At 39.9% G+C, this 72,089-nt stretch overlaps 3 protein-coding genes across 3 annotated transcripts; 1 reads left to right on the top strand and 2 right to left on the bottom strand.

Annotated features, from left to right (window-relative positions):
* Nucleotides 1-8,799: 8,799 nt before the first annotated feature.
* On the bottom strand, nucleotides 8,800-31,029 carry LOC124290379. Its single transcript, XM_046727085.1, has 5 exons — nucleotides 30,648-31,029; nucleotides 25,858-26,030; nucleotides 10,310-10,392; nucleotides 9,744-9,942; nucleotides 8,800-9,103 (listed from the first exon to the last, which is right to left on the bottom strand). Exons 1-5 carry the CDS (start codon nucleotides 30,958-30,960, stop codon nucleotides 8,993-8,995), a joined length of 879 nt encoding a protein of 292 aa, XP_046583041.1. The 5' UTR covers nucleotides 30,961-31,029; the 3' UTR covers nucleotides 8,800-8,992.
* Nucleotides 31,030-39,713: 8,684 nt separating this feature from the next.
* Nucleotides 39,714-57,744, bottom strand: LOC124290385 (asparagine synthetase domain-containing protein 1-like). The gene is given in 14 exon segments (XM_046727093.1): nucleotides 39,714-40,056; nucleotides 42,027-42,117; nucleotides 42,297-42,380; nucleotides 42,853-42,920; nucleotides 43,988-44,132; nucleotides 44,747-44,781; nucleotides 45,243-45,354; nucleotides 46,460-46,552; nucleotides 46,838-47,115; nucleotides 47,118-47,471; nucleotides 48,589-48,708; nucleotides 53,570-53,692; nucleotides 54,881-55,081; nucleotides 57,665-57,744. Coding segments are annotated over 14 exon segments (2,013 nt in total). The 5' UTR covers nucleotides 57,713-57,744; the 3' UTR covers nucleotides 39,714-39,795.
* Nucleotides 57,745-58,713: 969 nt separating this feature from the next.
* LOC124290375 (kelch-like protein 24) lies at nucleotides 58,714-68,112 on the top strand. The gene is made up of 2 exons (XM_046727082.1): nucleotides 58,714-59,044; nucleotides 60,195-68,112. Exon 2 carries the CDS (start codon nucleotides 60,224-60,226, stop codon nucleotides 61,967-61,969), a length of 1,746 nt encoding a protein of 581 aa, XP_046583038.1. The 5' UTR covers nucleotides 58,714-59,044; nucleotides 60,195-60,223; the 3' UTR covers nucleotides 61,970-68,112.
* Nucleotides 68,113-72,089: the final 3,977 nt, after the last annotated feature.

The following is a 72,089-nucleotide window of genomic DNA, read 5'->3' as shown; positions in this document are numbered from 1 at the left end:
CGCAGCCATGTTGGCATTTCTGGGAACACAATGGCCGATCTTGCTGCCAAGGCAGCACTACACAAATCTGTGACACCACTTCTTGTCCCATTCCCCGATTACAAAGCAGTTATTAGATCTTATATCCGTGATCTGATGCAGAAGAAGTGGGACACCCAAGTAGGTATCAATAAATTACATGAAATAAAACTTTATATTGGTTACACCTACTAGGGTTGTCAGTCCAGATTTGAGGAGGTCATTATGCGACATTCTCACAAATACCTGTTAAAAGGTAAAGATCCTCCGTTTGGTATCTCTTGTGATGAGAGAACCACGGCCAAGCATGTCCTGCTTGAATGTGTTGAATTTTCCATCATAAGGGATAAATATTTCAAAATAAAAACTGTTAAGGATATTTTTAATAATGTCAATTATCATTTTATTATCAAATTTTTAAAAGAAATGCATGATTTTAGTATTGGTGATTTAAATGAGAAACTGAATTTGTGAGTGGCTGTACCTTCGAAGTGGGTTGACGTAGCGTAAAAATATTGTCCTCGTGTGAGGGTACGTAAGTCCCAAAACATTTCAGGTAAATTTAAGTCTACCAGATTTTTCATCGTAGTATTTTTGTCATTTTAATGTATGGCTAAATCTCAGCATAAACGCCAATGGCTGAAGGGATGGTGTAAATCCAGCTAGGGTCCATGTAGGTAGCAAAGGCAGTGTAAGTCCCCAGGGTCCCTAGTATGTTGATCTACCTTCAGTGGTTGGCGATTACTAGCCCATTTTTACATTGTATTGTCCAAAAATAGTTTTCTATATTTAAAGATATATGCTAGCTAGTTTTAACTCATTTTTGTGATAATCTAGTAATTTTACTGTCCTTCGTTGACAGGGTTTTATAGTCAAGTCAAAGGTGTTTTATTGTATAAAAGGCCATCAGCCCATATACAAGTTTACGTAAATACACTGGTTGAGAATATACCGATTAGTAGATACAGTGGAAAAAATAAAAATATAACATTCATTTAACAATTGGTGGTAATCAGGAGGACTTTTTAGAGTAAGGTAAATCTGAAATCCCATTCAACAAGTTATTTCTTAGGTCCATTCCATGTTTTACAAATAGAGATAATTTAAATATTACATCGGCATCATTCGATGACAAAATAGAAACAAACCCTATTCTACTCAACTTAGATGAGAAACGTTCTGGTATATATTTAGTTCGTATTTCTGCATAATAAGGACATTCAAAGGTAAAATGTATTTCGTCTTCTATAGCAGAGTTACATAGTGGACAAATTCTTTGTATTCTTTCAAGTGATGTATTCCGTCCATAATTAATCATTAATTTTGACAAGCCAAGTCTGTATTTAATATATATATTTCTTAGGTTACTATTTGTTAAAACTAATAAATATTTTTCTGGCTCTAATAAAGTTTTAAACGTTTTGTAAAGATCATAACGTGAACTGTTTTCTAAGTTGGATTGCCATCCTTGATAGAACATATTTATTGCTACTTTACGAAAATCATTTAGAAATATATATAGATCGCCAACAGATTGATTAAACCATACAAACCCATATCCATGTGAGAATAATAGTGACCTTATATGCGATACTCATGTAACCTTACTGATACTATCAAGATGAAAGAGCATGTTATAAGCTATTTTCGGAAGCCGATGTTCTGGCATATGGATGATATTAAACCAATATTTTAAACACTTTATTTGCGAATTAATGTAAAGTGGGTATCTTCCCATTCCCGATATATCATATTATTTGGAGTTGCTAATCCAACACAAAGAAACTTTTACATGCCAGTAGGTGAATTCTTTCTAAACATTCAAATCTTTGGTAACCCCACACTTCGGATCCATACAATAGAATTGGTTGTATTTGGGTATCAAATAATTAATTTGGGAAAAATACATTAGGTGTAATAACTCCAAGTTTATGCGAAACCGACATCATATTAAGTAAAGCTCGTTTCCCTCGCAGTGATAGGTCAGGAACACATTTGTCCATATTTAGTGTTGAATTTAACATTATACCAAGATACTTATAACCATTAACTACATTAATTCGTTGTCAATTTAAGTACCATCTCCCTTAAAATTTAAAGGGCCTCCCTTTCTGAAAAACTATAATTTCTGTCTTATCTAAATTTACAGATAAATTCCATTCCTTAGTGTATTTATCTAATACATTCAACTGATTCTGTAGACCAATAACTGTGTCAGATAGTAAAATAACATCATCAAAAAAGGAGCATAAGGATTTCTAGGATGTCAGGATATATCTGTAAATCCATGCTTACCGTTACTTGAAATTTCATAATACATTCGCTTATGAGGACTCAATATACATCCCTGACGTAAGCCGGACGGGCAATCGAAAAATCAGTAACGCCATAATCACTACGTATACATGATTTAATATTTGAATACATTGATTTTAGTATATTAAACATCTTCCCTTGTAGCCCAGCTTTTCTCAAACAACACCATAATTTATAACGATCAACTGTATCAAATAAAAAAGCAACGTATAATTTGTGTTTACGACGTGATAAACATTTCTGGACTACAGCATATAAAATAAAAAATGTGATCTATGGTTGAATAATTTTTCTAAAACCAGCTTTGAACTTCCGGTATCTTATCTTTCATATTGGCCCAGTTAGTAAGTCTATTATTTAAAACAGCAGTAAAAACTTTCCTAAGGACAGTCATTAATGATATCCCCCTATAGTTGTCAGTGGTCTCTCAGATCGCCTTTTTATGTAAAGGGACTATTTCTGAACAAGACCAACTGCTGGGAAATATTTGATTATCAAAGAGTTTGTTGAAACATTTATGGAGAAATGACATTATATCAAATTGGGAACATTTAAGCATCTCTATCAGCACTTGATCGGGTCCGGCAGATTTTCCGTTTTTTAACTTGTTTATTGATGATGTAATTTCATGTTCAGTTATATTAGAATTTAGAATGAATGCATCAATATCTGTGAACTGATCTGAAAAGATTTCATTTTCATCATCCAAGTGAGGAGAAAAAACATTGTTATTTGCAAAAACATTTTTAAAATGGTAAAGCCATTCTGTTTTCGTTATAAGATTCTTCTGTTTGGGTTTGTTTTGTAATGATCTTATCTGTTTCCAAAAGCTAGATTGACTATTTATGCTTCTGTGCAATCTTTCTACTGATTTCTTACATGAAATAGATTTAAATTTTCTCCTAAGTGCCCTACGTGTTTCTCGTTTCGCTTGTCTACATTCTAGATTTAGTAGTTTTTTATTATTAGCAGTTTGTGAACTATGTCGGACTGGCTTTTTCATGCAGCTAGCAGAGTCTGATACAATCTCGAACAAAGTGACTAATTGCCTTTTCAATAGCATTATCAATTTCTTTTAGGAGCATTTCTTTGTTTTCAGCAATCTTATATCTCAGGTTATCAAGAAACATATTAGAATAAGAATCATTCCATACAATTTTCTCTGATGCTGTTGGATCCATGCATGAATCACTGTTACACCTATTACCCATATTTGGAAGTGGATCAGAATCAGATCGATCACCGATATTGAACATATTGATGAACTGAAAAATAGAATCAGGTGAACTTAAAAATAATCATTTACACTGGAGCCATGTTGGCTACAATAAGTAAAATTCCCCATTAGTATCACCATAGAGACTCGTACATTTACGATGTAAAGTTTAAAAGCATAGCATAAATCCAACAACATTTTGCCAAATCTATTTACAACTGTATCCTGTGAAGTACGATCTTCAACAGGGTCATCCTCCTCATCAGGGAAAGGGGTAGTATGCCTGAGGGTATCGTCGTGATTGCTAATATCAGGGTTATTTCTCTCACCTGTTCTCGCGTTCATATCTCCACAGATTAAATTATATGAATTTGAAAACATTTCATTATTATCTAACAAGAATTCTTCTACTTTTACAATATTACACTTGGTGGTTACATGGTTATAGTATGGTGACCCGATGGAGGGATATAGGTACATAACAAATTCACATTTTTGTCAATTCTAAATAAGTCTTTAAATAAGGAGAGACCAATTATGTTGCCTCTGTCTGATTGTATAACATTATAGAAACTCCTCAGTGTTTGACGTACACACAGACAAATACCACCTGATAAACGTCCGTAGTTGGATAACTTAACTGCAGGACAATAGAGAGTATCATACCCACGTAGCCAGTTGTTTCCTGGAATATTTACAACAAATGTCTCAACAAGGCACAATATGAAATTTACTAATATAAGATAAAAAGTCAACATCATTTATTTTTGCTGAGAAGACCGCCAACATTCCATCATAAGAAAGAGACCGTGCCTCTGTCCGTAACATTGTGAGCAGGATTATCACCGGTGTTCACATTAGAGGTTCCTTGTGCGAAGATCCGGGCCATGGCCATTGTCCTATTTCACAGGGCGCGACTTACTTCTATTTCGTCGAAGTCTGTCCGACATTCGGTCTCCTGTATCTTGTGAAGTAGATCCACGTTGATCAGCCGACGTACGAGGCATCGTGACAAGCTTGCCATTCTGGAAGAAGCCGAATTTTCCCGTTCCTTTCAGGGCTTGCAGTTGTTGGCGTTGACGCGTGATTAAATCACTTCCAATTCCAAGTCCATTCGATTTAAATGTCGCTCTGGCTTTCAATGTGCGTACCTTGTCGTCGGAGAGCACCAGTTTAGCAATTATTGGTCGTGGTCTGTCACTACCAGGCTTCTTCACACTGAGGGCGATGGGCGCGCGCAACATCAGACGGTTGCCACGTTTTGAATGTTGCGGTATCATTAAAGTACACTGATCGATTTTTCTTTACAAGATATCGATTTTCGCCTTCATCTTCATCAATACCATAGATAATAATGTTGTCTCGTCGACTAAATGACACGAGTTTATCGAGTTCAGCGTCAATTGTGAAAGTCTGTCATTAATGTAATCGACTTTCTCTCATCAACCGTATCGACGTCAGAGTGTATTATGTGATTCTCAGCTTCAATTTTGTTGGATTGCTTCTTTAATGTTGTCAAGATCTTGTAAGGTTACAGGCCCGGGGTTTGACTCGACGTCATTTGCACACAATAGTATAAGAGTCATAACCCGCTTGGGCAACACGTGCATCTCACCTGGATCGCATACATTTCGTATATGGGTCAACATCATACAGTATGTGATTGACGTGACGTCACCAAAGGTGTGGGATACCTTGTTCAAATCATCAATAATAGTAGGCTGATCAAATGTTCAGTCCGCAAGGCAAGTTGCAAATATCCTGTGGTATTTCACGCATATCGTTCCCAGACCCGTTCAACTTTGTTCAACTTTGTCCACGGAGAGGGATGAAACACCCGATCCTTGCTCATGGAAACATCCAGTGTGTTATCCATAGTGGTCTAAATGCAGATTTGTGTCCAAAGTGGTATTAGTGAGCCATCTTAAAGACGATATTCACAATTTTGTAGGAGAGCTGAAACCTGCGACTTCCCACCTCACATACGTTATATATATTTAAACGTCATAACATAATCCGTTTAACTGTAATCACTTCTCCCTGAAGATAAAAGTGAAACATGTGGGAGAAGATCCGTGTCGATGTGATTATTTCAGAAACTTCTTCTTATATATGTACTACTGTACGTTCGGTATTCTCATCACTTTCTTTATATATAGATATACATATACGTGTGTGTGTGTGTGTGTGTGTGTGTATTATAAATTTAGTACTAGTTTTAGTCACGTTATGGCTGAAATATTGCCGGTGTGACTTTAAATTTTAACTCACTCACTCACTCACTACAATGTCGTGGGTGTGGTGGGCGAGCTGTCTAAGGCGCCAGGCAAGTAATCAAGCGAGCTTGAGTGGCTGCAAGAGTTTTATGATCCCCAAGGAGTTGAAATTAATAATACAATGTGCCGTTTGAGGTTGACATCAAAGCTCCTTTGAGCAGCTGAGCTGAGCTGGATATTGGCGCTATACAAATATACATATAAATATTTTTTAAATTCGTCCTTTTATCTATTCGTGAAGATACAGCTTAGAATTCACCTACAGCAACCAATACCTGACTGTCATTGTATCCCAGGTGTGGATTCTTTGATGTCCAGCCTGTTTTATTTATAGGCAGTCTGTCACAACATCAAAAACAACCAAGAACCTTTCATGAAACCAATCAGAGCGTTGCGTACGATGTGGTGAACCTGACAGTTCCAATATGGTTTTTAAACATACAATCTGGAAAAGGTTACGGGCTGCATTCCGAATGCAAAACGTCAAAACCTAAAAATTCTCCGTGACCTTTCTCAGACCTTTAGAAACACTATCATTCAATCTCGGACGTTTATTAAACATTACAGAATTCTCTTTTGTTCAGTTTTCAAATGTTTTCAAGCTATTTTTCTAAGCTAGACTGGAATGGAAGTCGCCCTTTCTAAACTAGAGCTGTAAATCTCAGGAAAACCTATGCCTGACGGGTTAATGCAGACCTTAATTTGGAACCGAGCAAATATTTGTAATTATTTTTACACCAAGACATCAAGAACGCCTTTCAGATCAGTTATCTTAGAATCTTCCGAAAGAAGATCATATGTAATGCGAAATGTAAGATATAGTCTTTTAGATGAACTAGTTGTATTGTTCACTGGTTCCAGTAATAATTATAATATACAAAGGGTTTTTCCTTACAACATAAAGTGACCAAATAACATTTCACAGATATTTAATAAATTTCATTTTATCTCAACATGTTGTATTTTTGCACTGCTTTGATCAAACTAACGTCATTTCTTTAAAATCAACTGTCCCGATTGTTTGGATGACAACTTGTAGAAATGCTCACATGAAATCTTATTCCTCAGCAAACTTTACTAAATATTGGAATTGTCGCTATTTTAAAGTTTTATGGATGTGCCATTGACGTTGAAGTAACTCCACCATATTCAGAATCTTCGAACTTCGACCTGGTAGAACAAATCAACCTCCATTACTCTTCAAGGTCCATTGCTGCCGTGTGGGGTGCTATGTACAAAACTGTATCACCAGAGGACGGTGTTTGCTGGTTATGTTCAACACTGACCTGGTGATTTTTGTGGATAAGATTCTATTGTCACATCTATTGCGATGGTAACCACCAAGTATGTGTGAATATCCACTGTGTTTTTAGCTGAAGACGGCAATGAATTGAGAATTGAGAGACGAAATTTCAAACGTTTTAGTGTATAGATGTGAAGGAAAATTCTAAATATAACAGATCATTGACAGGTAAATGAAAAGCAAATTCCTATTAGAGAGAGACAGAGAGAGATTATCCATCTCAGCCCATCTGCTCCAAGGCGCTTTGTTTTTATCCCACGATCATAGGATGTAAATCTCAACCTCAAGTCCCTGGGGATCTTACGACTCTTGCAGCCATTTTGACGCACCAAGTTAATGTGGCTTTCCCATCCTTACGAGGTACCCATTCACAGCTGGGTGGACTGGGAACATAGACAAAGTACTTTTGACTAGTTCCATATCTTTAAGCGTTTAAAATCGAACTGATGACTAGGCTTTTGTGTCTTTGTGGCGAGTGTCATAGCCCACCTTTCCGTGAGCACTTCTTATCATTACTGAGTGAAGGTGATACATTAACATATTGCCAATTGAGGTTGGTATTGTTCATTCAACTCTGGCAGATGGTAATTGTATAGACAATTCATGCCATTAGAATTATGTCTGCAATGGTCTGTGTATTTGTGAAAGAAAAACCCTAAGATCAATGAGAAGAAGACCTTGAGATAGTATGTAGGTGTGGAATTCAGTGCTACTGTTACCTGTTGGTTCTGGCCCCTTCAGTAGGCGTCAACCCAATGAATTCATGACCTGTTCTGTGACAGGAGGTCAAGAGACATTACTGGCCAAGGCGGTACAGCAATGATATGCTGCCCCACTTTCAATTATTCGGCTCTAGTGTGAAGTTACGTCACTGCATTTGCACTAAGGATTGAACATGGCTGCGAACAAATTCAAATTAATGAGAGCAATAATGAGTTGTATTCTACCGTGAGTTGTGAAGCTACCCACATCCCTAAAATGTCATCCACACACTTACAACTTGGTAACACAAGCGGACTCGCTGAAACCTTTGTGAGGCCATCAGATGAAACCCGGAACCATTTCTGTTGTTAATATTGTCCCAGTCTTGTCAACGTGACCTCACATGCTGTCTGCAGTCTGCACCAGACGAGGCGTGGCTGACGTTAACGTTAACGTGGGCGAATCGCTGGACGTCAGGACCGAAAACTGTTCCAACCCGGGAATTGTCCTAGCCCTTCATATAGCAATTTAGAATCGATTCCTTGGATGCATTATACAAATATAGTTGTTTTGTTCACTTGAACGACCGGAACTTGTGTAATCAAGAGTGTTGCCGTGCTGAAGAAAAGGTGCCCAAAGAGATGATGTTGGCATTCGATGAACATATATATCTCTGCCAAACTTGATTTTTTATGATTATGGTGGTGTTGTTGTTGTTTTATTATTATGAGTATGGCTGGTGGGGCGGCGTTCTGGTGTTTTGTTAGGCCCAGAGTTGTGTACTTACTGGTAAACTTCTTATCAAAGTAACATTGTAGCGTTTGCAACAACAAACACAAAACACAATTCGGAGAGGCCTTTAACCAATCTCTCTCTACCTCTTAAACGGATGGTGTTACTATAAGCACAAAGGGTTAAGTCAACCCCTATTTGTTTATCACGCGGTTAATAAATAACAGAAGCGAACAATGATAGGACACTGTAATTGGTGACATCTGGTGCGGGATGCCAAGAATGTCACACAGGTCACATGCTCTGTGGGGACTGTGACAAGTCAGTACTTTAACCGATTCCCCAGAGTTTCTAAACCAGTGCCACAGCAGTATGATGTGAAATAGGTTGAACTTGCAAATGCGTTCCTGATATATTTTCCTCACTGATTCAGATTAATATAATAGATTTTATGTTGACATCAACTATTTTGATAGTTTCTAGGCTATCTCTCTGTAGGCGATGTTGGAAGGTGAACAACGTCTCGCCATCAATCTTGCACTGAAACATATACAAGATGGTTGACGTGAGAATGCAGACAAAGGCAAATCAATTCTATTTCATCAAAGTAAACAACCGCGCACGGAGAATATCATTATGCTTCTTCTTACAAAGTAAAATATCACACTACGTCTAAATCTACATCTGCATAAATATTTTTGATTCGTAAAAATAGAAGTTTCAATATACACTGAATAGTTGGGTGTCATTCTAAAGCATGTACGTATCGAGTGAGTGCGCGTGTGTGTCTCCGAGTGCGTGTGCGTGTGAACGTTGGCATGTAAGCAATCGTATGTGCGTTTGTACATGTTCAATGACGCCGAGAGTGTACAAGTGACGACAAAATGTCAGTAGAATATGAAATATGATTTTATGGTTCTACAACTTCTCTATTCTGTATAGGCGACGTTTCCACGTTGATTCAAAGTCGTTGTCAAGCAAGTGACAATTTTCCGCTTGTTTGACAACGACTAATCTATGTCGAAACGTCGCGTATACAAAATAGAGAAGTTGTACATCCATAAAATTGTCTTTATTCTTCATCTCCTCAACTTCTAGAATGCCAATCAAAGAAGAAAAATGTCAGTACAGGATGAGTACTACAACTGTTTAATAGGCTAAAAGAATGTCTACAGCTGACCTTGAACTCAGACTCCGATGACAAGATGTCCATGATAAACATCTTATCCACTGCGAAAGGGAACGGGAATATCAGGGCCGTCTCGGAGGTCTGCCATGAAGAAGACACACGGCTGTTTCGGTTGACCTTTGTCTGATCAATTTTCACTGCAATCTTCAAGAGGTAGTCTCCATTTCCCGCAATGAATGTCACATCAAATCTAAAATAATTATCATTATTTTGAACAATTAAGTTTCCCTGATCCGATCCATAAGATATTAAGCGATCACTGATTGTAATAGATGTTTTGTTGTGTAAAAATAGTACCAAGTTACGTTTCCTCCTAATATACCTAACAACATAGTTGGTCGGTATGTCGGTGTACAATGGTGGACAATTATAACCAATGGGGAGCACACAGATGAGTGCATTTGGTCTTCTCCATTTTCAGAACACACAGGTATTTAAGGACTAATCTTGATTCTGCTTTCTGGGTGGATAGAGGAACCTTTTAACTTAGGCCCACGATAAGGAGTCGGTTGTACATTTTGGCATAATGTGTAAAACATAAGATACTAAGTACGTACGTTGCCGATGTAGGTGTTGCAACCAATGAGAACCCGGAGTCCACTGGGTGGAGATATGCACCGCTAAGTGATACGGGAGACGCCTGGAAGCGAAGCAGAGATTCATGGTCTGAGAGTGAGATCGGCTTACTGCTACTTCTGGAAACTGTATATAGAAAGTTCAATATTACAGCTATATTGTGACGAGTGAAAATATGCATTAAGAACCAATATAGTTTAAGGTTCAAAATCCAGTCTTCGAAAGACAGTATAGTAACTAGATTAGCACATATCCTATTTGAAACTAGTTAGAGACCATGTGAAATATTTAACTATTAATTAACAACACAATATAAAACAGGCTAGAGTTTAACATATGTTATATTTGAGATTACACTTTCTTTGTAAAGTATAGATTCTAGTACTTTTTGGGTTGAGTCCCATCCGGGATTCGAACCCACACCCTCTGAGTCAGGCACCTAATCGCCAGCACACCAAGTCAGACGCCTAGACCGCTCAGACGTCAGACGCCTAGACTTTGTGTGCTGGCGATTAGGTTCCTGACTCTGAAGGCATGAAAGTAGAAGTCTGAAAATATTACGTATTGCTTATATCTGGACTGTTTAATAATATATTTAAGTGTAGGTAATATGGCATCTGCAGTGAAATGGAGCTGGTGTCTGGTAATCTGGACTGACTGACTGAGTTTAGTTTTACGCCGCTTTTAGCAATATTCCAACAATATCATGGCGGGGGACACCAGGAATGGGCTTAACACATTGTGCCCATGTGGGGAAGCGAACCCGGGTCTTCGGCGTGACGAGCCAACGCTTTAACCACTAGGCTACCCCACCGCCCCTGGTAATCTGGAAGATATTGTTAAGGATCTGTGACAGTGGCACAAGCAGCTGAGTCATCATCCTTGGATCCATATCTAAATGTAGATAGAGAGTTTAATATTGATGGTATTCTTGTTGGTAGATTAGCTGGCTGGTTTCGAATTTCTTAAAGTTAATCATAATGGGAGTAATATCTTTAAGTCTAATATGGTCAGCAGACATGACAGATTTGATCTATATCCCAAGGTGGAATAACAAATGATTTCTTATTGTAAAGGTATTCGTAAAACGGATTTCCTACGCAATGAAAAGTTGGGTTTGATTTGTCAGAAAATAATTTTGTGAAAATTGCAAGGTTGTTTTAGGCATGGCGCGCCCGCCTCCACATACAGGCTGTGAATAATTGATATCCAGAATGCTCAAAGGGTAATGCCTCAGACCTTGATGAAGGCTAGTACCTTGTTAGAACTATAATACAATTTTGGGCAATATATGTGTACGAAGGTGGTCTTATCCAGTCTAAACTTTGAATTAGAAACTACTTTCAACAATCAAAGTGCCCTATTTAGTATGCAGTAAAAGATCAGATGATTAAAAATAAGTCCAAGGAACTTTGCCTCCTTTACAATGTTGATGGGGTGCCATTAAAAAATAGTTCGAGTCTTCATGCGACTTATACTTTCTGCAGTAATGTATGCAATTGTTTTTGGTTTTTCATTTTGAAACCGTTTTAAAGGAGCCATTTGGGAATATATTTCGACAGATGTGTAACTGTCTCACTTTTATATATGCACATTTATACCCAGAAAAGAAATAATAAAATAAAAGGGATCCATTTACTGATTCACTTTAAACCTTTAAAATACTATATATTTAAGTAGTAAATAAAATATCAGCCAAAATACTGTCCCGATTGTAATGATCAGAGAGGGCTGTACCCACTTGGACCTAAAATTGCCTATCCATTTACAATTGTGAAATGTAATGACATAAACGACCACTCACAAAAATCGTGTAAATCCTCAAATAAATTAGGCTTTCCCAAGGAGTATCGTGTATTTTCTCACAACCAAAGATAACTAGTTTCGTTCGTGTTTGGGTAATTATAACAAGTTTAACAAAGTACACTAATTTTAATACAAGATCAAAAGTACTTCTATTTTTCCAGTCCCATTGATTATTATCGTGTTCCAAAACATTCCACATTGACAAAACTGAAAGAAAGGCCTCACAAATCGTTTTGATGGAAAGGATGTTTTCATGTCCAATAAAGGTGGCGGTGGCTTTCTGTTCTTATGTAATACCAAGTCCAGTTACCTCCCTTATCCTTACCCTTACTTTTTCTTATGTCAGCGTTTGATGGGTGAGTAAAATGTCAGTGAAAATCAAGGAATGTTAATTTGCGATCGCTAGAACCCCGGAAATGTATCCAGCAGTCAATGCAGTTAATGCGAGCTATGGAAATTAGTGAGTTCTTTTGAGTACAGATTTCATAATGAACTAATTTATTCAGTCGGGGAATCGACCACATGACTCCAGTTAGGTCGTTCTTTTTTCAAACTGATGTATTTTCCACTCCACAATGGTTGTACTGCATGATTAACATCTTGCTACCAAGATCAAAGTTTGCAGACACCGGGCGAAGCATACGTAAAATATGATAGAGATGTCTCTCTGCAAGCTTTTGAGCCCACCACCCAGACTGAAACGAGATGCCTGATCTTGAAGATAAGTCAAGTCTGATTGACTCCATGCCAACATGGTTACTGAAGAAGTCACTAGATTCGGTCCTCCTACTTTTCACTCACGCCATCAATCTGTCTCTCTCAGAACCAGAAGGCCCTCCCGAAATGAAGGAAGCAGTGAAAAAACGCTCCTCAACAAACCAAATCTTGACAGCGACTATCGCCTAGTTTCCAATCTGTCATACGCATCAAAACTAACCGAGCGGATGGTCACAGCATGTTTGAAACAAACACATGGCATGTAACAACTTGTACGAAACTCTACAATCAGCATACTGCACACGTCACAGCTCTGAGAGTACACTCCTCCAGAATGATCTACTGAGAGCGGTGGACACGGATGGAGCAGCAGTTATTGTGTTGCTGTGTTGTTGGATCTCTCCGCGGCCTTCGACACGATAGACCACTGCATTCTGTTTACGACACTTCGGAACAGGCTAGGAGTAACAGACAAGGCATTGGAATGAAATTGCGTCTTACATTTCTGAAAGATACCGATCAGTCTGCATTGATGGGCAAGTGTCCGACAAGAAGGAGCTAGTTTTGGCTTCCACCTATACACGGACGACACGCAGCTCTATCTCACCTACAAGCCTATGGAACCGCCTTCAGCAATCAATGCTTTTCAACAAATCCAATACTGTGTTGAACACATCAAGGCATATATGACATCGCATTTCCTTAAACGAAATCATGATGATGATCATCGGCCTAAAACATCTACATCTACGGTACCAACTACCATTGTTTCTCATTGGAGACTGAAATTCCAATCAGCAAAAAAGCTCGCAACTTAGGCGTTATCTTTGACAGCAGTCTCAGTCTTGAGTCTCATGTCAATACCACCTGCAGACGAGCATATTTAAACAGCAGGAATATTAGGCAAAAAAGGTGGTACCTACTAAAACTCCCTCCTATTCGGGCTTCCTAACTACCTGATCAAGAAACTGCAACAGGTGCAGAACACCGCAGCCAGTTGTCAGCAGGAAGAGGAAATTCGACCACATACAGTCAGTATGGACTGCAGGACTTTCACTTGCTGCCAGTGCACTACCGGATACAGTACAAGATACTTGTACTTATGTTCCTGTCCCTCACAACAAAGCAACAGATTAAATCAGCAGTCTACTGACCAGATACCACCCACATAGGACACTGCGCTCATGTGACAAGTCTCTCCTCGTTGTACCCTCCTCCCGTACAAAAACGTTTGTTGACCGCACTTTTGAACGTGCACGACCCCTTCTCCCACTTGACCTAAGATCCGAGCAAACATTATCCACGTTCAAATCTAAACTCTGTATGTATGTAACATGTACTAGTCAGTATGTATGTATGTATGTATGTATGTAAACAACCAGAACTATGTAAGCTATGTGTATGTGTGTGTGTGTGTGTGTGTGTGTGTGTGTGTGTGTGTTCGATGTGTGTCGGTTGTGTGTGTCTGTGTCATCAATTATGTGATTTTAACCAATGTGTGTGTGTGTGTTTGCTTACATTCTATCAAAGTTCAGTGAGCTCCAACAAAGCTTGGACTGGTCCTTGGTAACGCCATACTTTGTGAGTTTGACGTCTTCATGTGTTGTAGGCCTAAGTTGTTTTCAGGTTCGTAAAATCAGGAAATGTTTTTGAAAGTTAGTTCTAATATGTTCAGTTTACATAACATAATGTTTCTTTGTTCATTATTGTTATATAGTTGATAAATCATGAATGATCTTACAATATAAGACTGTGAGATTAAATTTAATCTTGTACGTAGTTTTAATAAGAGATGAGCCAATAGGTAGTAAAATCTTAGGATGAATCTCTAATTCTTACCTCAAAAAAGAGAAATCCTTTCTATGACAGTTGACAACACTTATACAAATTTTCCTAACCAAGCGAAAAATACCATTTATAAAAAATCAGTTTCGAAACATTATTGACTATCATCCTTACTGTAATAAAGATTTGGAGCGTTCAAAAACGTGACTATTTACCTGTGTGATTACATATTCAGGTTATTGTAGACTGTAGAATGTTACCATATGGGATGGCGGTTCATATTTTATCATTAGGAAGACTTGAAAGAGGTTCTTTCTTAGGTCATTGTACGTCGTGAAACGTGTGCTGAGATACCCTAACCATTGGGCACCTCATGGAATATCCTCAGAACGGATTGCATGTTATCGGTGAGGCTTGACTGAAAGAAAATGCAAGGTTTACTACTTAACGAGATTGAGATGTGATTACACTATGCCATTTAGAAAGTGGTCAAATGTAACAGATGTTATATTTGTGTAAATGTAGCATCTGTTACTGAGGACATGTGGTTGTTATATAGACTTTGTTTGAAATAACTAAATTTACACCAAGTGCTTTTTATATGTTTATTTGCAGTATGTTGATATATCAGATGATTTGTGTTTCAGTCTTTTTGTGCCTTTATAACCAAGTTGTTACTTCATTTGTTCTAAAGGCGTTACTTCATTTAATTAAACAGTCATATCTTCTATTAGTGTGAAGGTCATTGACCCATATGCAGCAATTGTGCATATTCGTACATGACATGCAATTAACTTACATTATATTATTCCAGTATTGAAAAACGTGTGTCTCACTCTAAATGTTGAGACAGATATGTATACAGTTTTCTCTCTAACCTCACATCCTTCGAAGACAGAATCCTTCGAAATTTATACATATTCAGGTTTTGACAATATAGTTTACGCAGATTAAAGTGTTTTATGATCTTATTGGAAGTTCTTATCAAGATAAAATTAAATCAACCCCCATCTTTCGAAGAGGACATAAAATAACTTAACTCGAACCCATCTTCCTTCATAAATTTTTAATCTCAGTATCCCCGTCCTCAGTCTTCTCAACATATTGCACTGTTTACATGTGTTTAAAGTATGGCATATAAATGGTTGTTCGTTACAGGTCAAGGCACTTCGTGAGACCTTAGTTCTTCCGGTTTCGTGGTTGTCAGTTAACAGTAAGGAAACGATCATCTTTGCAAGAATAACAAATTTCAGATCTAACCATCCCCAAATTAGCTAACTATTACGACTGTCAACATGCCGGGGGTATAGCAAGCACGGTCCGGTCTTGTAAAGCCATATTAGGCGGTCGCGCAATTTGGAACCAGAACTGGTTCTTGAATATAAGCTTGTCACCGGAATTCTGGTACCGGAAATAAGCTGGGCCCTGTCTCGCATAGTACAAGAAGTAGCGTCTCGCAGGCCCTTTACCAACCTCCAAAAGTACAAAACACGTTCAGGTGCTACACAATGCGACAAGGTTGCCGACGTCACGTCCTCTTCTGCTTCATGAAGTCGCATTCATGTAAATACTTATGCGCGTGGTTGTATTCTGACTATTTGACATTTATATTTACCAAATTTGGGTAACCAAACTACATATTGGATGCAGAGAGTGGGTCGCCTCTGTAGCATATTCTTGAATACCTAGGATGAAACGAAGAAACTTTTTTCTCGACCCTTGAGCCCAAACTGTTTCGTTTGTTATATCCCAAATTATTGGCGGATCCAGAGGGGGAGCCAATGGGGGATTCCTGGATCCGCCTATGCAAATCCTACTGATGAATGACGAATTACTTCGTTTTTGTACTCCAACATATACGTTTCACTATGGAAGGGGGGAGGGGTGTATTCGTTAATACCATTTAAATACCATTTTAGTAATAGACCTGTGTACATGTATATTGCATCGGTTGTTCCAAATGCTCGCCTCTTACCCCACAGTCCCCAATCAATAAATTCTGGCACGAAAACGTCACTGGATCACCTAGATGTATGGTTCAACGATTGCTTCATCAGACAGAGTTTTGAGGTTTTAAACTACGATAGTTTGCGTCTTAGAGCAGGTGTACCAACGTACGCTTCAGTGATCCGTTAGGCTATCGTAGCGCTAGCTAAGGTGATCGTACTTTGACATACAAATACGACAGTCGTTGCGCTACAATCGTTTGGAGGAATGGGACCAACGTGTCATCCGCCGTGATATGGAAAATGACAGCCTATGTTCACTTACTTACTTACTTGATGATAACTGTGGCACTGAGGATGTTCTCCATGGAGCGAAAGAACCAACAGAGAAAACAAGATTCACTTTCGTTCATTAGCAATACATTACTTTCTTATATTGTTTTATGCCTGGCTTATGTCGTATCTTATACAAGACGAGACGAATATATATGAGCGAAACTAATTTAAGTAATTTTCATTGAGCATTTCAAATTATTGGACAACCCCTGTGGTCTAGTGGATAGAGCAGCTGCCGAGAGTGAGTGAAGGTCGGTGGTTTGATTCCTTGGCCTCATCATTACCACACGTTAAAATGGAAGGTATCTAAATATGGATTAAGTGCCTCCCGTAAACAAACACGGGATCCGCCAAAGAGTTAAAAGATATTTTACCAAGTGTGACCGATTGCAGCAGATCCGACATAACAATCACGGCCAGTGAGGTTCAAAACAATTACCATTCCAAATGTAAACAATATTTTGTTTATTGTCCACGGAAATGATATGAGAAATATTGATATAACCAGTCAGATGTGGGTTTATCTGTCGGATGTTGCTTAGCAACGTATAAACATACGACATTGAATGCGGCCAAGACATTATTAATGATTATTTGCTTAAACAAATTCACAGTGGACACGTAAGTGCTGTCTATGCCAAACCGGAAGTTAGTGGTAGTCTCAGACACCATCTCATTTATTGTTCCTGCCTTTCAATTTGCCCTTAAGCCAAACAAACTTTACAGAGATAATCTGCATTTCAATTTATACGTCTTCCGACACGATTGACACATTAAAACATGTTCTCACTTCCACTGAAGGACTGGTATTACATAAGACACGGGGTCAATTTATTGCCTTGAATTCAATGGTTCTGATAGAAACATATTTTTTTGTAAATTTCTACTATCTTGGACGACTTTGGTTGTAACAATACCTCAAGGCCAGAATGACATCTTAGTAAGTATTTTGACTAAAAACCCCAAAACCCAAAACCTAATGGCATGTCCTTTCCTCTTGTGTACTGGACCCCAAAGCATAATAACAATCCATACAAAGAGACAGATATTGCTGGTTGGCAAACTTGTACCACTAGGTTTCTATATCAAACATCAACCATAATCCGTAATGCAATTTAGGGATAATGTGTTTCGATATATGATGTTTCTCAAAATACCAAATAATTTGCTTCGGTATTTTCGCAAAATTGTGAGGTTTCACAGAAAACCAAAGGATTTGCTACGATAATTCAAGAAAAGAATCAAGTTAATTACATGTAGTTCAAAACATTCCTTAACCTGTATTGGGAGGTTGTTACTAAAACATTCGGACTCCATCTTCAGAGATCAGATTGTCCTAAGTTACAGTAAATGTCCCGTGACGTTTAATGAAAAAACAGATGCTTGACTTCCTAATTGTTAACGTGTATGTTAAGATGGTGGAGAATACTTTAAGCAAGAAGTAGCATGAGCACTATTTCTTTATGTACATGGATCGAAATGTCCGCTCCGGTTGGCAAAATCAAAAAAAGGTAATTTGACCAGGAAGTTTCATGTACACGGATCGAAATTTCTGCTCTGGTTGGAAAACTTAAAACAAGGTTATCTGATCAAGAATACGTTTGAGATATATTGTTGATCTGATATCGCTCAAGAATGATCAAATAACCACCTGAATTATACATAGACGAGACCTGTTTTACCAGTCTGTATCACATCTTGATATATGCACAAGCACTGAGACATGACAGTTTGAGACTAGGAATTGCTTTCACTTTACCGTAGTCACCCTTCCCTTAGTGTCGAGTAGTATTCCAGTAGCTCCAACCTCGGTTATACATAACGCAACTCTTGAGATAACAATTGACCATGTTCTTTCTACGACGATTTTTTAAAAACATTTTAATTTTTTTTTAAAGAACCTTTAAATGTTAAAGACATGTCAAGGACATTTAAAAATTTCGAAGCATCAGGGACAAGCATAATGTCCGATAACGATTCCCTAGTACGATTTGTACCTTAGTTTTCGGTGTTCTTGACTTTCGGTGTATCAAGTGTTCATGACGGGTGCCAACATGGGACCAGATACGCTCAACATGTCATATGGCATCATTACTATTTCATAGTGATTGCTATGCACATTTTTATAGATGCTTATTTATGCTTAAAGATGCTTACATGTGCTTATATATGCTTGTGCATGTTAATATACTCTTCAAAAAAAGAAACTTGACATAGGAAAATTTAAACTTTAGGAAAATGTTTGACACAAACCAATCCATGCTTAATCCCAATGGAATGGCTGCCAACGACAAAACGTTTGAAAAAAACCCGTTAAACAAAGATGTAACGTTACACTCACTTCTGTAGTGAATCGCTAAAACGCACCCTACGAAATGCACGTGCAGCATGAAATTGTGTATCACCCTGAACTGAAGCCTATATCTGTAGGCTTTAAAAGGCCACATAAATTGTACTCCACATGCATTGCTTTAAGCCACTATAGACGACAAGAGAATATGAAAAGACTGACGAAAGCTCAACGACACAACGCCATCGGCCGTTTACAAGGACGGGCATAGCAGCATGAGGTGGCAAGGAACTTCAGCGTGTCCAGACAGACCATCTCAAACCTATGGACCCGATACAACAATACCGGGAATGTTAATGACAGACCCAGGTCAGGTCGACCTAGAGTTACCACCGCCGCCCACGATCGCTACATCCGGTTGTGACATCTTCGTTCAAACACTACGGACGCATCATCCCCAACAATCCGAATCCCTGGACTGCGCCGAATCTCCGACCAGACAGTGCGCAATTGGCTATGGGGAGCCAGACTTATTGCCAGAAGACCAGTTCAGTGTCACGTCGTTCCCCTCATCAACGTCAACGATTGATCTTTGGAGCATGACAATGCTCGACCTCACGTTGCACGTGTTTGACAGGAATTCCTCCAGGAAAACAACGGTCAGGTGTTGCCTTGGCCTTCTCGGTCACCTGATTTGTCCCCCACTGGACATCTATGGGATACTCTTGATCGACGCTTGCGCCAGCGTAATCCGTCACCCCAGACAGTACAAGAACTGCACACAGCACTTCAGCAAGTGTATCAAAACAATCCTCAAGAGAGTATTCGGCATCTCCTTTCTTCTATGGGTCACCGCTGCCAAGCTGTTATCGATGCTCATGGTGGTCACACCAGATACTGACATTTTACTCTGACCACGTGGCTTTAATAGCCCTCTGTGGTTTTACCAAACACTTTCTGGATAATCATGTTTTGGAAATTTGTAAAGTGATGATTTTACTGTAATTGAGCAATCATGTCATGTTTGAATCAGTTATATGCACTCAGTAAGTAAACTCCAAAACAGCATGTCAGGTGTTTTTAAGAGCATACATCACATAGTCGGGATTGGAGCACGGGCCCTGATTTCAGAAGAGATAACTTGTGACTATGGACATGTTGCGATGTTTTGTTGCTTTTAATCAACATGAGAGTGAGTGCGCTTTCTTAAGTCCACATGTAGAGATTTGTAGCTATTAGTGGAAGAAACAAGATAGTCGAAGTACTATGAGGAAATATAACATATACTCCTCACAAAAATTAAGCAACAAGTATTTTCATTGTTATATCTTTATCAATCTCGATAGCGATTTTTGCCGGCATGTTACTGAAAGGTAAATATTCAAAGAATACATAACCTTTAGCGACTACCAAATTGATTTATCTGATAACATTAACAACATCACCCGAACACAACCACCCTCAGAAACAACATGCATAATGTGTGGCATGAATGTGCTCCACTCTTCACACATGCACCCTGATCGGTGTAAACCTACCTGTAATCATTCCTCTGGTACAACAACCGGGTCCTTACTTCATTTTTATGGATGATAATGCCTGAGTTGTTAACGATGTTGCTTAGATCAACAACATCACACATATGGGCTGGCATGCAAGGTCACTTGATCTGTATCCCACTGAACATGCTTGGGACATTATTTGAAGACGTGTTTACGGTCTCCATGTTCACCCCCAGACTCTTGATGACCTTGAGCAGGCGTTACCGAGAGAATGGCAGAACACTTAATAAGGGCTTATTTTGTCAATGCAAAGACGTGTAGAAGCTTGCATTTGTGTTCAAGGTGTTCATTCGCGTTACTGAACACTGCTTCGCTGTCCAAAACTGACTTGAACCTTAATGTTAACATTTTGCTCCATCAAAGCAGCACATTTTGCACGACTGTTTCACGGGTATATGCTTTTGATGATTTGTAAGTCTATTATTGTTCAAGACCATTTCATTTCATTTTGCTAATTGTGTGTACATGTATTTCACTTTTCTATTGCATCATTCCATGATTTGCAATTTCAATAAATGAAACTATAATGAGACTAAAAATTGTGGTTGCTTAACTTTTTGTGAGGAGTATATGTTATATTTGGGATTGCACCTTCTCAGTAAAGTACAGATTCTAGTACTTTTTGTTGGCTTGAGCCCCAACCGGGATTCGAACCCAAACTCAGAATCAGGCACCTTAGTTCCAGCTCACAAAGTCAGCGATCTAACCTACACAGGCGATTAGTCGAGTGTTGGTTCGAATCCCGAAAGTGCTTCCTGGAAATCTTATCTATACGTTTATATATTGTGACACTAAAACTATCGACTATGCCACTGGATACGTTCATCACTACTCGCCCCTTCCCGTAAAATATTCCGCAATTAATTGCTTGAAAAAGCAGTTTACTGATTACCCAAAGAAAAAGAACGAAATGCCATAAGCGAAGGAATTGGCCAAATACAAACTCTAAGACGACACGTGGTTTTTTATGGTTTAGGTACTTTATCGACTTACTTAATCAAGTTAAGTGGTGTGTCTGTTTTAAGCTATATCGACGATATTCAATGTTGACTTGAACCTATAGCTGACGTTAAAAAATATGATCCCCTTTGTTAACACCAGCAACAACTGGCAGTTGTTTTCAAAAGATCGAATGCGGCGAGCAAATTAGGTTAATTTGCAATTGGTTAAGTCTTGCCTTTCAACGTCAGAGACTGAAACCAAACGGATGAGACTTTATATACTGTGGCTCTATTTAGTACTTAGATCACATTCAGAATACAGTAGATCAAGTGCAATATTCTGTATATCAAATGCACTATACATTGGGTGGGCTGCTACATATTTGGGGGATCTGTAAAAACTCCTCCCAATTGGTCGCGCAATAAACTCTTCCCTCCATCTGTGGTTCTATGGGGCAAGTGAACTCAACATGTTCACTCACAAATCCTTGTTAAAAGTTAAATTGAGGCGAAAAAACATGATTGGAAACATCGTACCATAATACGCCATTGAGGTTAAAACGGGGTTTTGAGTCATTGGATTAAAACGGGATTCGACTCATTGAGGTTAAAACGGTGTTAGGGTCATTGGGGTTAAAACGGTGTTTGGTTCATTGGGGTTAAAACGGGGTTTGAGTCATTGAGGTTAGAAACGGGGTTTGAGTCATTGGGTAAAAACGGGGTTTGAGTGATTCGGTAAAGACGGGGTTTGAGTGATTGGGTAAAAACGGGGTTTGGGTCATGGGGGTTAAAACGGGGTTTGGGTCATTGAGGTTAAAACGGGTTTTGAGTCATTGGGGTTAAAACGGGCTTTGAGTCATTGAGGTTAAAAACGGGGTTTGAGTCATTGAGGTTAAAAACGGGGTTTGAGTCATTGAGGTTAAAACGGGGTTGGGGTCATTGGGGTTAAAAACGGGGTTTGGGTCATTGGGGTTAAAAACGGGGTTTGAGTGATTGAGGTTAAAAACGGGGTTTGAGTCATTGGGGTCAAAAACGGGGTTTGGGTCATTGGGGTTAAAATCGGGGTTTGAGCCATTGGGTAAAAACGGGGCTTGAGTGATTGGGTAAAAACGGGGTTTGGGTCATGGGGGTTAAAACGGTGTTTGGGTCATTGAGGTTAAAAACGGGGTTTGAGTGATTGGGGTTAAAACGGGCTTTGAGTCATTGAAGTTAAAAACGGGGTTTGAGTCATTGAAGTTAAAAACGGGGTTTGAGTCATTGAGGTTAAAAACGGGGTTTGAGTCATTGAGGTTAAAAACGGGGTTTGGGTCATTGGGGTTCAAAACGGGGTTTGGGTCATTGGGTTAAAAACGGGGTTGAGTGATTGAGGTTAAAAACGGGGTTTGGGTCATTGGGGTTAAAAGCGGGGTTTGGGTCACTAGGGTTAAAACGGGGTTTGAGTCATTGGGGTTAAAAACGGGGTTTGGGTCATTGGGGTTAAGAACGGAGTTTGAATCATTGAGGTTAAAAACGGGGTTTGAGTGATTGGGGTTAAAAGCGGGGTTGGGGTCATTGGGGTTAAAAACGGGGTTTGCGTCACTGAGGTTAAAAACGGGGTTTGAGTCATTGCGGTTAAAACGGGGTTTGAGTCATTGGGGTAAAAATGGGGTTTGAGTCATTATATAGGCACATGTTTCCTCGGTCCGTCACTAGTACTTCATTTCCAGACATGGTTACACATGACAAAGACCTTTGATATGTAATTTCATACAATGGAGATGAGAGTACCGTATTTGCGATGCGAGTACCGATCTCTAATAGAAGCAAGGCTCTAATAGACGGATATATGGTCATCGTGATGCTCTTGAAATAAGCTTCACCCCCCAACATGTGAGTAAATATTAAGAAGGCAGCGTTGGAGACACGTGAGTAAATAAAGAAATGTAATCAGAAGGACGTGAAATGAGTTACCCCAATGACTCAAAGGCTTTTCTTGTTAGATAGGGCCTCCGATTGTTCCATGTTTCTGCCAGCCATCATGACGGATGTCATTGGGCACTACATGCATTACATCTATACGCTGTTTGTAAAGTCTCTTCATTAAGAGCAAGTACTCCGAGCACATCGATTATTTTACGAAAGACATTATATGTTGTAACGGGTCAGTTTCAAAGTTGCAACATTAAATTAACCAGAAATCTGTACCTGACTGAATTTGGTGAACAAAGAAATGTTATGCAATCACCAAATGTATTCTAAGTTTAAAAATCAATCCAAATTACTGCAATAACACAATAGAGTGGTAGTACAAACTTCAGTGGAAGTGAACTTGCAATGACTGCTACAAAATACATTAGGAGTGGCAAAATAATCATTGATAATAACACTGACTGAGCCACAACAGGCCTGGGCTGAATAAGCTTCGTGACAATAACGATCTACACAGTCTGCTGGTCTTTGTGTACTGTGAAGTGAATGAGTCCGGCACCTGCCTCATACACGTAAATCTTTCAGAAATGTCTTTACGAACCCGGTATAATTCAATTTCATGCTGTCCAAGAAGCTTCTAGGGCCTAGATTTTCGAAGCTCTCTTATCGCTAAGATAGTCGTAAGTTACTGTTAATGTATGGCACTTACGAGTATCCCGAGAAACACAACGTTCATAACGTCACGACCTATCGTTTCTCTATACTTTTTCATTAGCTTCCCAGCGGGCACATCAACGTTGTTTCAACGTTGAGAATAGGTTGGTCCTCAACGTTGAAATTAGATTGAAAATAGGTTGTATATGAAAGTTTTTTAGACGTAGATATCCGACGTGGAATCAACGTTGAAGTTTGACTTATTATCAACGTTGAAAAAAGGTTGTGTATGAAAGATTTGTAGACGTAGATATCCGAGTAAGAATCAACGTTGAAGTTTGAAATATTATTAACGTTGAAAATGGGTTGTTCCGTGGTTGTGTATGGGAGGTTTCTTTAGAAATCTAACGTAAACACATGGACATTCAACCAAGGTTACAATACTTGTATTTCGCTTTCCTGTAAATAAACTCGCATTTCAACTTAAAACTACACCACAGTAGCACCAAACTCATGCATCAAATTAAAATACCCCAAAAAGCTACCTGCAATAAACAGTGTTCAAACAGAATATTACAGCAAAATATTTACCTGATAAAATACTTGGTTAAAATTCCACATTCAATATAATGTTTATTTAAGCTTTATGTCATTTGGACGTATAATTCCAGTAAGAAGAAAAGAGTATTCCAAATTAAGAAAAACTATTTACTGTTGTATTGTTATCTTGAAAAGGTGGAAATTGTCCCGAGAAAAATTCTGTCTGAATTTCAGCTATTAGATAGACCGCTGAATAAACACAATGCAATTACTTTCACCATGAAAGGGATCCAAGATGACTATGAACTATACCTGAAGACAGCACATAAAACTTTTCACGTACAGACTGACAAAGGATAGCATGTCTTACGTTTCCACTCACGTTTACATTACACCATGCACAACCAAACAGGCTCACAACAAGCTCCAGTAATGTAGGAAGGTATAGTACAAACTGTGGTAAGGACATTGCTTTATCCAAGTAAGGTTCCATTGGCAAACACCACACCAGGATTTTTGTCTTTTTATGTCAGACAATAGTATGTACTTGATAAGAACTCAATATTATAAACACTCGTTTCCAGTTATGGTAAATGTGTTGACTCATTTTTGTTTATAAACAACATCGTAAAGCTGTAATACTGCTAAAACAAATATATATTCATGATTTAGTCACAATTGTACAATCGACTCTGCTTTTCACATTTCTTACGGATGTGGAAAGGGTTTTGTCGCTTCTATTGTATCCGACGCCCTGCTGTGAATGACAATAACTGGGACAGACAATAGAGGGAGTCGCATGTAAACAGATATTTCACGTGGAAAAACTGTCAGGACCGGACGATCCAGTGATTAACAGCATGAGCATCGATCTACGCAGTTAGGATACAATGGCATGTGTCAACCAAGCCAGCCTGACCACCCGATCCCGTTAGTCGCGTCTTACGACAAGCATGGGTTGCTGAACATTCATATAGAAATGTTGGACGTATATGGCGCTGAGCCGAAGTACCGAGGAGGTACAAATGATTGCTAAATACCCACTTTGTCAACACAAGTTCCATTTGCTTGTGTCCAGACTGACGATCCTGGAAAACAAAATATCGTCGCACTGGTTCCAAGAAAAGCTGTTGTATCGTTGCACGGTGAAGTGGTGGCAATGACGTCATTCCTCCAATAGGAAGTGGGCAGAGACGGGGCTGGAGAGCCGCAATGAGCTGATAGGAAAAAGATTGAGTTTTATAAACACACATAAAAACACACTGCTAGCAAAACGCTTTGTGTCTCTTCCGGAAGTATCAACAATTAGCGATCAAAGACCTCGAGAAATGTATACGAGGCTGTAACGTATAAGTTACGGGTGAGGAAGGAAGTCAGAACTGTCGTTGATGTTTCATAATTACTTGAACCGGGTCGTGATTCTCCTGATGGAGTTGCATCAATATTCTAGAGGCATTTATTAAGCCCGCTGTGTCAACAACAAATGAAGTGTCTTGGCCAAACACAAAAACATTTCTGCAGTTATCTATTCATATGTACTCAAAGACAAAAGTTATTGTGCCACACAATCAAAAAACAAGACATTACATGGGAAATAATTTTTCAAGGTAGGGCAACGACCAACAATCCATAAGAACGGCGCACCTGCCACATAGAAATGAGCTATAGGTGAGGTGAAATTGGGTTTAACGTCGTACTTAAAGGTCACATGCAACGTAAAACACAACTTTGCAGATTCTGATACCTTTCGGTATGGACATATCGAAACAAATCGTCAAAAATGCAAATTCAACTTATAAAGTTAAAAAATAACGCGATGAAAAAAAACGCGCGAAATCGTAGTTCAAACGTTTCACTAATTTTCCCCAGACTTTTCTGGGGAATACGGGTTTCAACAGCTGGCTGCGCTCATTGCACGTGCGCAAGTAAATAGGTTCGCGCAGCTTGGAAGCGGGTTGTCGGGTGAATACTCGGTGAAGGCTTTGCTGTGAGCTATTTTTCTAATGTTTTGTTGATATCTCACAGGCGCGACCTTTTTATATGTTATGACAGTAAATAAACTGTTTATTTCACCACACGTTCTTCTTACCGAGTCACTTTCTCAGTTCGATACTTAAAAGCAATGTCATTATTTAGCGTTGACAGAATTTCTAATTGTGATATAGATATGTCGTTGTCACAGACAAAACTCAATGTCTTGTTTTATTGACACCTGTGTGTCTGCCTGCCTGTCTGCTAATGACAATATTCAATACACAACTGCGATCACTGACCACATGCAATTTGAACTTAACACCAATCAGGCTATACACCATAAACAAAACGCATTGATTTATGGCCCGAGTTCGGTCTCTGTCACATTATGTTATTACACAGACAGGCAGGTGTGATACTTGAACACATGACATGTTATGATGTCTGTTGATTGCAAAATGTTATACACAAAAAATATCTCTACATATACACGCACAATGAGCCCTGAAGGCGGCATCTGCTAATGAACCAGCCGTTACACTTGAGTGCACACCCACCCGCTCTGACTGGGTTCGGTGTCCCGGCTGCTTCGTTTCGAGGGAGGTAAACCCAAGTACAAAATAGTGCACTTTTGATTTGCGATTATACGCTTATAATTTTGTTTATTTGTTTTTTCATACTCAGCAATGCATATTATATGTCATGAAGAAGTGATAATTGTGTTTTAATTATGTTTGATTTTTTGGTTGCATGTGACCTTTAAGAATATTTCGCTCATATGACGACGTGCATGGGTGTGTGTGTGTGTGTGGCTGCTTGTACTAGCCCAGACTTAAGCTGGTTTTATGGTGCGAGCTCACTGAAATAAGTTTAGCTTGAACACCCCACTCAGACACGTTATACTGACTCCGAGCCGACCAGTCCTTGTTTTACCCATTAATGCCTAGCACCATATTTTAAGATCTTTTGGTATGACGCGGCCTGGGATCGAACCAGCGACCTTCCGCTCTCCGGGTGGACGCTCTAATCACTGCACCACGGAGGCGGTGTACAAATGACCTATAACACAAACGGGGGATTCACAAGCAGGTTCACCCGGTCAGTAGCGAGTGTCTCCACCTTGTGCATTGATGCAGCTGTGGCGCCATGGCCTCTTTGAGGCCACTAAACGTCGATGAAAATCCTGGGGAAAGATCATTCCATATCTGAAGGAGGATTTGGCAGAGTTTTTCAGTATTCGAATAACGTCGTAACGGTCGCTCCATTTCATCCCAGATATTTTCAAAGGGAGACAAATCTTGCATTCCAGGGTTACAAATTAACATTTTTTAATTTGTTCCTATTAAGATACTGCTGTACAACTCGAGCAACGGAGATCTGGCGTTATCATCTTGAAACATCACTGCAAATCCGTTCTGTAGCAAAACCAAAGCAAACGGCCATTTGTCAAATCTCGTCTATTCACTTCACAGCATTCTAGTTCCCCTTAATCACATTCATTGGTGTCCTTGCTGCAGCTATTATCCCAACTCAGACCAAAACAATTCCCTTCCAGAACCTGGTGTAGCGTCTACCTGTCTGTGTGTAGACACGTGTTCTGCGTCAGATCTTTGCAGAAGGAAAACATGGAAAGAACATCCACGAAGATAACTCTTCTCCACTCACTCACTCCACCCAGTGTTGTATGCTCCACTTTAGACGTCAACGTCTATGTTCTTCAGTCACAATTGGCGGTCGGGCTTGGCGTCTTGCGTGAATGCCGTAGACGCGTACAATTCCTGCAGGTATATCTCTGTTGCCAGGTTTAGTAAGGCTGTAGGGCTGGAATCCGTGTCGCAGGTGCGTCCCAATTTTTCTCGAATATGTCATGCTTCTTGAAAATTTCGGGCAGTTCGAACAACAGCTTAATTGCGTTTCTTCGACCATTTTAAACAAACTCTTTCTTTGGTTCAAATCCAAAAATTCATTCACAATATTACGAATGAAATCAAATTCCTTTGAGTATACATTTTATCACTAGTTTTCCTTTTACGTCCTGTGAAATCAGTTACGGGAAATACTGAATATTCTCTGGCGTTAAGATCGGCCCTTGTTTTGGTTTCTGACGTATTACCAACAATGCAGATCAAGTGTCAAGCTATACTTGGAAATTGTTGAAGAAATCATAATAAATACTAGCTATAAAATGAAACTGCACAAAGCAAATCAAAATATATATTGGAACTAGATGTTTACTACAAACACAGATGTAAACATACAAATGTGTTGTGAAGTCTTTGGTTTCGGGATGGACACGTTCAACACGTTTGTGCATGTGCATCTCGACAAACTGCGTGGATCACATGAATGTGAAAAACTGCTGTCGATCTGGGAAGATTAATAATTTAGTGACTTTTGATAATACAAAAAATTAAACGGCTAATGAACCGCACACGAAGCCCGTGAGGCATTGTCTCAGGTGGCTGCGCATTTCCATTGAGACCGTAACACGATTTCAGCACTGATGAGTCGGTTGGTTGGTTGCTTAACGCCGCAGTCAGCAATATTTCAGCTATGGTGGCGGTCTGTAAATAATCGAGTCTGGAACAGACAATCCTGTGATCAACAACATGAGCATCGATCTACGCAATTGAGATACAAAAACATGTGTCAACAAAGTCAGCGAGCCTGACCACCCGATCCCGTTAGTCGCCCCTTACGACAGCCATTGGTTACTGAAGATCAATACTAACCCGGATCTTCACGGGTAGAACTGTTGAGAAGTTATCAGAACAACGATGGAGTTACCGATCGTGACGTACTCGTGTCACAACGCCAATAAGGACAGATGGATATGGGTGACAAATTTCAGGCACAGCTTCCAGTCTGCCGTGACAACTGTTCAGACCATTCCAAGACTTCGGCGTATCCACCCCAACACAATAAAGAGCTGCTTACGTCATTGTGGGATACGGCCAGCTCATACCGCCATACGACCTATCCTGACGCAACGTCGTCGAGAAAACTGTCAAAGGTGGTACCGAAATCATGTCCGTCAACCTCTGTTTGTGGATGACTGTTCTTTTCACAGGAAGTCCAGATTAAACAATGACGGACGTCAACGTGTCTACAGACGTCTTGGAGACGTTCAGTTCAATCTTGCGTAATGGAGAGGAATCGCTTTGGGGTGGCTCCATGGTGATTTGGAGTGGGCTGGGTGCACGTCAGAGAACCCTTTAGTTGTTTTTCAGGAGTCTGTGACAGGTGTCGACCACAGATATCAGATTCTCGGGCCAGTGGCAAATCCGGTTGTTCAACGTCACGACCCAGATGTGACATTTCAACTGGATAATGCCCTTCCTCACACAGCAAGGGTTGCTATGGCTTTTCTTCAACAGCACAATGTTCAAGTACTGCCTTGGCCTGACAATTCACCTTATCTCTCGCCATAGAGCATGTGTGGGATGGAATGGAGCGACGTGCATGATGTGTACCAAAACCTTGGTGATTTTGCAGCAGAGTTGCCGAGATTATGGTAAGCCATTCCACAAGGCTTCCATACCATTTTATAGACTCCACGCACTGCTGTTCTCGCTGGTGGGTACACCTGTTACTGAGCTTGTGACATTGTTGCTTGGCTTTTACCCCACATCTGGACTCTAAACGTTAATGTCACAGACATTAAATATGTTGTTCTGCTGTCTTCCTATTATGTCAATACCCACCTATTAAAGTTTACATGAAAACCTTTCACCGTTTTTTCAAATTTCGATAAAATTTTAACAATGCAGAGTCTCTTTTGTGGGGTGGCTAGTATAGATAATGTTGTGTTGGTACAAAATTAGCATGTGTTAAATAAACTTAAACTTAAATGAACTAACCTTCCATAATGTAGTATTTGTCCCCACTTGATCCCGTCCCCGTGGCTGTGTGAGTCTTGTAGGCTGCGTACATCTCACACTGGCCACTGTTGGCAACAAACCTCGCCCCGACACATCGGGAGTGTCGAAAACATCTACTGACACAATCCAAAGGCTCCGAGTTGTTCACTACAGAGATGGTGTCTGCAGTAGTAAAGTTGTCCGTTACATCCGCCAGATTAAAGAAAGTTTTACAGTCTTGAAGTCCAGAGACAAGACAAACTACCCCGATAAGAAATTCACAAATTATTGCTGTTATTTGCAATATCGTCATCGCGTTTTCTCTTTCGAAGCTGTTGACGTTAGTGTCAAAAGTTCTGTCGTAACACCTCCGTGTGGTTCACGAGTGTGTCGGTAGCAATGAAGTGTCTGAGCGCCTGGAAGATCGATACCGCTTCATTCCAATAACTATACCGGCCATGTTTTTTCAAACGTGTATTCAAAGGACGTGGCATGGCACTTCCTGCTCAAAGGATATGCATGAATCGGCAATTGCTCAGAGCGTGTACAACTCACAATGAGTGAGCGAGTACGCCGCCTTTACCAATATTCCAGTAATATAACGGCAGGGAACACTAGAAATGGGCTTCACTCATTGTACCCTTCGGCGTGACGAGCTAAACGCTTTAACCATTGGGCTACCTCGACGCTCCCAACGCACAATGAGCGATATTCCATGTGTTCTTACGAATGAACAAGACGCTTTGTACACTTCGAAAATGTGGATTTCCTACACTATATCTTACGCCACAGCTGAAATGTATCTCCTATATGAACATACACAAGTCGACACAGTAATCCTTATCAAATGGACAAAATATAGGTCTGTCTCTCTGCTTGTCTGTCTGTGGACTTCAGTAGCTCAAATTTTGAAGGGGCGGTGGGGTAGCCTAATGTGATGTTGCTGTAATATTGCTAAAAGCGGCGTAAAACCAAACTCAGTCAGTCAGTCAAATTTTGAAAATTTTCGAAAACTTGTCACGCTTTCCAGGTTTTCCTTGTTTATAATGGATCAACATCATTTTTGTTATACCCCGTCCTTAAAGTACAGGTTGTCAGGACGACTTTTGCCACAATGAATGTGACTAAACGTTATAAACTCTGATACAACCGCTACGGTCTTTCAGTGAAACTGTTGGAGGCTGTAAGAAACGTTTCTACTACCCGGTCCCTCGAGAAGTCTCGGGAGTCGTATGGTTGCCAACCTGGGCCCCGTTTCACAAAGCTCTCGTAAGCCTAAGATCTCATAACTTTTCTCGTAGCAATCCTACTTCCTATACTGTAACATTGACTTACGATAGTCGTAGCGCTACGAGAGCTTTCTGCCCTGCATTGCATCGTACCCGGAATAAGACTGTTGTGAAAAAGGACGGTGTTATCGAACACAATGAGTTTAGTCTTCAGAAATACTCCATGAATATTACAGCAGGGTACAACTGAGATGAGTTTGACCTGGGCCTCTATGGACCTGTAAATAAGGTAAAATATTGTTCCAGCAAAGACTCCTGACTGATGCATTTCTTGGAGTGCAGCCACTCGTAATAATTATGTATGTCGTACAAGGAGTGGCTTCAAGTTTGACTAAGTCAATTCTTCTATTCCCACTGTACACTGTGTCAACGCGTGGTGTACGCGTCAACTGGGAAATTAGCTCATAATTAAGATGATGTGTGCGTTGATGAAGACGAAGGCATAGTTGAGTTCAAACTTCTTTAGTACATGACAAACAAATACACAAGACATGAGCGAGATGAGCGGTGTACCTGCTCAACCCCAGGGCGTCTCCTACGAGCGGCATTATCCTGCTCGTGGCCGTCCCAACAGACAGTCCAAATACCGAACTCGTACTCCTTCACCTTCTCATTCCTGTCTACATGTGAGCATACTAAGTATATATACAGTTTTTGACAACAATGGACAGGCGACGACTCATCAATGGACAGACAGAAAAAAAAATAGCACTTCCTTGACCAGTTGATGTGATGGCAGACTCAGCCAAGGGGGATTACCAAAGAAGGTTATAAATGTTTTATACAATAATGAATTGGCTGACAAGTCAGTTTACAATGCGGTAGTGATAAGGATGTACAGTAGTGATTAAAAATACAGCTTAGCATCATATATATATTACAATGAAGTCTCACATGTCTTAAGTACATAGTTTTGGACTTTTTAAATATTTGGACGATGGCTGTCCTGAATTAGTCACTATAACAACTGCTATGGTACAAGTCAATGTACATGATCGTATTCAAATACAATATTCCTATATCCGATGGGCGTGTCACGTATGTTTGCTTCTTGCCGAGCCAAGGGGCCTTTCAACAAACTCATGTATCGCTTACACTTTTTCAGTTTTCTTTATAGAATTGTTTAAGACTATGGCAGCTACTCTGCTAGATGGTTTGAACAGATTTCCGGTAACGTCAAAGCAAAACATCTCATATACTCAGGAACAGAGCGTAACTGTGTAAACAAGCCCGTGGTGTTCCAAACAATGTGAGTGGTATCGCACCGGTGTAGTATGCTGCTCAAAAGAAGTTAAGGACAAGTCAATTATTTCATATTGATATAGTTATTTAGCTTGTAATCAAGTCCGTGGTGTTCCAAACAATGTGAGTGGTAACACGCTGGTGCAGTATGCTACTCCAAGAAGTTAAGGACCCGTCAATTATTTCATACTGATATATACTTCCCATCACGTTTAGACTCACTAATGTAAATATAGTCACTTACTTCAGGCAACTGTTCTAAACCAAATTTTGCAAAATATTCCATATTGTTTAAAGGTACTGTTTACACATGATCTGATGTATTGTAAAACAAACTCGTACAGTTGAAAAGAGTACTGTCATGAATTCAAGAAATGATAAAACTCAGTGACAATTGGCGAATTCTTAACAAAACTTTACGAAAACGCAGCTGGTCACATGCATGATATTTGCACATGCTTTTCAGCAAATTGATGCATGATCCTCGTGCAATTGATTTGCATAAGGTTTGCAGTTGGTTCCCTCAAGTTAGTGAAGAAATCAATCTTCGATGTAACCATATACATACACATAACACATAGTGACTGTTTTCAGTGAGTCTAAACTTTTGATGGGTAGTATGGTGAATCCGTCACTACAGTACCAGTCGATTGTACTGACATCGACATAAATATTGTAATTGTATAAACAATTCAATACTGACACCATCTCAGCTAAAACATATTTCTTTTGAAACTTCAAACTGCACGTTATTGATCCGTTGTATTGGTTAGGTATTGGATTTGGCATGAGGCTTGATGACATGCCCTGTTCTCTTCTGGAAATATTATGGTACGTTAACATTGTCTTTTCTCGTTCAAATCGCATTGTGCCCATTACCATTGTCTTATACTCCTTAACATTGTACTGAATACACTAGCGTTGTCTTATACTCCTTAACATTGTTTTGCACACATTGTCTTATACGCATTAAAATTGTTTTGCACACATTGTCTTATACGCATTAATATATTATTGCACACATTTGCGTTGTCTTATACTCCTTAACATTGTTTTGCACACAGTCTTATACGCATTAACATTGTATTGCATACGCATTAACATTGTATTGCATACATTAGCGTTGTCTTATACTCCTTAACATTGTTTTGCACACATTGTCTTATACGCATTAATATTGTATTGCACACATAAGCGTTGTCTTATACTCCTTAACATTGTTTTGCACACATTGTCTTATACGCATTAACATTGTATTGCACACATTAGCGTTGTCTTATACTCCTTAACATTGTATTGCACACATTAGAGGTATCTTATACTCATTAACATTGTTTTGCACGCATTAGCTTTGTCTTATTCCCGTTAACAAGAGTAAAAGTATGAAAAACGTAATGAGAAAATCCCTGAAAGAATATTTTTTAGGATGACAAAATACAGGATGAATGGTATATGACGTTTTTCATAAAACATATTATGTATGCAAACCTATGGAGATTACATTTCATTTGCATACTATAGCTTACATCAGAAACGTAAATTTTGACTTTCATGAAATTTCAAGGGTTAAAAGTGACACGATTTGCTCTCCTGTAAACCCATCAATTTTGGATGATTTTACAAAAGTGTTAAAAACAAAAGTTGGGAAAAACAACAGCCCAATTATCAGTCAAACTTTAGTTGTGTTCAAAACTACGAAATAAACACCCCAAAATATTTTACTTCTATTCTGTGAGTACTCGATCATCGCCTTTTCTCGTTAAACATTGAATTGCACACATTAGCATTGTCTTATACGTGTTAACATTGTATTGCACACATTAGCATTGTCTTACAGGCATTAACATTGTATTGCACACATTAGCATTGTCTTATACGTGTTAACATTGTATTGCACACATTAGCATTGTCTTACAGGCATTAACATTGTAGTGCACACATTAGCATTGTCTTACAGGCATTAACATTGTATTGCACACATTAGCATTGTCTTACAGGCATTAACATTGTATTGCACACATTAGCATTGTCTTATACGTGTTAACAATGTATTGCACACATTAGCATTGTCTTACACGTGTTAACATTGTACTGCATGCATTAGCATTGTCTTACAGGCATTAACATTGTATTGCACACATTAGCATTGTCGTTTACGTGTTAACATTGTATTGCACACATTAGCATTGTCAGGCATTAACATTGTATTGCACACATTAGCATTGTCTTATATGTGTTAACATTGTACTGCACACATTAGCATTGTTGTATACGTGTTAACATTGTATTGCACACATTAGCATTGTCTTACAGGCATTAACATTGTAGTGCACACATTAGCATTGTCTTACAGGCATTAACATTGTATTGCACACATTAACAGTGTCTTACAGGCATTAACATTATATTGCACACATTAGCATTGTCTTATACGTGTTAACATCGTATTGCACACATTAGCATTGTCTTATACGTGTTAACATTGTACTGCACACATTAGCATTGTCTTACACGTGTTAACATTGTACTGCATGCATTAGCATTGTCTTATATATGTTCACATTGTACTGCACACATTAGCATTGTTGTATATGTGTTAACATTATATTGCACACATTAGCATTGTCTTATACATGTTAACAATGTATTGCACACATTAGCATTGTTGTATACGTGTTAACATTATATTGCACACATTAGCATTGTCTTATACGTGTTAACAATGTATTGCACACATTAGCATTGTTGTATACGTGTTAACATTGTACTGCATACATTAGCATTGTCTTATACGTGTTAACATTGTACTGCATACATTAGCATTGTCTTATACGTGTTAACATTGTACTGCAAACATTAGCATTGTCTTATATATGTTCACATTGTACTGCACACATTAGCATTGTTGTATATGTGTTAACATTATATTGCACACATTAGCATTGTCTTATACATGTTAACAATGTATTGCACACATTAGCATTGTTGTATACGTGTTAACATTATATTGCACACATTAGCATTGTCTTATATGTGTTAACATTGTACTGCACACATTAGCATTGTTGTATAAGTGTTAACATTGTATTGCACACATTAGCATTGTCTTACAGGCATTAACATTGTAGTGCACACATTAGCATTGTCTTACAGGCATTAACATTGTATTGCACACATTAGCATTGTCTTACAGGCATTAACATTATATTGCACACATTAGCATTGTCTTATACGTGTTAACATCGTATTGCACACATTAGCATTGTCTTATACGTGTTAACATTGTACTGCACACATTAGCATTGTCTTACACGTGTTAACATTGTACTGCATGCATTAGCATTGTCTTATATATGTTCACATTGTACTGCACACATTAGCATTGTTGTATATGTGTTAACATTATATTGCACACATTAGCATTGTCTTATACGTGTTAACAATGTATTGCACACATTAGCATTGTCTTATAATGCAGTTAACATTATATTGCACACATTAGCATTGTCTTATAATGTTAACATTGTATTGCACACATTAGCATTGTTAACATTGTACTGCACATAGCATTGCATTAAACATTGTACTGCATACATTAGCATTGTCTTATACGTGTTAACATTGTACTGCATACATTAGCATTGTCTTATACGTGTTAACATTGTACTGCAAACATTAGCATTGTCTTATATATGTTCACATTGTACTGCACACATTAGCATTGTTGTATATGTGTTAACATTATATTGCACACATTAGCATTGTCTTATACGTGTTAACATTGTATTGCACACATTAGCATTGTCTTATACGTGTTAACATTATATTGCACACATTAGCATTGTCTTATACGTGTTAACATTGTATTGCACACATTAGCATTGTCTTATACGTGTTAACATTGTACTGCATACATTAGCATTGTCTTATACGTGTTAACATTGTACTGCACACATTAGCATTGTCTTATACATGTTAACATTGTACTGCATACATTAGCATTGTCTTATAAGGTTTACCTAGGAATGTGATCACTAACAGGATACATAGACAAGGCAGACTACTTCTCCTCGGAAGACTATGCACAAACTCATGTTTTTCTACCATGAAACATATAGTATGTTTCAGTATGTACTTAGCTTCAGTCAATGTTCCTAATACCAAACCTAGCACCAGCATCTGTGATACAATGATATCATCTCCTTGTAAATACAACCTTAATAAAAATGTCATTTTGATCTTTATCAGTACTGGAACATTCCTCTGCAAAACCTAATGGAGAAGACTGGTATGTGACGCAATATCCTTTTATGAGGAAAATCAGCAGAATCTCAGATTATTACTGAGAGAAGATCTGGTCAGATACAGGTCAACTCATGCAAAACTTAAGCTGCACATACTATGGAATTAGCACTAACATATCTTCATCTTACTGCATCCAGTACTCTCTTGAGATAGCTTCCAGACCAATTACATTTCAAGAATGTTCAAAATGTGGCAGACATGCTTTTGATTATGACAGACATGTACTTTTACACTGTATTATATACAGTATCATGAACAAATTGAGTTCTGTTCCACACTCATTGACAAACTGAATGTTGACAGTTACATTCAAATTGAACTTTTGGATGAAAATGAGATGCTTGCACTATTTTGGCATTCGGCTCAAACACTATCTGGAACTGTAAGCCAGACTACTTGGAAAAATGTAACACTATTATTCTGTAAACATGTACTTCATCTGAAAAATGTATTAGACGGTCCTCTCTTTTCATCTATGCAGCAGTCATTTGTGTACATATGTGATATCGACTATTGACTTATACAGCTTATGTCAGTATGTATATTCATGTACATATTAACATCATGTTGTGGTGTGTGGTCCTGTGGTGGTGTGTGGTCCTGTGTACAGAGCTCAGGTCACGAATCAGTTGAAGTTAAGCAATGTCATGCTCGGACAATCCTTGGATGGGTGACCTTGTTTGGCAGCTTGACTCCTGAGAGTTTCTAGGACTTCAGTCCTGCCCCACAACGAAGCACATGTGATACATGTGGTCTCACCTTAGACAAGTGAGTTTGTTCAAATTGCCTCTGTTCACCCAGCAGAAAATGGGTACCCAGTTGGATAAAGTCATGTGACTATAACCTTCTAGCGCCTAGCAGGCAGCTTGGGTTATCCGGGGAAATAAGAATCAGATTCTGATTAAGCGCCGCGAGCAATCACTTGGTGTTTGGAAACGTGCAATAGAAGATGACTTATTATTATTTTATGTATTTGCTCTGAGTAACATCAGGCATATTGTAAATCTTCGGATGTAGATTCTGGAGGAAATAAAGAAATTCCTTCATTCATTCATTCCTGCCAGGGAACATTATTGATGTCAGCTTCTTTATCATTTTTTCCCCACAGGCTTATTCACCTTCACATTGTATTGTCTACTGTTTACATCTGTTCTACCTATGCATTGCAATGTTCAAAATGCAATGTTTCCTCACAGAATAAGTGAATGCTGTCTGCATAGCAGTAACCCAGGTGAAACCAGAGGATGATTGCATGAGCAAAGATCCATACTGTCAGGTGTGATGTCAGGCAATGAGCAAGGTCATGTACACACTGTGACCACCCAATCCTCATCTGACTTGACCTGAGAGATTCTCATGGCCCAGACCCTATAATCAAGCATGACAGGTGACCTATTCTGTACTGTCATCATACTCAATAACAGAAGGCTCTCCATAGCAGTATCATATTGTAAGACCACAAACTTGGGTGAGTGTATTGTATTATTGTATTTTTTACTTACACCATTGCATCATATGTTTACTAAAATGAGAAGGGAAATATCATTGATGAATCTTTTATAACCTTTATCACACTGATAACAAAACAGACAAGTAAAAATATGTTACACAATTCTAATTCAACTTAGTATGTAACACGAGCTCTGATTGGTCAGTGCTATAAATTTCCGACCGTATAATCAGCATGTACGGTCGCAATTTGAAAACCGATTCACCGAAACCTTTGAATGTATCCCTGCACTATTGGGGTAACGCTGTTTCGCAGGACATTGTCATTTGTAGAAGCCATTGGTCAATTAACTCCCCTATCCAGCTAAAATGGGTGGAATTTGTGTTAAAAAAGACAAAACAGTATCATAAATTTAATTTTAAGTTCAAACAACTTACTCGCAACGGGCTGTTGACCCAACACTGTTAGATCATGAAACAAGGTTTATGACGTCATTATGGAGCGTGACGTCACCTGCTATGACGTCATTTGACAACAGAACTGATAATGGCCCGTACTTGAGGAATCAGCGAGCCGCTCATTTCTGTAACTAGAGGGCGGTTTCATCATAATACCTTCCATTTTATCTATAATACTATGATCTATTCATCATTGTCAAATTTAGTCTGTGTGCACATAATAAACGTGTGTAGTTTGAAAAGGGAACTACTTTCTCTGACGATGGTGTAAGTTGAAGGAGTGATATGATTAACCTTTGACCTAGAGGAACTTTGACCTGGTTTAAATAATGAATTTCTTTAACGAAAAACGAGTTGAATTAGAATGGGGATAACTGTACTGTGTTTGACGAAGTAAAATATGTTCAATGTTTGTCAGTCAACATCTGAGATTTAGCCATATCCCCGATGCAGCCTGAACCTGTGGCACAATCAGCCTTAAGAGTATTCTTCAGTCTATCACAAACGTCAGAGGCCTTCTCTTTGCTGTTCTCCAATTTAGCGATCCTAGATCCGAACTGGATGGCTCGTTTTGGTAGTACTGCTGTGGAGCATAGTCCAAGTCTGAGAGCCAGCAGTCGAAGAAGCAGCTTCTCCCCAACACCACGGGGCAGGGACAGATCAGCCTGGGGATGCAGAACAGAACAGTGAGTGGATGGGGTAACAATGTGCGGTGGGGACAGATCGGCCAGGGGTGCAGAACAGGACAGTGAGTGGATGTGGAACACTGAGGGGTAACAATGTGGGATGGGGACAGATCGGCCTGGGGTGCAGAACATGACAGTGAATGGATGGAGTAACAATGTGGGGTGGGGACAGATTGGCCTTGGGTGGAGAACAGGACAGTGAGTGAGTGTGGGTAACACTGTGGGTAACAATGTGTGGGGACAGATCGGGCCTGGCATGCAGAACATGACAGTGAGTGGATGGGGTAACAATGTGGGGTGGGGACAGATCTGGCCATTGGGTGCAGAACAGGACAGTGAGTGGATGTGGGGAACACTGTGGGGTAACAATGTGGGGAGTGGGGACAGATGTGGGGACAGATCGGGCCAGGGGTGCAGAACAGGACAGTGAGTGGGTGTGGGTAACAATGTGGGGTAACAATGTGGGGTGGGGACAGATCAGCCTGGGGTGCAGAACAGGACAGTGAGAGGGTGTGGGTAACACTGTGGGGTAACAATGTGGGTGGGGACAGATTAGCCTGGGGGTGCAGAACAGGACAGTGAGTGAGTGTGGGTAACACTGTGGGGTGGGGACAGATCGGCCTGGGGTGCAGAACAGGACAGTGAGTGGGTGTGGGTAACACTGTGGGGTAACAATGTGGGTGGGGGACAGATCGGCCTGGGGTGCAGAACATGACAGTGAATGGATGGGGACAGTAACAATGTGGGTGAGTGGGGACAGATCAGATCGCCTTGGGGTGCAGAACAGGACAGTGAGTGAGTGTGGGTAACACTGTAGGGTGGGGACAGATCGGTCTGGTATGCAGAACATGACAGTGAGTGGATGGGGTAACAATGTGGGGTGGGTACAGTTGGCCATTGGGTGCAGAACAGGACAGTGAGTGGATGTGGGGAACACTGTGGGGTAACAATGTGGGGTGGGGACAGATCGGCCAGGGGTGCAGAACAGGACAGTGAGTGGGTGTGGGTAACACTGTGGGGTAACAATGTGGGTGGGGACAGATCAGCCTGGGGTGCAGAACAGGACAGTGAGAGGGTGTGGGTAACACTGTGGGGTAACAATGTGGGGTGGGGACAGATTAGCCTGGGGTGCAGAACAGGACAGTGAGTGGGTGTGGGTAACACTGTGGGGTGGGGACAGATCGGCCAGGGGTGCAGAACAGGACAGTGAGTGGGTGTGGGTAACACTGTGGGGTAACAATGTGGGATGGGGGACAGATCGGCCTGGGGTGCAGAACATGACAGTGAATGGATGGAGTAACAATGTGGGGTGGGGACAGATTGGCCTGGGGTGCAGAACAGGACAGTGAGTGGGTGTGGGTAACACTGTAGGGTGGGGACAGATCGGCCTGGTATGCAGAACATGACAGTGAGTGGATGGGGTAACAATGTGGGGTGGGGACAGTTGGCCATTGGGTGCAGAACAGGACAGTGAGTGGATGTGGGGAACACTGTGGGGTAACAATGTGGGGTGGGGACAGGTCAGTCTGGGGTGCAGAAAATGACAGTGAATGGATGGAGTAACAATGTGGGGTGGGGACAGATCAGCCTGGGGTGCAGAACAGGACAGTGAGTGGGTGTGGTTAATACTGTGGGGTAACAAAGTGGGATGGGGACAGATCGGCCTGGGGTGCAGAACATGACAGTGAATGGATGGAGTAACAATGTGGGGTGGGGACAGATCAGCCTGGGGTGCAGAACAGGACAGTGAGAGGGTGTGGGTAACACTGTGGGGTAACAATGTAGGGTGGGGACAGATCGGCCTGGGGTGCAGAACATGACAGAGAGTGGGTGGAGTAACAATGTGGGGTGGGGACAGATCAGCTTGGGGTGTGTGTGTGTTTGTCATTTAATGTGCTTACCTTAGACAACATTTTGGATCACAAGCATCTGTTATTTGATGTGTTTACCTTCAAATGCATCGGAAGTCCAGCAATATACGCCACCACATCTTCGTCAAGAAAGGGAAAGCGAGATTCTCTCCCATGGTCACCAATGATTCTGGATGAGTCAATAATAATATATAAAGATTAAAATGATCAAAATAATAAAAAAAGCTTCAATGTAAAACTAACTTCATGAAACATGTGAACAATTCTAGTATGTCATGTGCCAAGGCTTGCCAGATGCCAAAATTATTCACTCAGTTCAGAAGCTTGTCAAAGTCATGGCCAGCTCACCTGTCATCCCTGCCCAGGTTGCGAGCCGAGATTCTCTTCATTTCCATGTCCACCTCATTGATGATGCCATGCCAACCGTGATCCCTAAAACAAGAAAGGAGAGGTTGGAAAAGGAACGCCAGTGTTTTACTGATATGTCTTTGTCTCTGTGTGTCTGTGCATGTCTCTCGTGTGTGTGCGCGTGCACACGTGCGTGTCTCTCTGTGTGTACTGTATTTCCTCTAATAAGTGCCTGGGCACTTATTAATTCAGCAAACTCTCAGACACAGCGCTTAATAAGGGCTGGCATTTATTGGAGACCCAGCGCTTAAAGTTTCTACGGAAGTATTATAGATTCTCCATTGGTATTTTATATGAAAACTCCATTGTAAACATGCGGCACACCCGGCACTTATTGGAGATCCGGCACTTAAATCTTACACCCCTTGCTTCTTGAAGGTCTTATAAGAGAACATACCGTGTTGTTTTTAGGGGTGCCTGTTAGTGTGTCCGTGTCTGTGTGTCTGTGTGTGTCTGTGACTGCATGTGTGTTTTTTGTAGGCACTGTGGAACCAACCTGAAGCGCACTCTGTGTCTGGAGTAGCCCACCAACTGTTCATCAGCTCCCATACCACACAGGATGACCTGCAAGACACATTACTCAATGTTTAGTGTAGGACGACCTGCAAAACGCATGTGACCCACTGTTTAGTGCAGGACGACCTGCAAGATGCATGTGACCCACTGTTTAGTGCAGGACGACCTGCAACACACGTGACCCAATGTTTGACACAGGATGACATGCAACACATGTGACCCACTGTTTGTGACCTGCAACACATGTGACGCACTGTTTGACACAGAATGACCTGCAACACATGTGACCCAATGTTTGACACAGAATGACCTGCAACACATGTGACCCCATGTTTTGACACAGAATGATCTGCAACACATGTGACCCCATGTTTGACACAGAATGACCTGCAACACATGTGACCCAATGTTTAGTGCAGAATGACCTGCAACACATGTGACCCCATGTTTAGTGCAGGATGATCTGCAACACATGTGACCCAATGTTTGACACAGAATGACCTGCAACATATGTGACCCCATGTTTAGTGCAGAATGACCTACAACACATGTGACCCAATGTTTAACACACAGAATCACCTGCAACACATGCGACCCAATATTTGACACAGAATGACCTGCAACACATGTGACCCAGTGTTTAGTGCAGGATGACCTGCAACACATGTGACCCAATGTTTAGTGCAGGATGACCTGCAACACATGTGACCCAATGTTTGACATAGAATGACCTGCAACACATGTGACCCAATGTTTGACACAGAATGACCTGCAACACATGTGACCCAATGTTTAGTGCAGGATGACCTGCAACACATGTGACCCAATGTTTAGTGTAGGACGACCTGCAACACATGTGACCCAATGTTTGACACAGAATGATCTGCAATACAGGTCACTCAACGCGTTACCCCAGGACAACCTGCAACACACTGTTCAAGACATGGACTAATACAATGTTTTTTTATACTAAACCCAAGCCGGCATTTAATATGACATAGTCATGACATTTCCATACCATCCATAATGTTGGTTAGATGATTATGTCACAACTTACTACATTTCAGCAGAGAAATATCATTATACAGTCAAGAGAATATCACTATGATCATTACCTTGGCATCAGATCTGTATTCTTGACCTTGACATTCTCCATTTCCCAGAATGCCCTGCCCTCGGGCAGCGAACCACACCGCACAGCCGATACTGTCATCTAGCACTGAGGTCAACGGGTACAGAAGGTGGCGGACATGTTGACTTCTGGAATGTCAACCAACAATATATAACATTTCTATTTATAATCATTCTTTGTGTAGCTTTCTTCTACCAATAGACATAATTATGACCTAATGCACTCCTGGAATGCCGTCCCATTGACATATAAAACCATATTACCACCATATAACATTCACCACATTTCAGCTAAAGCACCACTGTGACGTGTCATCATGACATCATAATGACATCATACTGATGGACTGCCATGATGTCATGGTTATGATGAGTGAGTTTATTTTTCCAACTCACTCACTCACTCAGTGAAAGAAGATGTCACAGTGACAGAAAGAAGATGTCATAGTGATGGAAAGAAGATGGGTGTGTTGGGGCGTGCTGTCCAGAGAGGTTAGAAACTTTGTGCCAGGTCTTCCACTTCAGATCACAGACTGTTGATTGATTGAGTTTAGTTTTACGCAATCTTAGCAATATTGGCAGGGACAACAGTAATGGGCTTCACACACTGTACCCATGTTGGGAATCAAACCCCGGTCTTCAGTGTGATGAGCGAACACTTTAACCACTAGGCTACCCACCATCAGTTGAAAGAACAAGAGAAAGTGGGTAACAAGACAAGATAAGCTTACAAATTTGATTACCGGAATTTCTGCAACTCAGACTGGGTAACATTCACCTGCAAGAATAATCGAATATGTCAAGTCCAGTCTAGTCTTAACAGACTTTTTGATTCTCGATAATGGTAGGCCAACAGACAATACTACATGAATAACAAGACATAAGCAGAGAGGCTGTACACACAGATTGTTTTCTAGTTGACACAGCAGGATAGATATACAGTTGAAAGTTACAATATCTCATCAAAGAAGCACATGTATCTACATTAGAATGAACAAAACAGGGTGTGTGTTTTCTTCTTATAGATGTATTTTTCTCCAGTTAAACGACTTCTTAGTAGGAGATATATCTTGATGTGCCATCAGTAATGATAAATTGATGGTAAACTTGTTCATAAGCTGATCTTCTTTGGAGCATAAGAGATTCAAATTAACAAGCGTATAATTCACCTCAGTTTACATACTTCAACAACATAATTGACCATTTCATGCAGTATCTGCAAACATGGAGTTCGCTGACCTCTACAAAGTTCCACTTCCTGCTTGGGTTCAGTTCTGAGAGAGCAACATATCCTGTTTGTCGATCAGGGACACTGAACCTGTCTAGAGGTATATCAGGCACTGGTCCACCTCTGAAACAAAAACATACACTGAAGACACTAGGGCTGCAACGAAAACACTATGTGGCGAATATGATACGTATAATGAATATTAGGTAACGAATACGAATGTTTATTCACGAATACAATATTGTAGTTAAGTGATTGATGTATAATATGGAATGCCCATGTTGACAGTTTTGATTTGTCACAGCAATAACCAGTTATCTGATGACACTCAAATTTGGTATGTAATAGTTGTAACTGACAGTACCATGTGTGGCCTTGGCAAACTAACATGACTTGGGCTACTGCAAGGCTAGTACATATCCCATTACTGCATATCTCACTTTCAAAAAGTACACAAGGGTTAAAGTAAAACATGCTCCCATAAAAAAACGTAAATATTCGTTAATATTCGGTTCTGGTGACCACGAATAACTAATTGAATTCATGAAGAACACCTTCGATTCACCTGAATATCACTGAAGACAGTGAATCGTTACACCTTAGAAGACACCTGTCTAACTTCACCTGAACACACTGAAGACACCTGTCTAACTTCACCTGAACACACTGAGGACACCTGTCTAACTTCACCTGAACACACTGAGGACACCTGTCTAACTTCACCTGAACACACTGAAGACACCTGTCTAACTTCACCTGAACACACTGAGGACACCTGTCTAACTTCACCTGAACACACTGAAGACACCTGTCTAACTTCACCTGAACACACTGAGGACACCTGTCTAACTTCACCTGAACACACTGAAGAACACCTGTCTAACTTCACCTGAACACACTGAAGACACCTGTCTAACTTCACCTGAACACACTGAAGACACCTGTCTAACTTCACCTGAACACACTGAAGACACCTGTCTAACTTCACCTGAACATACTGAAGACACCTGTCTAACTTCACCTGAACACACTTAAGACACCTGTCTAACTTCACCTGAACACACTTAAGACACCTGTCTAACTTCACCTGAACACACTGAATATATCTGCTTTCTTTTGAAAAGTCAGAAATGTTTTGCTTCATTTTTAAATAATGAAATTCACACATTCGAAATAGAACCGAAATCAAATACATGTATCTGGGGTAGAGCACACAAGACAAACTCACTTCTGTTTGCCCTTCTTGGAGGCAGGTGGCTGCTTGGGTACTTGCTCAAATGCTACATTAATGAGGTCGATACTTTCATCAGGAGGCAAACACCTGGAATCAGACAAAGAGTGTATTCCTATTTTAACAGAATTATGGAAACATAAAATTCAAGTAACTAAGAGATTTAAGAGGTAAAAGAGTCTAAATTAACCAATTAACGAGATGTTTTTGTCAAAACTTTGAGGATGTGGTTTGAATGAAGTTCAAACTGACATTGTGTAGACATTAACAATACCAACAGGTTTATAGGATGAGAATAATTTCAGTAATGCCATTAGACATTGTTCAGGCTTGTACATATTAAGAGCTGCTGTGTACCTGGACAACATTCCTCACCTGTCAGCCAGAGCTGCTAGCACTGTGGAATCTACTCCACCTGAAAACAAAATGGCCACTTTGGCTCTTTCCCCTGAAGTGTTTCCACCTTCAACCAGTCTTTGTCCATCAGCCTCTCCATCTCTCACCTCACACAGGTTCAGCCTCTCGACACCCTGCTCAATGGCTTGTTTACTCCCATCTGATAAATCTGTGATACATCTAGGTCGGGGCAGGTTATACACTCGTTTTTGAACAGACTTGAGTAACACATCCATTAACTGTTCTACAGCTTTTTTCATGACCTCGCTGTTGTCAAGGACATGTCCCATGTAGTCCTGATAACACTGTTTGGCACTCTCCTCAAGGGGAGATAATTCGTGTCCAGGGGAGGTAACTCCATATTAAGTGTTGGCATCCATGAATGCAGATGTAATTCAGAATCCAATTTTACATCAAAATATGTAGGTGTGGGATACAGTTTTTCTGTGAAATTATCAGCAATGACTGGCTCCATAGTTCCAGGCCACGTTCCTTGTTTCCATGGAAACACTGTCAACAAGGGGATGGGAGTTGCATCATCTCCATCTGAACAAGTCTTGGGTACACTCAGGTCTAGGCAGTACACACCCAAAGATGGCATTTCCTGGTAGTGCTGTACAGACATAAACTCATGTCAAATCACACACTTACAAACATGACTAGGTGAGCATAGTGCTGCATACAACACTATATAATAGATTGTCAGGTGAGGATGGATTGATTGATTGACTGTTTGTTGTTAAACACCCCACACAGCAATATTCCAGCTATATGGAGGAGATCTGTAAATACTCTGGACCAGACAATACAGTGATCAACAGCAGTGGCATCGATGTATGCAAGTGGGATATGATGTCATGTGTCAAGCAAGTCAGCAAACATGACCACCCGATCCCATTAGTCACCTCTTATATTAAAGACTTAAGTGAGCGAGTTTAGTTGTACACCACACTCAGGAATATTCAAGCTACATGGTGGAAGTCTGTAAACACTCTGAACCAGAAATTCTAGTGATCAACAGCATGAGCATCAATCTACACAATTGGGACATGATGTGTCAACCAAGTCAGCAAGCATGACCACCCAATCCTATTGGTCGCCTCTTACAACAAACAAGGGTTGCTGAAGACTAGTTCTAACCCCGATCTTCATGGGTATCTTGAGGATGGAGGAAAGAAGAGATGCAGTCTAAGGCATTTGGTAAAACCAGCTAGCTGACAACCTAAGAATTTGGGATGTGAACCTACAATCATAGGTTTCTGGCATGCCTAGGGGCCACAACTCTGCACAGCTCACAGCAAAACATAGCAGGAAGGGTCATTAACATAATCACATGTGATATTTGCTGTATCTCCATAAATATTTCTAAGAAAGAGCATCTGATACTGGATAGAACACATATTGTGTACAAAAAAACAACCGCACCAGCAATCAAAACAATCATGTATGAATAATATCAGTAATGTGAGTGAATTATGTATGTATGTAGAATGCAATATTTCTGCTGTATGACAGCAGTGTGTAAATAATCAGGTTTGGTTCAAGCACGCCAGTGACTGTAAGCAAGTGATGAACCTAGTCCTGAACGACCTGACAACCTGACCTGTTGTGGTTTCCTAGGATAGCAGGAAGTTTACTTCATGTGAAAGATAATCAATATGACCAATAAGAATTGAATGCATTGTCAGCAGTGTACACATTGTCATGTTTGAAGTAGAATTATCACTCACATGCGGGTGAATCTGTACAGATGACAAAACAAACGCATCATTGTCATTGTCAGGGAGATGCCACAACAGACTCCGACGTCCAAACACATCACGGCCAAACCACAGCTTGCTCTCGGAGGCCTGCATATAACATCAGTATAGATCTCTCATACCCAACAACATTTTTTAGTCAACACTTACAGCCCCAGGATACTGTCCCTACTGACATATTGGTGTGGTGACTCACAACTTATGTTTACAGACTTTCATCATGAAAAATAATTACATGGATGCATAAAAGTTTTACAATGCTATTGTCAATATTACGAAAGTATAAACAAACATCTAGCTTGGAAATTTGTACTGGCATTGGCTGTAAACTTCGAAAGGAATATCTGTCCATAACCCTGATATACTGACATATTAACCCCTGTGGTGACATAACTCAACTCTAGATTAACCCCTATGTTTAACAGGGAGCAGGTATTAACCCCTGATATTGTAACAGTGAGCAGGTAGATTAACTTCATCATGATATTGTAACAGTGAGCAGGTCTAGATTAACCCTGATATTGTAACAGGGAGGATGCAGTGAGCAAAGATTAACACCTTAAAATGCTATTGTCAGATATTATTGTACAGTGAGCTGATTAAACCTGTATAAACAAACATCCAGCTTGGAAATTTGTACTGGCATTGGCTGTAAACTTATTGTAACAGAATAGATTAACACCTGATATTGTAACAGAGAGCAGGTCTAGACATAACACTGATATTGTAACAGTGAGCAGGTCTAAATTAACCCCTGATATTGTAACAGAGAGCAGTGTAGATTAACCCCTGATATTGTAACAGTGAGCAGGTCTAGCTTAACCCCTGATATGGTAACAGTGAGCAGGTCTACTTTAACCTGATATTGTAACACACTGAACAGGTTTACATTAACCCAAAACTGTAACAGTGAGCATGTTTAGATTAACCCCTGATAATGTAACACACTGAGCAGGTCAAGATTAACCCCTGGTATTGTAACAATTGAACAGGTTGTGGTTAACCCCTGATATTGTAACTCAGACAACAGATCCTGATTAACCTGATTCTAACTCAGTGAGGTCAAGAATAACCCCAAATATTGCAATTTGGTGAACAGGTCAAGATTAACACGTTGACTGCCTTCTACGAGTATACTCGTATTATCAAATGTAACAGAATTTGCCACTACGAGTTATCTCGTAGCTACATAAGTGGTATTTTAACACAAATTTCACATGTTGGCAATATCGCAACAAGCAGCAATCGTCTCCTGGCGGTAACAAAGAACTACACAAAGTCAATACTCTGGTTAAGGAACTGTTTAATAACCAATTATACAGACATCACCCTGATAGACGGGAATCATTTTCAGGAGTTTACTCTGGGACATGGTATTTCTTGAAGTAATTATCCACACACAGGGCTGGTTTCTCTGGATGGACTTCACAAATGTAGCGTGTCTCAAGTCTCAGACCGGCCTTTGTGCATACGCGACAAGGTTTGGTTGGTCTCTGCTTATTCTCCGTGGGTGGCATGGTGATGGAATTCCTGAACCTCACCAACTCTTGGAGTGCTGCCATGAACCAGTTCAAAGGCTTCACCAAGAAGACCAATCGTCACTAGTTCTCGGAATCGCAGGAACTTCATTGGCTCCATGCGGTTTGCATTGCACATGATATAAGCATTCAAAAGTGACATCTCTAGGACGTGAAGGGTGATCTTCTTGTACCATCGGATCGTCTTCCATAGAGCTGAATAATAGGACAGCATTTGATCTGACCTGTCTATTCCAGACATGCCATGGTTGTAGTCCCAAACTGTGTTAGGTTTCCTTGACACTTTCTTATTCCTATTTGTGACATCAACCATCTCGATGTGGTGCATGTTGCTAATCGTGAGGATGTCACGTTTGTCCTTCCATTTACAGACAACCACAGATTCAGACCATTTCCATACATGTTCCCCCTTCATCAGTTTGTGCTTGACAACATCCTTGGGATTTCCTTTGTCGAGCGAAGCGTCCCACAAATGTAGGTTGACCTATCAGTCATCTGTTTCACAAGACTGACAGAATTGTAGTAGTTGTCTGCATACAAGGACATGTCCCTTGTCAAGACAGCCCTCCATCAGATTAAGAACAATAGCAGCAGACCTTACTCAGGCCAAGATCAACAGTCAGACCAACTCCACTGTATATTTGGACTTTCAACAAAAGACCTTAAGAGTTGTTAAGTTAGTAAAGTTGGATGCCATACTTATGAAGTTTTTTCCTTGATATACTGGTGGAATAGCAGTCTGGCTCGCCATAGTACCATGGACTCATCGATGGAGAGGTCCTTTCCAGGGTAATAGATGTTGTGCATTACATCATTGAAATGATCGACAACAGAGCGTACTTTGTACAGGCGATCATTGTTAGGTGTGTGATTGTCAGCAAAGTGCCAGAAATGCAGAAGAAATTGGAATCAATTTCGACTCATGATACCAGAGAAGAATGGCGATCTGTACATAACATTGGTACTCCAATAGTGCTCTATGGTAGGCAGGCTGTAGTGACCCATATGAAGCATCAAGGTAATGAACTGTTTCATTTCTGTGGCATCAGTATCCTTCCAGTCCTTGAGTCGCGACTCCTTTCACAGTGGTCTTACTTTGTTATTTCTGAGTTGGCCTGTCTGTTGGCTTCTGAGACCATGAGCCCGATCAATTCCTGAGTCAAGAAGAGATCAAAATAAGCACCAGGAGTATCGCCATGCACTTGAGCTTTTAGACTGGAGACTTCATTGAAGGGGATTCTGGAGGGTCTTGAGCAACATCAGACCACAAATGAATCGGTACCTGGTTATTTCTTCCTCCAATTTGTGCTCGATTTTGGGCAACCCTTCTCCTGGGGACGGCTCGGCCGGCAATGTGAGGACCCCTCTGATGTAGACCAAGACCACGCACTCGTCTAACAGAACCACAACCTCTTCCTGTATTTCCATGACCTCGTGGTATCCTGGTCCGTTCCCACGAAATTCATGACGACCACGTGGTGTCTGTCGTAATTCAGCATGAGGGACATCTTCATCATCCTCTATGACAGAATCATCACTACTTGAATCATCTGACATGTGCCAAAGAGTCTTCAGAACTAAGTTCCACTTCAATACTGTCACTTTCAGCATCACTATCCATCAAATTGTCAGCTACCTCATCAGCAGACATATGTTTACGTGCAATGTTCGGAAATAACAAAGGGAGGTTACTCTCAAATGAACTTTAGAAGTATAATTGATGCTGATGTAATAATCACATGATTCGAATCTGGCAACGGGTATTGAACGATGTTGTTACACTGCCTTCATACGACTCGTAGTGGGCAAACATTGTAGAAAGAAGATTTCACTTTGCCAAGCTACGAGTCGTAGGTTGGCAAAAGGAACCAACTCACTATTACCGTTTGCCAGATACGAGATAATACGAGACGTTCTTATTCCTTCAAAGTTGAAGAAAATCTGTTTGTTCCTATTTCAAAACGTTATATATTGATAGAGAAATAAAATGCATATGAAGTTTTGGTTTGGCCATGGGACGAAAAGAAATATTGTTCAGCGACAGTCACCGTGTTAACCCTTGATATTGGATCTAAATGAGCAGGTCTAGATTAACCCCAAAGATTGCAATTTGGTGAACAGGTCAAGATTAACCCTTGATATTGGATCTAAATGAGCAGGTCTAGATTAACCCCAAATATTGCAATTTGGTGAACAGGTCAAGATTAACCCTTGATATTGGATCTAAATGAGCAGGTCTAGATTAACCCCAAATATTGCAATTTGGTGAACAGGTCAAGATTAACCCTTGATATTGGATCTAAATGAGCAGGTCTAGATTAACCCCAAATATTGCAATTTGGTGAGCAGGTCTAGATTAACCCCAAATATTGCAACTCAATGAGGTCTAGATTAACCCCAAATATTGCAATTTGGTGAACAGGTCAAGATTAACCCTTGATATTGGATCTAACTGAGCAGGTCTAGATTAACCCCAAATATTGCAATTTGGTGAACAGGTCAAGATTAACCCTTGATATTGGATCTAAATGAGCAGGTCTAGATTAACCCCAAAGATTGCAACTCAGTGAGTTCTAGATTAACCCCAACTATTGCAACTTGGTGAACAGGTCAAGATTAACCCATGATATTGGAACTAAGTGAGCAGGTCTAGATTAACCCCAACTATTGCAACTTGGTGAACAGGTCAAGATTTACCCATGATATTGGATCTAAATGAGCAGGTCTAGATTAACCCCAAATATTGCAACTCACTGAGGTCTTGATTAACCCCAAATATTGCAATTTGGTGAACAGGTCAAGATTAACCCTTGATATTGCAACTCAAATGAGGTCTAGATTAACCCCAACAGGTCAAGATTAACCCTTGATATTGGATCTAAATGAGCAGGTCTAGATTAACCCCAGATATTGCAACTCAGTGAGGTCTAGATTAACCCCAGATTTTGCAACTCAGTGAGGTCTAGATTAACCCCAGATATTGCAACTCAGTGAGGTCTAGATTAACCCCAGATTTTGCAACTCAGTGAGGTCTAGATTAACCCCAGATTTTGCAACTCAGTGAGGTCTAGATTAACCCCAGATATTGCAACTCAGTGAGGTCTAGATTAACCCCAGATTTTGCAACTCAGTGAGGTCTAGATTAACCCCAGATTTTGCAACTCAGTGATTTTCTAATTAACCCCAGATGAACTCAGTGAGGTCTAGATTAACCCCAGATATTGCAACTCAGTGAGGTCTAGATTAACCCCAGATATTGCAACTCAGTGAGGTCTAGATTAACCCCAGATATTGCAACTCAGTGAGGTCTAGATTAACCCCAGATATTGCAACTCAGTGAGGTCTAGATTAACCCCAGATATTGCAACTCAGTGAGGTCTAGATTAACCCCAGATATTGCAACTCCTGCTCACCTGCCAGAAGATGAAGGACCAGGGTCCCTGGAGGCCAGCCATCAGGGTCAGGATGTCCTGGGTATCAGCAGTCTGGGTCAGGTGATCAAACAAAGCCTGGGTGTCGTTCTCCTCCTTCCCCATCTGGGCGAGAGAGTGAGTGAGTGAGTCAACATGCCTCAACCACACACAGCAACAAGAATAAGGAGTTTCAGTGGCATTGTCAGACTACAGCATTGTATTCAACCTTAACTGCTATGCTATCCTTCACTACATACAAGTTTCAATTACGCTAGTTAAAAGAACCATAGAATATTGAAACCAGTTCTGCAGATCCTTATTAAAGTTACAGTTCACAGACTGACATTATTATAACTCCATTGGATATTTATGGGACATGATCAGTGATAACAGATAAGAGGTTTTAACTGTCAATAAGTCATGCTTCTTGGAGGTGTGTATGTAAAGACTATAAATACAAACACTGCTCTGAAGCTATCCAAACCAATGGGATGGATCAACCAATCAGAACTCACCTCATATAATCTTTATCTTACAGCTATTTTTCATGAGCAGTTTTCATGAAACTAAAATAGCTTTGGCTTGATGGTTTTCAATTTTAGTCTAGGAAAACAGAACCACAAGAGTCTGTGGCTCGCCTGATGAACTTACAATTTTGTTCAAGTTCTACCATATTTTGGTATAAATATGAATAATGAATTCCAAGAACAATTGTTGCAAAAACATAAAACAGTATACATTTTTAAAACATTGTTTAGAATAAAGATGTTGAAAGAAAACCACGTTCTACGGATAGTCAACTTCTTTATTGCAATGAGTGTGACGTTGCAGCGTAGGAGTGAGGAGACCCATACTGACATATTTAAAACTGGACTTTGTATATGTGATACGTAATAGCTGGAATCATTATGAAATGTTACAGCTACTGGGACTTCGTTGTTTCAGAGAAAATGTTCAAAATGTTAAAAGTAGGACACCTACATGAATCAACAAACACCATACCACAACAAAAGCTCACAGTCAGGTGCCACTGCAGCCATATACATGTACAGTGAACCAGCATTTCAACGGGCTTTGGGTAGCCTAGCGGTTAAAGCGTTCGCTCATCATGCCGAAGGGCCGAGTTCGATTCAGCACATGGGTACAATATTTAAAGCACCATTTCTGGTGTCCCCCGTGATGATATTGCTGGAATATTGCTAAAAGCAGCATAAAACTACACTCACTCACTCAGTATTTCAATCTCCATTTAGATTTCAGTGGCAGCCACTAACTGGGTAATTAAATGATATAATAACAAAGGTTACTGACTTCCATTCCTCCAAAGACCTCTCCATTCCAGAGAAGGGTATTGCCCGTTTCATCTGTGACTGGTTGAGGCGTAGCACTTCCTCGCAGGTGAAGAACAAAGCCACCAAAAACAAGAGATCGGTCACTGGAAACACTGACAACATGGCTCCCTCTGTAGTCAGGGCCACGATTCTGTATACAGGAACTTTCTGTGATGCATTTCTGTGATAAAAGAAATAAGTAATAATTATTCTATCTGTCTCATAGTCCCTTAACCAAAGATGTTCTCTTGATCCAGCCTTTACAGTACAACCTTACATGGGACAAGTCTGGATGTTACACTGGTCCAGCCTATGCTCTATTGTGGCTATGCTCAATAATTAAGGCTTACATTCCATTTGACACAAAATGATACCGATGAATTGCAATCTAACACAAAAACAAATAGACATAAAAGAATCAAACCAATGCGGAGTGCAACAAAGACAACAGACCAACTCAAGAAAAAATATGCATAATTTTTGTCACAAAAATAAAAAAAGTTGTTTAAGAAACTGTCATCATTTATTTGCATGTTTTCCCAGTTTGTTACAAGGGCGCAGTGGCAACTAAAGGAACAGCGCGAAAAGCGAGATGCACGTGCATTAGTGACGTCAGAGACATGTGATTACTGCTGATTGACAAAGTGAGAGAAACTGAATTTGCTCCCAACGTAAAGTCTATAATTTACAAAGTCTATGAATTCTTCAAGGATGAAAATGACAGGCGGAGACCCAAGTATGCAATAACTAAGTACATACAGCGCACTGCCTGTGCAGTTGGGGTGTCATCTCGCCAGCTCAAAAATGTGTTGAGAACCCGAAATGGTGATTCTACAAGCGACGGCTTACATCAGGGGCGTGTCAAAATCTTTGAGAGTTAAGAAACTTGATTTATTTCACAGACAAATTGTTAAGAACGTTATCAGAGGATTTTATGCCCAAAATGAATTTGTTTCTTTGCATATTTTGCAGAAATAATCAAATCTAACAAAACTGCTCCTGTATATAAATTTGACCAGTTCCTTAGAGCTGAAGGTCATGACGTTTTGCGATTGCCACCATACAACTGTGATCTGAATCCCATTGAGCTTATCTGGGGTATTTTGAAGTCAGATGTTGGTAGGCAAACCACAACCTTCAAACTAAGTGACGTGCAACAGTTAGTGATTCAGTCCATGCTATATATTTCACAAGAGACTTGGCAAAAGTGCATAGAGAAGGTGGAGAGTGAGGTAGAGAACCAGTACTGGACACAAGTGGTTTAGACCATGCTACCATAAGGCCAGTTATAGTTAAGAGTGGACTCAGACAGCAGTGGTACCGAGTCAGATTTTGATTCAGATTCCCACTCTGAAGGGATTTGATCTGAAATCGTGTTGCCATTCTAGTCTTTTCCTCTGTCTTTTAAAATAAGTCTTGTCCAGCTTTATTCAATAAAAACATCCCTAAGAGAATGCCATCTGTCCAGTTTAATTCTAACGAAAACAAAGATGTATCAAAAGCACATATTCATAAATTCAAAATCACATTGTAGTTGTTCCAGTCTCTATTTCACCACAAGATTTGGACACAAACCCTCATCCACTTTTGCGTTAACGCACATGCATCTCACTTTTCGTGCTGTTCCTTTAGTTGCCTTGTAACAAACTGGAAAAATGCACTAATAAATTATGGCAGATTCTTAAACAAGTTTTTAATTTTTGTGACAAAATTATGCAGTTTTTTCTAGAGTTGGTCTGTTGTTTTCATTGCATTCTGTGTTGGTTTGATTCTTTTATGTCTATTTTTTTCTGTGTTAGATTGCAATTCATTGGTATCATTTTGTCTCAAACGGACTGTAAATGCAAAACACACAGATCATTTCTTTTGACTGAGCTGGTGCTGGGTTTTAGCGTCAAACATTTGAACTCCAGCTGGCAATGCTGCTATACTATAAGGCCTTTCTTCATGTTGCTGTGGTCACCAGCTGATAAGTCACTGTGAGGCCGAGTCTCTAGAATCTGTAGTTCCACGAGGTTGGTATAACACACAATGTTGTTTTTTCACAAAAGGATAACCTCAGCTGATTGCCTGATTTACATACTCTTCTCACAACAAACATTCTCCAAGCACAAGAACATTCAGAATATCTCCAAGCATAACTACTGCCAGTTTTTTACTTCCACTCAAAGGGCCCATTTCTGGTGACATTGCTGGAATGTTGCTAAGAACGGCATAAAACCAAACTCACTCACTCCACTCAAAGGTGTTCTTTAACTTTGCTCCAAGGCTGTATTACATGTTATACCATGCATTTACAGTAATTCTAGGTAACAGGTCAAAATGGCCACACAACAAAAATGGCCACACTGACTGAGCGATCATATTCATAGTCGTAAATTTCTTAATACCATGGAAAGCCATGACGCGAGGGTACTATTTGAGAATGAGAGAGCATGGGATGATGACAGCAGCATTCTGGCTACGCTCCACGGAGAAAGCCTGAAAGGACAGCTTGACAAGAGTGGCAATAAATATTCCTGTCACTTAAACCTTTATCTGGTGGTTGTAGAATTTGAACTTTAACTAATATTGTCCGCAACACATGTTACCAATCTCAGTCAGTGTTATGCCCTATACTACAGGGTACTGTGGCAAAAGATCCTAACTCAGTGTTGCGTCAGCCGCTGTGATGACGCTTAATAATTAATTGGCAACTTTGCCCAAAAAACCATAAATCACTTCTATCATACTGACAATAATTATAAAATTATTAAAATCTTACTAAAGTGGTTTCGTTCCCCTTTTGGAACACACAACATATTCCACACATGTTGCAAGACACAAATAATAGAGTTCTCTCCCTTGAAGAATATCAAAGGGACATAACCTGTGCTTTGTACTAGTTGTTTTACAACTCTCTTTAGCTAAACGAATTACTGGATATATCGTCTGGAATTTTTGCCATTTATGCCAACTCATTGTTCGTCAAATGCTATCTTGCAATCACACTTCTAGAACTATATTAACAATTATACAAGTTCTGACCATTTTGTTGTCGAAAATGGCTAACCCGTACCTTACATTTCCCGTCCTATCTGTACCAAATTTGGATCATCCTCACTTCATTTGATGACGATGTTTATGCAGAAGCATGTAAATGACACCACCACCACCGACCCTTATCATAATGTTCAAGCATAATTTTTATGCTTAAGGGAACGTTCATAATTTATGGCTGGGGGTGATGATGATTTTATGGAGAATCTCTCTCTCTCTCTCTCTCTCTCTCTCTCTCTCTCTCTCTCTCTCTCTCTCTCTCTCTCTCTCTCTCTCTCTCTCTCTCTCTCTCTCTCTCTCTCTCTCTCTCTCTCTCTCTCTCTCTCTCTCTCTCTCACACACACACACCAGCAATAAATTATGTACGGTCCCTAATATAATAATACTTTTATGTACAAAATTGCTGACCCCCATTTTGAATGTCTTGTGGTATCCAGAGGTGTTCCTTTTATAAAGCGAATTGATGTGTTGCACAGATGTCTGAATTTATGCAATTGTTACCTGATAAAACTTAATTATATCATACACCGCAGAATCTACAGTGTCAGAACAGAACTTTATTTGATATTTGTTTCAGGCCTAAATACTCAGTGCGTGACAGATACAAAGGTTTACACGGGGATTAAACACATCATGATAATATTACAGAATGTTTGCTTAGTTGTTTTTCGAGTGAATCTGAGCTCTCAATCACGTGACGTCCACTCTACACATTTTAATACTGTAGGTTGCTGTAAGTAATGTAGTCTTAGCGAAGGGAGGCAACTGCAGACATTTATGCCTGTAAACTTCCGCTTTTGGTACATTGAGCGAAAAACACGTCATATTCAGCACATTTTCCCAGGAATTACCTCCAAATACCAGCCTATTTTGTGTTAAAAATGACATCTTACCAGACTGTGGACTATCTGATGTACATCATGACAAAATTGAAAAGACTTCATTCGTACCTTTGAGAGGCAAATGTGACACTAATTTTTTTCACTGAGAATTTCACCTAACGTTTCAAAATGAACTGACCATCGATCTGAGCGTATGCACACTTCAGTGTTGAGAAGTTGCGTATGTGTATACAAAGAAGATAGACATCTTTTCAAATGAACAGGTAGGAGTGCATTTGTCAGCATCTCATCTGTTTAGTAGTGTTTACTGTAATTTCGTTCCAGGAGTGGGACTGTGTAGCAAGGTGACAAATCTCTTACATGTGACAGTAATGATATCAATGTGAACTAGTCACCCACAAACCACGACACAGCATGAATTAAGCAGAGGATGACATACTGTCAATCTGAGTGGTTACAGAGTAGGGTCAACATATTGAATAGGTTTTGATTTCCCACCTGGCCACACAGTTACAAGTGGACCATGTTGGTGCCTGTTGTATAATGCTGTGCATGCTTGTCTTCCATCATTAGATACACTCTTCCTACATTCTACGATGGCATGACACCACTGTCTGTTGTGGAGTGTAAACATTGAGTTAAAATTTGTTTCTTCTGTGAAATTTGCCATATCCATATGTTTTTATGCATTAGCTATAAAATTCTCATGATGGGATTCGAGCCATGAACCTTCTGATTCGAAGGTGTATGTCTTGTCCAAAGATGTTACCCATGTTAAGCTTGTTGGAAAGCAATGATTGTTTCATAAAATTTAGCTGCCCGAATTATAATGCATGATAAGAGTCACTTCTGTTTCATCTAAGCTTCATTGTTGCAAAATAATGGGAACATCATTTCATGAACACGTGTTAACAATGTATATTGGCTTTTTCAATATACACCTAAATTTGTAGGATTAAAGTCAGTATTTGGAGCGTTAATGATGGTCACCCATATTCTGTGCATCGAAGGTGGTTGATGAAGGCCATGAAGATGTTGACCAATGTTGTTAGAAAAGTTGCACTAGCTGACTCAGTTCCACTGCAGTTGTCAGTCTAGGTGTGCATATTGATTTGTACAAGGAATGTTCACAACCACTCAAGACTTTTGTGAAATTGGATTTACAGCCTCAAACGAAACAAATAAACCTAATATGATCTTATATGTTATAGGTTTATTAACGTGGCAGCTAGATAAATATATCAAGATGTGAAATCAAGACAGTCTAGGGCAGATTAGATTCCCAATATAATATATGTTCATCCATTTTTTGTCAGTTTTTTTTTTCTTGATATGTTTTGTGTTAAAATGTATGAATACAACCAAATGCCAGTGTTAATTATTGCTGGTCTAACAAACTCTTTCTTGTTGCAGTGGTACAGAGGTTTCCTGAAGCCAGGACAATGACTTGTAACTGGAGAAGCTGTATTGCCATCTCGGTCTTGGAAGGATTCAAACGGAAATATGACGCTGGTTCCTTCACCGACACAGAGATCGACATCCAGGGAACAATCTTCCGTTGTCATAAGGTGTTCCTGTCGGCCATATCCGACTACTTCCATGCCATGTTTTCCTCAGGCATGCGAGAAAGTCTGGATGGAAAAGTCACTCTTGAGGGCATCACTATTGAAACATTCCGAGATATACTAGATTTCTATTATGATGGTCAGGGAAACATTGTTTGCATTGATAATGTGGAGGAAATCCTTCGAGCAGCAACACTTTTACAAATGGGGTGCCTGCAAGCAAGATGTGAGGAATTTTATGTGGATCAGTTGTCTGTGGAAAATGCAATTGGAATATGGCAGCTAGCTAAATGTCTCAACTGTGAGTCCTTGAAGAAAAAGGCAATGGATTTTGTCCTGGAATATTTTGTGGAAGTCGGGAACCAAGAAGAGATCATAGGCTTGGAGTGCCCTGACCTCCAAGAGGTGCTCTCCAATGATGACCTCAAGGTTCCAAGTGAGGACATGGTTTGTGATATTGCCCTGCGTTGGGTTCAGCATGACTGGAAGAGAAGGAAAGGTTTCCTCAGAGACATCTGTAAAACTGTGCGGACGTCCCTTTTATCAGATGTCTGTTTACATAAACTTCTTACCCTAGCTGATCGCGTTGACGGAAGTGCCGATGGTGAAAACAATCTAACCATTGTTGATGAAGATATTTGCAACAAAGAAATGCATACATATGTCGATCTCAAGCAGTCCCAGAAGCCACGGAACTATGAAGAAGTGTTAGTAACAATTGGTGTGCGAGTGTCTGCAGGACTGTTGCCTTCTGTCAATGCTTACAGCTTCCTGGAGGGCAAGTGGTTTGCCCTTGAGCAACTCCCTCTGGATCCCGGGGCTGGTTTTGCAGTCTGTGCTTACAACAATCATATCTACATATCAGGACGGTATGGACGCAAGACTTACCTCCTAGACTACGATAGCAGCGTCGACCAGTGGCTTCACTGTCCCGAGATGCCAGACAATCGCTGCTACCATGAAATGGTTGCATCTAATGACTCTCTCTATGTTGTCGGAGGTTGCAACAAGCGAGAGGGAGCACTTGCCAGTGTGTATGTGTACAACATCTTGGAGAGGAAGTGGCATCAATTTAGTCACCTTCGGTTTGGTGTATATTCTACATCTTGTGCAGTCATCGGTAACAGTCTGTTTGTTTTTGGTGGACGTGGAATGGGTTCCAGACGCACACAGGAAGTTCAAGCTATGAATCTGACAAATGGAACAGCAACGATAGTTCATCTGTTCCCAACACCCATCACCGAAAGCCGAGCATTAAGGGATGGGGATGAAGCCTTTGTATGCACAACAAATGGAAGTGTCATGAAAATCTTTGAAGATGGTGCTGTGTTTAATGTTGCAAAAATGCCCAATTTTGACCGCTACAATTTTGGTGTTTTTCTGCACAGGGGATTGCTTGTTGTCACTGGAGGTGACACTCGCTACCCATCAGGCCTTGGTGCTTTCGATGACATGATCCAAGTGATAATTGATGATAAGGAGAAACTGTCAAAGGAAACCGTTGTCATGAGAGACAAACTGTACCCATTCGCAAGTGCTTTTGGCTGTCAGAAAATCATTCTCCACCGATCCTTTTTACGCCGCCCAGCCCTGTCAGATCCCCAGGGTGATGACACTGGCTAAGGGGACAAGTGCAGACAGTGACCGGAGTAGAGGGGGCTGCAAAGATTACACAGGGAATAGTAATCAAATGTAAATGTTGGAGTGGAAATCTATACACATCAGCAAGAAGATGAGTAATGACACAAATCATTGCAGAACTTGGTAAACAGCACAAAATCAGAGAGGTATGAATCAAAGGCCTAGGTCATTAAGGATCTGCCAGCAACATCGACCATTGGAAGATCAGTCAACAGTAAGGATCATTGAGGGATCAGACTATGTTACAAGTCATTTAGGGATCAGACTATGTTACAAGTCATTGAGGAATCAGTAAATATTACAGAGGATTAACTGATCTATCAAATAAATATATATTTGAGAAACCAGATGGAGAACATAGATGCATCCATCAAAGATACAGCCCACTGATGGTTTGGTCATAGTTACAGGTCATAGTGGAAGTGAGCTACAGAGAGCTGACTGTTGAAGGATCAGACCTGGCTGCAGACTAGGTGTCACATGAGACCACATCCATTTGCTTGTGAAGCTTTTTGATCACGATTCAATGAGTCTTTAGTTGATCCAAGTCAATGCTTAATTCAAAGACACCAATGAGAATATCTTTAATTGTTCCCTATCCCTGCATAGATACTCAGTTCTTGAGCACAGTCCCTGTATGATCCAGTATCCCCTGTTATATCACACCATCTAATGCTCACTTAGCTTCCTGTACAGTTTGCTTTCGAACACCACGCACACATCACCATAAGTTGTTAAAGTTTGTTACTATCACCATGCTTGACAGAAGTATGCTATGATGTCCAATCACTGTCATTCATGTGGTTGTTATGGTTACTAGTTTGCCTTGAACAAAGTGACTACTTGTCTTGAGTTCCAGATGAATATGTTGCAGTGGGTCAGTGGGTATTTCATATTGTGGACTTCAAGACTCCCGCTGGCATCATTTATTATGTTGATAGACACCATCTGTGCTCAGTCCGGTCAATGGAAGAATGGATTTTAATTTGGTGATGTTGAGGTCTTCAGATTGACATATGTTTTTGTGTGTATGAATGATGCATTGAATCAGCAAAGAGTGTTTTACACTCAGGTGGAATCACTCTGGCAGTGATTTTCAATCATTGCTCACATCCTTCTACCAGTGTTCATTGTGTGAAGATTCGTCTTGATGCATCTTGATATGATAAAGTGGTGTTGAGTGATGAAGTGCCGGTATATCATTCACACTTGTGTATGGTCATGTTATTTACTCAGTGAAGAGCAGTTCATTAAAATTAATAAAAATATATCAAAGTAACATTCACCCACTATTAATCCAAATGTCCACCATTTATTATTTATTCACCTTGACACATTCATGTTTTGATGTTTCAGTATTTAGCGAATATATTCAACACTTTCAATGCATATAAATGTTTCACACTTAAATATATATACATGTATTAGCCTGTTTTGAATTTATACTTTCTGCCAGTTCAGCATTGACATATATATTCATAATGGATGCAGGAAGGTATGGCACTGGCAACAAGTTTAACTAGCCTAGCTTCACATAATCTCATAGTTTTAAGTCGTCCATGATACACATTGAGGATGTCTTGTTATTGTACAAAGGGACCATTCATAATTTATGGCTAGGGGGGTGATGGTGATTTTTGTGGAGAAACATGTTCGATGTGAATGGACACCCCCCCCCCCCAAATTTATGTACAAAGTAAGTGACCCCCCTGCATGTCGTACAAAATCAATGACACCCACCCTTCCCATAATTTGTAAGCATAATTTTTTAATATTTTGATGTACATATTTGATGACCACCCCACTTCCCTAGATCACAATGACCCCCCTTAAATTCATCATCACCCTTCATGTCCTAAATTCAGCATGTTGCTGATACCAAGAACTGCAGCTAACTTTCTGACAGTTGCCAAATGTGCAGTGTTGACAAGTTCAGTGATTTAGATGGAAACTTGTCATGTTATCAGGACACCGTTCATCTGAGATGCTGCATATCTGCTATGCAGAGTTCTGGCCCTTAGTAGCACCTGGATCAGCTGGCTATGATTTTTGGTTTAGAACACCATATAACAATGGTAAACAAAGGTCTCTTTAAGCTTCCCTAAAACATCACTATGACATGTGGATATACATATATGAAATACTTTTCAATAAGTCTTTAGTCTGTCTTGAGTAGGTGTTCTAGTCTTCTTGGATCCTGTTCTTATTGACACTTGCATATGTTCATGATATAACTTTCAGTATTCTCCTTGTCCCATATCCACACTATGACATGCTGGTATTGAAATGTTAGTGAATACAAATGCTAGGTTTGCTTTCCTATCACGATCCAGAGGTCCTTAGTTCAAATAGTCAGCAACATCAGCTGATCATCAGCCGCAACTCATGGATAGGGTGGTCAGTCTGAATGGTTTTTAGTGTGAGAATTTATGGCTTTGAAGTAACAGAGGTAGTATTCTTTGAAATACTTGCAAGGATAATTGGTGTTTGATATTTGTACATGCTGTAGCTAACAATTCCTCTTCTAGTTCTTGGTCTTTCAACTCCAGATCCTCTTCACTTGGAAGTGGTAAATGTCTTAAAGGTACTTCAGCCCTTCAGCTCATTGTTAGTGTTCTCTGATATTCTAACTGAAATACTTTGATATATATATTTATTTTACCGGCTAATGATGATGATGTTTCTCTGTCAGCCACATGTATAGCAACGAAGTAAGATTCAGTTCAGATTCAAGTTTTAGTTTTGCCACATTTCATACAGTTAGGTATTATTCTAATGTTGCTAGAAATCCTTTCATAGAAACTGTTTGTATAAGGGTGCGAAAATGTCATCTTTTCAGAAACAAACATTGAAGGGTAAATTTATCAAGATAATTAATGAATGTTCACAGTGCTATGACTAAAGTCTCAACACTTCTAAAGACAGTTTACCCTTGAGATATTAACTTTATGAATGTAAAACGTTACTGAAATTTAGGTACAGTGAAATCCTGTAAGTTTGGACAAATCACTTCCCAGCAAAACCATTCACATTTCTGCATTAAGAAATGGGTACAAAGTACTATCCTTGATTTTAAATACAGACAATAACTCTCTGGCCTCAGGGTTTCAACAGAGTTAAACAAGCCTTCACTGTTAGTGTCGAACACTTGGTCAAACATAGTTGGGATTTTTTTTAAATTCCTTGTTCTGGTCAGTTTCAGCATTAATGATGTACTTAATCCATACACTGGTATCAAAATCAAAAGTCCAAGTTAAAAAGGTTTGGGATATTCTGTTATTTTTTATACCAAACCAAATGTCTGTTTTTGTGAATTTGTCGTGTTGATTTCATCATTATTACATGACCTTGCAGGAGGTAATGACTTTGTATTACATATTACACATGTTACATAGTTGCACTGTCATGATATATTAGCACTGGCTGCTACTGTATATATGGACTGTATGTTATAACCTGTATGTTATAACCTGTATATCGCCACCTTGTCTACAGGGTAGTACAGATTCCTGTCTGAGGGTACATTTCTGAAAGGTAGATGATTTAGATGGTAACGACTTCTGTATCTACCAGTTCATCATCTTCACGGACCACATTTTTTCAGATAATGTTTTGTGGAGTGTTCAGTAACACCGTGTTTATGTCATAACTATGTAATCATGATTATGTTTTTTATCAAAACGTGCAGGTGTACAAACTGCAGAAGTAGAAAAAACAAAACACTATGCTTTTAACACGTATGTGTTCTTTGGAAAATGGACTTTTTCTGTGAATGTGTCTACCTTACGCTTTGTTTGTTTGACGTTTTATTTTATTTTTCTGTCTTTTGATATGAAGATAAGAATCTTGGTTGGTTGAGCCAATGAAAATCATGAAGAACTCATTTCCTTATTCTGTAGCTCACAGTCACTGATTTCAATTTGCAAAAATACATGTTGTATCTCCAGCTGGCCTGGCAACAGTGTTGAACAAAATCTGAAAATACTTCACTTGCACTTCTCTAGATTTCTTCCCTGTTCCCCTCAATGTTCTGCTTCCCTCCTTCTCTCAGCAGATATGGTCATAGTGTAATAATCAGTTGTTAGTCTGGTCTGGTGTTACATGGAAAAATATAACAATCTGTAAATCTAAAGCTTTCAGCTTTTTTTATGATAGTGGATTTCTTGTGACATTTTGTAATGTTTGCACAGCATAATGTTTTTCTGATGCCTTTAATGCATTGTGATGAGGTAATTCTGCATACAGTCACATGAATACATCATCCAAATAGTGTATGTATATTTCATATGCACGATGTAAAACATTTTCTGTCCGCATAGAATAACTTCAGGTGACTTTAAAGCATATGTACTTTGAAGATCGACCTCAGTTCCTAGGCTTATCAGTTCCTGTGCTTGTCATCGGTTCCTCTGTGCTTGTCATCAGTGCATGGCTTGCTGCAGTGGACGACCAAGTCACAGTGGTCACCCCTATTATCTTTGTGTAACATATCTTTGAATATTTGTTTTTCTCTATGACAAATTTGTATTGGTTCATATCTACTTCATTCCTATAATGAACATGTCTTGATATGTTTAAGACGTTTCAAAATGTACTACTCAAAGGACGTTAAAGACGACCTGCTTCCTTCATGTTAGTATAGTTGATCAGTCATTACATGTGGTCTTTTTTCATATCACTGTAGTTAATTTGTCATACCTGTAATGCCATGGCAGATAAACTACAGAAATATGAAAGAATTATATTGGTCCTTAAGTTCTTTTGAGGAGTATTCATATTAGCCAAAATGTGGGCATGACACTGTATTGCCATGGTTATCTCCCTTTGTATTACTGATATTGATTGTTATATGACTAGTCCTACAAGAGGTTACATTTTCCCTTGATAATAATGTGATATGTATATTATCTGTTGATATTGTGTGAGATGTGTGTGTGGTTCCTGATGTGTTACTGTGTGTGAGATGTAGAGGACTGTATTCTCTAGGGTGATGTGCGACGTGGGAAACCAGTGCTATAGTTGTGCATACCAGGAGACTTCCTCTGTGGCAGGCACCACAAAGTTGATTTGAATCATGCAAATTTGATAGGCCAAAGTGAGCCTTATTGTTTTGTGGACAAAAACCTATTTTCTGTACAAGTCACTGACAGTTCAAACAAACTGACCTGCTAAGCGAGATTTGTGAAGAAGGAACACCTTGTAGGGGAGCCCTTCTCTATGAGTGGTTAGGGAGCAAGTACGGTTCTACAAACTGCAAAGTGCAGTGGATTGGTGGAAGACGATTTTTTAGGAGCGGAAGTGAATCTCAGCAAAGACTATTTCTATCAACAGAAGAAATCTGTTTCAGGCACCCCATGACTCTATTGATCTACTGTTACATCTTCCATTATCCAGTGTATCATGTCTCCATCATATTGTGACCAACACCATTAATCCATTCAACATTAACACGATCTCTCCTGCAACACAGGGCAGAGTTTTCTCTCTCGTGCAAGTTATCGGATTGGATGTCTGTTCTTAGTTTATTGCCATTAGGCCACTACCCTGTTCAACAATATAACTTTAGTCCTACTACTGTCATATGTCTTTGTTGAAGTCAGGGAGCTGTAATTACTTTAGCAGTATGATCACTGCATGGGTCAGGGCCCAGGCTAACAATGTGGCTATGGTAGCGAAAGGGTACAGGGTAGCTTCATTCTAATACCAAGGAGATGTTATACACTAGATGAAATAGAGAATGACTAGTCCCCTACAGAATGAGACAAAGCAGTGGGAGCTCCAACTGATGTCTACATCATGGAAGTTTAGATGTTCCTTTTGATGATCAATGATGTTCCTGTTGTGTGGAATGAAATAGAAATATATCCAGTAACTGATTTCAGACATCTTCCTCAGTTAACCTCCTTCCCAACAAAATATTGATATCTTAGTTGTAGATTTTTCCAAGGTACAGCTTTCTTAGCTTTGGTCACAATAACAGTGCATATACATTTTGCTGAAGTAAATGTCAGGATTCTACATATAGTCCAGCTTCAAATCTTAACCCTTCAGATCCGGGTTAGAATCTTCAGTAACCCATGCTTGTCGTTAGAGGTGACTAACGGGATCAGGTGGTCAGGCTTGCTGACTTGGTCAACACATGTCATCGTATCCTAATGCATAGATCGATGCTCATGCAGTTTATCGCTGGATTGTCTGGTCTATACTCGATTATTTATAGACCACTGCCATATAGCTCGAATGTTGCTGAGTGCTGTGTAAAACAAATCTCACTCACTTAACCCTTCAAAAAACATTCCGCCATCTTTGCACTGGGTCACTCATTTATGAAACTAGTTGTATTTAATCCCATGATTGTATTATTGTGTTAAAATGCCTGTGAAGACTTTCAGCAGATTAGCATTAAGTAATCTTTGTTTTCATGTCTGGACTGCACTGATAGTGTAATGGTAAAGTTTGCTCACTAATGTCAATGGATCTCTCTGGTTAAAGGTAGAAGGGATTTGATTCAATACTCATGTTTACAACAGTATTGGTGTGTAATTAAAAACACAAGATGGGTGTTTTTAAATGAAAATCAAATGTTCACATGGAGGCAAAACATTGTTGTTTAATAACAATTTGTGAACTTGTATGGAAAAGCATGACATTTATAGCACAAGGTAACAAGTTAATCTATGACAGAAACCCAGGTTATTTGTTGATCATCAATCATGTGACCTTAGTGATCATCAAATGGTCATTTGAATCATAAAGGATATTCTCTGGATCACCAAAGATGTTGCATTGATCATCTAGTATATATTATTTGATCCTCACATCTATTTTGTTTAATTATCAAAAGATGGTCATATTTGGTAATCAAGGAGGTTCTTTTTCATTAGGGATGTTCATTAGATCATCAGAGGTTTTGTTATTTGATAATTGACAATGTTCTGTTTCATATTTAAGGATGTTCTTTTTGGATTTTTTGTAATTGAGGATCTCCTTTTTTGGTAATGAAGAATGTTCTTATCTGATGAGTGATGACCTTATTTGAATATGAAGGATCCCTCATCAGGGGTGTTATTTGATAATCATGGCAAGTCTAGATTGATCATCATGGCAAGTCTAGATTGATCATCATGGCCAGTCTAGATTGATCATCATGGCCAGTCTAGATTGATCATCATATATCAGTGATGTTCTTGATTGTTCATCAGTGATGTTCTTGATTGTTCATCAGTGATGTTCTTGATTGTTCATCAGTGATGTTCTTGGCTGATCACCAATGATGTTCTTGATTGATGTTCAGGGATGTTCTTGATTGTTTATCAGTTATGTCCTTGATTGTTCATCAGTGATGTTCTTGGCTGATCACCAAGGATGTTCTTGGCTGATCACCAAGGATGTTCTTGATTGTTCATCAGTGATGTTCTTGGCTGATCACCAAGGATGTTCTTGACTGATGTTCAGGGATGTTCTTGATTGTTTATCAGTAATGTCCTTCATTGTTCATCAGTGATGTTCTTGATTGTTCATCAGTGATGTTCTTGATTGATCATCAGTGATGTTCTTGATTGATCATCAAGGATGTTCTTGGCTGATCACCAAGGATGTTCTTGATTGATGTTCAGGGATGTTCTTGATTGTTCATCAGTGATGTTCTTGATTGATCATCAGTGATGTTCTTGATTGATCATCAAGGATGGTCTTGATTGATCATCAAGGATGGTCTTGATTGTTCATGAGTGGTGTTGCTATTTTATTATTAGGGACATTTTGACTGATTATCAGAGATGTTCTTATTCGAAAAATCAGGATTGTTTTTTATTTCATCGTTGAGGATGTTTTTTCATTGTCATGGAGGGTGTAGTCACTGGTCATCAATGATGTTCTAATTGATATTTAAGGATGTTCTTTTTTATCTAAGGTGTCCTCATTTTATTATGAAGTGATGTCCATATACATCAGAAAGGATATAAGGACCGCATGTTGGTCATAAGGAACAATAGTATTGACTTGTCAAGCACATTCATCATGAATGTCAAGAATGGTATTAACAATGGTCTTTTATACTGTGACATCTTTTGGCACTATTTTAAAATCAAGAGCCAATCATTGAAAGAGAAAGTCTGGACAAACAAAATATCTTTGGTAAAAAAAATCCCATAGAAGTTTAATATTCTGTCATGAGGTCAAATGCTATGAGCTTCAGAGTTAGAACATGAGTGTGTGAAAATGGAAATTGTGGCAGGAGAAATGACATAGTATGAAAGAGTTCCGAAGCACATCGTATGAGAATGTACAGCATCACATTAAAACTTGTCTTCAACAAGAGTCTGTTCTCATTTTTATTGTATATGTCTACATGTCAAGGTTGATACAGGCGATAAACCTAAACACACCCGACTTCTAGCAGGTGTCTGTCAATGGCCTGTTCCAGAAGGGAATCCGAATGGAGGGGCACAGGTGATAGATGTAGAAAGCAGATCCACCATGCAGTTACTACTCAAGCCAGGACATTAACAGGTGGTAATTAGACTTGTGAGCCATGCTGTCAACTCTCAAGCCCTGAGTCAGACCTCTACCACACTACACAGGCTGGAGACTAGCGATCCATGCTGTCAGCTCTCAAGCCCTGAGTCAGACCTCTACCACACTACACAGACTGGAGACTAGCGATCCATGCTGTCAAGCCAGGACATTAACAGGTGGTCAGCTCTCAGGCCACTGAGTCAGACCTCTAGCCATGCACTCTCAAGCCCTGAGTCACACACACTACTGGCTGCAGACTAGGGAGCCATGCTGTCAGCTGTCAAGCCCTGAGTCAGACTTCTACCACACTACACAGACTGGAGGCTTGTGAGCCATGCTGTCAGCTCTCAAGCCCTGAGTCAGACCTCTACCACACTACACAGACTGGAGACTTGTGAGCCATGCTGTCAGCTCTCAAGCCCTGAGTCAGACCTCTACCACACTACACAGACTGGAGACTGGAGTCCATGCTGTCAGCCATGCCCTGTCAGCTCTCAAGCCCTGAGCCAGAACCTCAAGCCCTGAGTCAGACACTCTACCACACTACACAGACTGGACCTAGTGATCCATGCTGTCAAGCCAGGACATTAACAGGTGGTGTCCTGGTCAGGTCTCAAGCCCTGAGTCAGACCCAGACACTACACAGACTCAAGACTTGACTGCTGTGAGCTCTCAAGCCCTGAGTCAGACCTGCTACCACACTACACAGACTAGAGACTCAGCCATGCTGTCAACTCTCAAGTCCTGAGTCAGACTCTCTACCACACTACACAGACTGGAGACTGGCTGACCTGTCAGCTCAAGCCCTGAGTCAGACCTCTACCACACTACACAGGCTGGAGACTAGGAGCCATGCTGTCAACTCTCAAGCCCTGCTCTCACACTACACAGACCCTGTGCTGTCCAGACATTAACACCCCTACAGGACACAGACACTACACAGACTCGAGACTTGTGAGCCATGCTGTGAGCTCTCAAGCCCTGAGTCAGACCTCTACCACACTACACAGACTAGAGACTAGTGAGCCATGCTGTCAGCTCTCCTGAGTCAGACCTCAAACACAGAATCAGAGACAACTCTATGAGCCATGGTCAGCTCTCCCATTCTCAAACACAGAATTTACAGCTATGAATGGGTCTTTAAAGCTTGCTCTTAAGTACATTAGATACACATGGACTCACGACACCAACCAAATATTTCAATTAAACTTTATTAATGCACACTGGTTAGTGTATCAGACAATGTACATCTTAGATGAAAGTTTACATGAACGAAGCTGACTGTTCAGTACGATTACAAAGTCTCACAGTTGATGGTGCACATTGTTCCAGCATCAGTATCTAAAAGGACAGTCACGGGATGTTCCTTGCTCAATTATTGACCACCAATCTCATTGGAAAAAAGACGTTATTCATTGGAAAGCCGTTTAGCCGGAAACTTCACCTCCCGGATGATACTCACGAAATACATACGACATAAAATGCACCATGGATCCGGAAAATCGGGTTCCGGATCAGGACGGTGAATTTCAACAACGGACAGAACCATATTAACACTGCTGTATCCCACCTACCGGACTCCGAC

The sequence above is a fragment of the Haliotis rubra genome, unplaced genomic scaffold (genome assembly GCF_003918875.1).
Source record: "Haliotis rubra isolate DU_JTF1 unplaced genomic scaffold, ASM391887v1 Scf463, whole genome shotgun sequence".
Taxonomy (NCBI): domain Eukaryota; kingdom Metazoa; phylum Mollusca; class Gastropoda; order Lepetellida; family Haliotidae; genus Haliotis; species Haliotis rubra.
The sequence above is the reverse complement of the archived record's forward strand: the minus strand, read 5'-3'. Positions and strand labels throughout refer to the sequence as shown.

Coding starts and splice junctions, on each gene's coding strand:
- LOC124290375 (XM_046727082.1), top strand. CDS start 60,224: ATGACTTGTAACTGGAGAAGCTGTATTGCCATCTCGGTCTTGGAAGGA.
- LOC124290379 (XM_046727085.1), bottom strand. CDS start 30,960: ATGACGATATTGCAAATAACAGCAATAATTTGTGAATTTCTTATCGGG. Junction 10,393..25,857: donor ATGGAACTTGTGTTGACAAA/GTGGGTATTTAG, acceptor CTTCGCTTCCAG/GCGTCTCCCGTATCACTTAG. Junction 9,104..9,743: donor CATCGGAGTCTGAGTTCAAG/GTCAGCTGTAGA, acceptor TATATGTTTCAG/TGCAAGATTGATGGCGAGAC.